This window comes from Lactuca saligna, chromosome 4 (genome assembly GCF_052625555.1).
Source record: "Lactuca saligna cultivar CGN05327 chromosome 4, ASM5262555v1, whole genome shotgun sequence".
NCBI classification, from domain to species: Eukaryota; Viridiplantae; Streptophyta; class Magnoliopsida; order Asterales; family Asteraceae; genus Lactuca; species Lactuca saligna.
The window spans coordinates 49,108,261-49,180,349 of NC_136420.1; the positions used below are offsets into that span (position 1 = coordinate 49,108,261).

Consider the following 72,089-nt stretch of genomic DNA (forward strand, 5'->3'; position numbering starts at 1 on the left):
TCCTGATGGATGAGGCCCCCAAGTCGAGGTTTTCCATCTATCCCGGGGCGACGAAGATGCATCAGGATCTTTGCACTTATTATTGGTGGCCCTGAATGAAGTGGGACGTAGCATGGTACGTAGAGCGGTGCTTGACTTGCAGTAAAGTCAAGGCCGGACACCAGTAACCACACAACAAGATGCAGTTGTTAAACATTCCCATGTAGAAATAGGAAGATATCACTATGGACTTCATCACGAAACTTCCCAAGACTGCATGTGGAGTAGATTCGATATGGGTTATCGTGGATCGGTTGACCAAGAGCGCTCACTTCATCCCAATAAAGGAGAGTATATCGGCTGAGAAGTTGGCCGAGATCTATGTATGTGAGGTAGTGACACGACATGGAGTGCGTGTTTTGGTTGTGTCAGACCAGGATGTTTATTTAACTTCCAGATTTTGGAAGTGGTTTCACGACGAAATGGGTAATCGTCTCCACTTTAGTACCGCTTTCCTCCCTCAGACTGATGGGCAGAGTGAGAGGACAATTCAGACTCTAGAGAACATGATGCATGCGTGTGTATTGGATTCTAGAGGCAATTGGGATAAGTATCTTCCATTAGTGGAATTTTCATATAACAATAGTTACCACGCTAGCATAGATCGATCTCCCTTCGAGATGATCTACGGGAGAAAGTGTAGGACCCCAATTTGTTGGGGCGAGGTCGGTCAGAGAGTCATTGGGAGTACTGAGGTAGTACTCGAGACTACTGAGAGGATCCAACAAGTCCGAAGCAGGCTCCAGACTGCTCAGAGTCGGCAGAAAATCTATGCCGACAAGCGACGTTCAGACTTGGAGTTTCAGGTGGGTGACATGGTTCTCCTGAAGGTGTCACCTTGGAAAGGTTTCATCCGGTCCAGGAAGCGGGGAAAGTTGGACCCCGGGTACATTGATCCGTTTAAGGTTTTAGCTCGGGTGGGCTGGGTTGCTTACCGTTTGGATCTTCTAGCAGAGCTCAGCCAGATCCACACCACTTTCCATGTCTCTCGGCTACAAAAGTGCTTAGTAGATGACTCTGTAGTTGTTCCTTTAGAGGATATACAGGTTGATGACAACCTAAACTACATCAAGAGACTAGTAGCTATTCTCAAAAAAAAGACGAAGGAGTTGAGGAACAAGAGGGTGGAGCTGGTGAAGGTGCAGTGGCAGCATCGCAAGGGCTCATAGTGGACTTGGGAGCCCAAGGAGGAGATAAGAGAGCATTACCCGAAGTTGTTTCCCGACGCAGTAGACTTCGAGGACAAAGTCTAACAAAAGTGGGGGAGAATTGTAACGCCTAGTTACCAATGTGTATTTAAGCAAAGATTTATTAAAAAAAAATTGTATAGAAACTCGACGAGTTGGAGTCCCCAAACTCATCGAGTAGGAATGGAAATTGGAAGTGGGTTGTAACGTCTACTTGATGAGTTGAGAGCCTCAACTCGACGAGTAGGCTGGTAGGGGTGAAACCTTAATTTCTGGGTTTTGCACCCTATTTAAGCATCCTAATCCCCACATGATGGCCTCATTTCTACCCTCCAATTCCCAAACCCTAAATCACGAAAACCTAATGCTTTGTGTGAGCTTGTGAGATATTTTTTGAGTGTATCTTGTGTGTTTAAAGCTTTTGAAGGAATTAGAAGCTTGGGGATTCAAGAAGAAGCTAGGAGATCCATAGACACCATTTCATTCTCATCATTTTCTAGTAAGCAAGTCCCAAACTTGCTTAGTAACTTCTTAGATCTTCTTATTATCATTTTATTCGGTTTTTGGACCAAGAAGCATAACCTTTGGGAAATGGAAATCCCAAGTGAGTATATAATCAGAGATGGAATAATGGAAGGCTTTCATATCATAAATGTGCAAAATTTATGGCCATTGAAACCCCATGCAAGCTATAGGATGTCATTTTTTTTCCTTTTACGCTCTGAAAGGCCATGCATGGAGAGAAAGGTGGAAGCTTTACATGTTCATATAGTTTCTAAGGTCTAGATCTCAGTTTGTGTGTTTTGGCTCAGAGTATTGATGGCTTGTGAACAAAGATCTAGGTCTTAAAGAGTTAGGGTTTGAGCTAAACCCATTAAGTAAGGGTATTAATGGGTAAAGTTGGAAACTTTACCTTTAAAATGACATTTTCAGTGTATATGGGAAGTATGAAGCTCATTTGTGTATATTAGGGGCTCAATATATTAAGATGTAGCAACAAAATGAAGAACTCGCTGAGTCCATAGAGGAACTCGATGAGTTGAGTCGATTTCTCTCAATTCTGTAAAGGGTAAAGCTCGACGAGTCTGAGGAGGGACACGACGAGTTGATTTGCTTTATCACAACTACGAGTAGCAAGGGAACTCAGCGAGTCAGGGGGATGACTCGATGAGTTGAATCAACTCGGAATGTTGACTTTGACTATAATGTTGACTTTGACCAGGGGTAAAATGGTCATTTTACCCTAAGAAGGATTATTGGATTTTGACTAAGTGTTATTGTGATAATGATAGTTGGGGAGTCGTTGGAGCAGCCGTTAGAGATTCCTCACCGCAAGATTTCACAGGCAACTTTACGAGGTGAGTTTGTATCCTGGTTTGAACGGGTCGAAGGCACCAAGGCCGACCCGTATATGTTTTGATTAGTAGCTGAGTTTTGGCGAGGCCCGTATCTCATAGCATTATTTGAGTATGGATATAGGACTGATTGATAGATTTGATTATACTTGTTGTCTGTGTGATACTTGTATGTATGCTTAGTAGCTGAGTGTAGGCGGGGGTCGTATCTCGTAGTCAGCCGAGTGTGGGCGGAGCTCGTATCTCGTAGTCAACGGAGTGTGTGCGGGGCATGTATCTCCTAGTTAGCGGAGTGTGGGTGGGGCCCGTATCTCCTTGAGCGTGGGTGGGGCACGTATCTCCTAGTAGCAAGATTATGTGTATGGTATGTGGTAGTTTAGGGAGACTCCTTAAGCTTTGTGCTTACGGTTTTTAGTTTTGGTTTCAGGTGCTTCCGGTAGCAAGGGGAAGAGCTCGGGATGATTGCAGTGCACACACCATTTGATTAGCCTGGGATGTTTATACTCTAATATGTTTGATAGATGTTTATGATACTTTAAGATACACGACTTATGATTTTTATATGATGTTTGATATTATGGTTTTCTTAATGATTTAAAATGAACATTTTGGACTGAATTTTTGGGATGTTTCATAACTCGTCGAGTTCTTTAGTCTGTTAAGCCTTTTTTAATGGGCCAAGCTCCTATCCTTCAGATCTAAGCTCCATACTTCATATTCGTACTGAAATGTCCTTTTTAAGGGTAAAGTTTCCAACTTTACCCATTAATACCCTTCCTTAATGGATTTAGCTGAAACCCTAACTCTTTAAGACCTATATCTTGATTCAAAAGCCATTAATACTTCAGGCTAAGGCATACAAACTGAGATTTGGACCCTAGACAATGCATGAGCACGTAAAGCCTCTAACTTTCTCTCTATGCATGGCGTTTTGGATCTTGAAAGGCCAAACTGATATCCTAAAGCTTGCATGGGGCTTCAATGGCCATAAAGTTTGCACCTTTATGCCATGAAAGCCCTTCAAAATCCTAGATCTAGAAGTATACTCACTTGGGACGTCTATTTCCTAAAGACCATGCTACTTTGACCAAAACCCAATAAAAATGAAGATGAATGGATCTAAGTAATCATTAAGCAAGTTTGAGACTTTCTTACCAAAAAATGTTGCAAATGGAGTGAAGTTTCTGGATTTAAAAGCTTCATCTTGGGCCCTTAAGCTTTTCCTTCTTCCACAAGCTTCAAATACACAAGATTTCTCTAAAAAATGACTCGCAAGCTTACACAAAGCATTAGGGTTTAGAACTTGGAGGCTGGAAATGAGGCCAACATGGAGGGTTTAAGATGCTTAAATAGGGTGCAAACCCCAGAAATTAGGATTTCACCTATGCCAGCCTACTCGTCGAGTTGAGGCCTCTCAACTCGTCGAGTAGGTTCCTAAAATCACGTGGCCCAAACAGTCTTTACTCGACGAGTCTGGGGCTTCTAACTCGTAGAGTTGCTCATATAATTTGAATAATTATTAATTTAAATACGTACCAGGAACCAGACGTTACAAATATCGATAAAAAAAGATGAAGTTGAAAACTTATTTTAGATTTGAATCACAAAGCCATAATTTGATTTTTGATTTTTGAGAATATGAAGATGGAAATTGAAAAATAGGGGCAACAAGTGTGGGAAGAGAGAGAGAGAGAGAGAGAGAGAGAGAGAGAGAGAGAGAGAGAGAGAGAGAGAGATTCTTTTCTTTTCTTTTATTTTTATTTTTTAGTTAGGAAAGTAATTAAATACCAAAAAGAAAAGCAAAAAACAAATAGAAATGGGCAAAAGCGTGTGATTTAACAAAACAAAAGGGTGTTTTTGTCATTTAACAAAACTTAACAAAATCTGTTAACAAAGTTAGTCATAGAGGACTTTTGTGTGCAATGTTTGTTCCTTAGGGACCATCTTAGGAAAAAAAAAGTTTTGTAAAGACCATTTTAAGGAAAAACTGTAAAGTTAAAGGATCATTTGTGATTTTTTTTCTATATTACATATTGAATAGATCATTCGGCTAAAATTTAGGGCCTATTGTTTTCGAGAACTGTACCCTACACCCCTCAGGGTCGGCCTTGTTCGATATGTATCTCATGAAACCGTTGACAACTTCACCAAAACACTCTTATTTAAGCCACACAGTTCTTAAATGTGATAACGAGTATGGGCCAGTTTCGGTGTAAAACCAAAACCCAAAGTAATAAGTTTGGTTTCTGGGTTTTGAAACCATTGGGTTCGGTTTTTGGATGCGTTAGGTTTAAACCCAAACCCGTGACTTTTAGGTTTTAACCCATTTTCAAATAATTATAAATAAAATTACAACAAGTTCAACTGAATTTAATACCAAACAAAAACACTAAAATCAACAAATTAGTTTAAAGAAACTAAAAAAGATCAAAAGCCAACTGGTCTTAAGAAACTAGGAAATATTAAAAGTTTAAAGTAGTTGATACGTTTTGAGTTTAAACCTGTTGGTTTGGGTTGATTTTTGTTTGGTTTTAAAACCATTCGGTCGGTTCGGTTTCAGTTAGTTGGTTTTTAATGTGCAAAACCAAGACCAAACCAAATTTGTCGGTTTTGAAAAATCTAAACCCAAAACGAACCGTTTGGATTTGATTTTGGTTTTTTGGTTTTTTGGTTTTTTTTTTTTTTTTTTTTGGTTTTTTTGTTTTTTTTTTTCGGCCTCATAACTCATAAAAATAGAACTTAGAAACCGTAGTCCAAATATTAGTTGGGCTCACTTTTATTGGGCTTTAATTACCCAAGAGGATAATTAGGATATATCACACTATCACAGGATTAACATCAAGCAGATAACAATTATAAATACATCGGCCACAATTATTTTTAAGGATGACAAATAGAATTATCCTAAAGATTAAGGTTGAATCGAATTATAGAAGATTAAAAATTTATAGGGAAAATTTCATATATACCCTAAATAAACAAGGAAATATCATATTTACCCTAACTAATATCTAAATATCATATATATCCTAAATGAACAACCATAATATCATATTTGCCCTAATTTTAAATCTTAATACTTTTATAACCAGTAATTAGTATTTAAAATCATTTTAATTAAAAACAACAAATAAATTGACCATAATACCCCTTTCCAAACACATTACCAAAGCCCTACGTTGATGAAAGATGCCATCCGTCGCCTCCATGATTCTTGCCCCGTTGTCATCTGCTCCACAGAACCTCGATTGATCACAGCCAATTAGCGATTCTAATCATTAGAGGCTTGAGACCAGGTAATATGTCATTCATATCTCTAGTGATTTCATCTCTGGATTCTTGATTATACCTGCGTGGAGTGTGATAATACATGTGTGTAGTGTGTTTTATGTGATTATACACCTGCGTCGAATGTTTCAATACCATTGATGGTTGTGTTGGGTGTTTAAATGTCATTAATTATCTACTTTATTTTTGAAAACTAAAACTTTTAATTTAATGTACATTAATTACACGATTATGACCCATAAAAACTTGTTGTCGATACGTTCATGCATAATCACACAAAAACAAGTAATTGCTTTAAAGCTCTTTGTCACTAATGTACACTAATTTCAAGAAGTGTCTAATTAAATTTTGAGTCTTCAAAGCAATTGACTACTTTATAAACCTAATCAAGCCCATATTATATTACATGTATTGATGGCTGAGTATTCTGTCTACAAAGGCATGTATCAACACTTTAAAGGCAACCCTTTGTCTTCTTTGATTAAGGATCTTATGGTCATGCCTACCCCAAATTTCAGATTATGCCTTTTTATTCCAGAAAGAGTAGAAGTGGATGATTAGTTCATGACTCTTAAAGTTCTTTCCCACTATGATGAGGCTGCCGAATTTGCTCAATTTTATGATAAAGCAACAAAAAACATAATATTCTATATGTTTAAGATTATTAGTTTTTTAGAGATGTTAATGTATATTAATGTTTTGCTTATTTTTTAAGATTTTTTTTACCAATATCGAGAATTGATAAATGGAAGATACTTTTGATATTATCCTTGACGACACCTCGAAACCGGTATGGGAAAATAGGGCCGAGTCTCCAATAATCGATTACGTTCCTGCAAGTATACCAATGGGCAAGTACAAGCTAAAATTAAAATATGGGGGTTTCTTTCGGTTAGCGAAGAACACTTGTAAGAAAATATATTGCTTTGGCTCTCAAAAATGCATCCACATAGACACATGGTCCTACAATTTTAGTCAACTAAACGAAGAAGTTATAAAGCATTATTCATCAAAGAACAATCCAAAATTTTCAATTTCCTATGTTGATAAGTGTGCATCAGGTCAATCCTTTATTGAGCTTGATTCTGATGAGAAGTTCATGGCTATGCTTAATATGTATGAAAAAGAGAAAGAAGTAACCATTTACATCACAACAGAGAATAACCACAACTCAAATAATCACTGTGCGCATAACCACTTATGTGACAATATAGATGAACCCCATGATGATTCAGACTACTGTCCTAGTGAAGAATGCTATTATAGTCACCTTAGTTCTGAGAATGAAGATGAGCCAACAAATGATGATGAAGCAACTTACTCTTTTAGTAAGAATATTGTATGCATGAAAGTTGGCACAAAATTTGAAAATGTGGTTGCTTTTCGGAGAGCTTTGAACCATTACGCAATCATAAATGAGTTTGACTACTATATTCAAAAAAGTGACCCGACACGATTCACAGCAAGGTGTGAAAATATAGATTGCAATTGGAGAATTTATTCGTCTGTCATGCAAGATGGTATTACCTTTGAAGTAAGTACATACCTAAGTTATTTTTAACATGATTTCCAATTAAAATATATTTATATATGTTCATTTAATTATTATGCAGGTTAGGAAACTTGAAGAAGGACATACTTGTACTCGAAGTAACATGGGTGGTAATAAGCGTGCCACTCAAGGATGGATTGCAAATATAGTTACTAACAAGTTGAAGTCAGATAGGGACATTTCTCCCATGGATCTTAGAAAGTGGATTATGAAAACTTACAATGTTAACGTACCATGCCTAAAAGTATTCAGAGGGAAAGAGCAAACATATACTGATATGCATGGTAAATGGGAAGACTCTTTCATGAAGATGGATGTATTTAGGGAAGAATTGCTAAATAGGAACCAAGGAAGCGTTGTCGAAATTGACTTTGATGTAGTTGGTGGCAAGAAACGCTTTAAAAGGTTTTTTATTTCTCTGTCCGCTTGTTCGAGAGGGTTTCTTGCTGGTTGTTGTCCTTATATTAGTCTTGATGCTTGCCATTTAAAAGGAAAATTCAACGGTGTATTGGCCGCTGCAACTAGTGTTGACGCTAACAATTTCATCTTCCCGATAGCCTATTGTGTGCTTGAATCAGAGAACACACAATCATGGACATGGTTCCTTGAATCACTTCAAAAAGCAATTGGGACGCCAAGTGGTCTTGTTATCTCATCAGACATGCAAAAAGGGTTAGAAGTTGCCATCATGCATGTTTATCCTAATGTTGAGCATAGAGAATGTATACGACACTTATATAGCAATTTCAAGAAACGTTTTCGTGGTAAATTCTTCAGCAAGAAACTATGGAGGGCTGCAAAAACCTACTTGCCTACCAAGCATGATAGATTATTGAAGGACATTGGTGATGTAAGTCAAGACGCCATCACATATCTAAATACCAACGACAAAAAGGTATGGAGTAGAAGCAAGTTTGGCATAACTTCGAAGTGTGATTATGTCACTAATAATATTTCAGAATCATTTAATTCTTGGATTGGTGTATTGCGCTATCAACCCGTGCTTGATCTACTTGATGCAATTAGAGAAAAACTTATGAAAAGATTTGATAATAAAAGAATGTTAGTGAACAAATGGAATGGTACATTGGTTCCTATTGCTAAGAATCATGTTAACGACATTTCAAAGGTAAGTATGTTAAATTATAATTGAATTACATATCTATAATCATCTTACCAATATCTTTTTTTTTTTTATGTAGAACTTGGGTGAATATGAAGTTTGTAGAAGTTGTGACAATAAAGTTGAAGTAAAATGCAAGGGACAACGTTGGGAGGTCTACTTAGATGAAAGAAAATGTAGTTGTCGGGTGTGGCAAGTTACGGGCCTTCCATGTGTACACGCAGCAGCTTTTATTGCTTTTACGAGGGATGTTAATTGGGACAAACATGTTGATTCGTGTTACACTATAGAGAAATTCAAAGAAGCATATGCTTTTGAAATTTCTCCGATGCCTGGAGCGGATGAATAGATGCAAAAAGATAGGGATAAAATATATCCACCTATTATCAAACGTCCGGTTGGACGACCCAAAAAAAATAGGATCAAATCATCAGATGAATCGAAAAGAAGACACAAATATCCACGATGTGGGAAGTACGGACATCGCGAAAAGACATGCAAGAACCCTGCACTTCAAGGTTTAGATCCAAGTGAAACATCAACCTCAAAAAAAATGAACCGGTGTTCGTGACAGTTGGTTGTTTTCAAAAGTTTTTATTGTTAGTTAAAATTATTTTGTTTTTGAAAACTTTGTAAAGTTGTTTGAGACACACAAGGTTAAGTGTCAACATGAAAAAAATATGTCGTTAGTTTTTAATTTTTTAAACTTGGTAAACTTGTTTATTAGTTGAATTTGATAAACTTGATTTCTTGTTCTTAGATGTAGTACTTTGATTTTTTTAAGATTGCATTTATATATATGTCGGATGGTTTTTCTTATAGACTAATAGGTTAATAATTACTTTTATTGTTATCATTTCTCATCTTTATTATTTATCTTTCTAATGACAAATGTAATCACAAACATATAAAATAACGTCTTAATGGATTAAAACACTTTTGTTTATATTAAGTCATAAAATGAGCATTTTGGGTAAATATGATATTTTGACAATTTAAGGGTATATATGAAATTTTAAATATAGTTTTATAAAAGGAGTACAATAGTCAATGAATAAAAATAATGATTTAAAATGATTATAAAATATTAAAAAAAACATTCAGGGCAAATATGATATTATAGATACTTATTTAGGGTATATAGGATATTTAGAAATTAAATAGGGCAAATATGATAATTCATTGTTTATTTAGGGTATATATGAAATTTTCCCAAATTTATAATCAGCTTGAACAAAATTTTTGTTTTTAAATACAATTAAAACGTATAATTATATCTCTCTTTAAAAATTACAAAAAACAACTATTCTCTAAATTTTCAAAAGGTCAAGCAAAAAAATCAAAATTTCTACACATAACCATACATTTTGCATGGCACCACTCAAAATATTTAGAGAAATTAAATATCCTTTTACTTTTCTTCCTATTCATCTTTCTACCAAATAATGATATATATCTTAAAATATTATTAATTTTATAGGATTTTATACGAGTAGAAAGATAAATAGGAAAAAAAATAATAATAGGATATTTGAATTCTCAAATATTTATGTGAAAGTCATGTTCTTATTATTGATTTTTTTGGTTTATTTTTATAAAAACTTAAAAATGGCTATTTTGGTATTTTTTTTTACTTTTATTTTTATATATAATGTACTAAATATAAGTTATATGACTATAAAAAATGTAGTATTAAAATTATCATATAACTTATTCAACAATGATTAATAATATTATATACATTTGAATAACTTGACTTTGACTCAATCTATTAACCTTATTTTATGTCTAATTTATTTACTATATTTTAAGACATTTTATTAACAAACTGTTCACCTAGGCATGCAAAAACCGGTTTTTTTTATGAACCGGACCGGTTCGGTTCAAGTCCAACAAGTCAAAACCGGTTCACACCAAAACCGGTTCGGTTCCACACCGGTTCACACCCAAAAATATCCGAACATATGTAAACCGGTTCAACGAAAACCGGTTCAGAAAAACGGGAAAAAACCGGTTCAAAACAGGATCAAAAAACCGGTTCAAAACCGGTTCGACGCAAATAAGGTTTTCTAATTTTTTTTTTGTTTTTGGGCTAATAAGTGTAAAATAGGAATGGTTTTTTTTTTTTTTTTTTTTTTTTTTTTTTTTTTTTTTTTTTTTTAAGAGTAAAAAGCTCTAAATTGTTTTAAACCATAAATTTTTTTGGCTTACAGAGTAGGTGGTTTGGGTGATTGGGGAGGCAAAGGCTTATAAGCCTTACATATACACGTCCATATGGAGTTATGGACCATGTCCAAAAGTTTTTTTTTTTTCTTCTTGTTTAATAATATCATATCTTTTCATGTATTAACTTTTATTTTGGTTTTAAATTTTATGTTTGTGTATATGTAGAAAAACATAATGTATGTAAAAAAATTGTTCAACTTGAATCAACGCATTTTTTGGAGTAATTTTCAACCTATTTTTCATTTTTTTTTTGTTTTTTTTTTATATTGGAAATACATAATACAACTTCAAACATAAAAACACAAAACATCCAAATTGTCAAACTAATACATCTTCAAACATAAAAACACAAAACATCCAATTTTTTTTTGTTTTTGTTTTTTTATTCGTCATCCGCCATGTCGTTGCGTAATCCTCTCTCATACTCGATCTCTTCTAGGGTGAGTGGCACCGACATTCCCATCGCTACTTCTTCCTCATGTACTTGTGGTTCGACATGCAACGATGTGCCTTCTAGTAGTTTAATGTCTTGTATCCTTTCCACGCCATCAAGGTAGCATTTCAAGCAAATGCACACTTCCACCGACAAAGGGGTTAGTTTTGTTATTCTTGGTGATATTACCCTGCCACTAACAGAAAAAGCCGATTCCGAAGCTACCGTAGAAGCTTGGGAGCTTAGTAGATCACGGGCCATAGCGGCTAGAATCGGAAATTGGGTTTCCTTTCCTTTCCACCAAGCCAAGATATCAAAATTTTCAAACTCTTGAATACTCATTTGAGATAAGAAATTGGAATCAATGTACCTCCCGAGCTCGCTACTTGGGGTGTTAGACCGAGCTCGTTTGGAATTTTCATTCCTCAAAGTATTATAAAGCCTAATTGTTTCGTTATTTTGGTGAGAAGTGGATCCGGATGCCCCCGTATTTTGCATCATGTCATGAATGTTTGTTGAACCATATTTTGTTAAATAAACTTCAAACAAATTTTGAAAAACTTTGTTAAAATTTGAAACTTCCTTTGATGCATAATCCATGTCATCATCCATTAAACCCAAATCGTAACAAATATTTTCAATTAAAGTCTCAACCCCCCCAACATTTAGAGCCGGATTTAAAGCGGCGGAACAAATAATAATGGGAGGCATTTCTTGAAAATATTTTTTTAACTTTGCTTTCATCGGTTTCATCATATTAGCAAACATTGTGCTCCTCATTTCAAACTCATTTATTTTCGCACACATTAAAAAAATTTGGTTTAAAACTAAACAACTTGTAGGATAATAAACACCCGATAAAAAAGTAATTGCTTTTTTAAAAACATCAAGCATGTCCGTAACAAGTTTGATAGTATCCCAACTTGATTCCGGATAAGCCGTAACCTTATTACGGTCCGCAAGGTTGTCATGGAACATTTTTAAAGTATCTTTTTGACGTAAGACACATTCAAACATTTTGCAAGTGGAGTTCCATCGGGTATTATTTTCCCAATTCGGACCTAAAAAGAGGGCATTTGCATCGACACAAAATTGCATATAATTATGATATCGAGCGTTACTAGAACTAAAAATATCTTTTAGCATGTCTTTGAAACCATCTTTTATAGTTTCAATGCTAGTTAGTCCATCTTGCACAACCAAATTAATGATATGTGCAACACATCCACTATGAAAAAAAACACCATCGCAAATTGGTTTATATTTTAGTTTTAGTTGTCCAACCGCGACGTTGTTGTTTGAAGCATTATCAAAAGATATAGAAAAAATCTTTCCTTCAAGTTTATAAGTTTTGATCACACAATCTAAAATTTTAAATAAATTTCTACCGGTGTGCGGGTACTCAAACAATTCAAACGTAATCGTACGCTTCATCATTACCCAATTAGTTGGATTAATCCAATGAGCGGTAACACAAAGGTACGCATCCGGTGAACCGTGAAGAGCCGTCCAAACATCACAAGTTAAATTCACACCGGTTTCTAAAGATTGAAATCCTAAAATCAATTCATTTTTTGCAAGTTGCCACATTTCAATACAATCACGTCTAATAGAAGTACGACTCACATGGCAATATTGTGGTTGGAGAGTATCTTGGATGTGTGAAGTCAATCGTTTGTTGTCGAAGTGGTCAAAAGGCAAACATTCTTGAATCACGAACTTTGCCATCCTATCTCGAACTTTACTCAAATCGTAACTCCACAATGTTGCATCATTCGCCATTGTTGTTTGATTATGACCCGGCCCAAATTTCACCGCGAGGCATCTTTTTGTCATATGAGTTTTCAATGTCGAATTCTCTTCTTCATTAAAAAAAGCACCACATTTCTTGCATCGCGCTCTTTTTATACCGTTCGACATTACACACAAATCATAGTTGCACCAAATAGCCGGATTTCTATTTGTTTCTTTGATGCTAACAACGGTGAGATTGTTTGATGAGTCTCCAATACCAACGGAAGCCGAATCCATTGTTTGAATTAAGAGCGTTTTTTGAAGTAAGAGAGGTTTTTTGAGGTTTGGTTAACCCAAAACATGTAATAGGTATTTATACTATCAAATATTGGGGAATATGGCCAAAAGGGACCAAAAAACGAGTATCTAACAGCCATAAACGGCTATATAGCCGTTAGAATAAGACAAAAAAAAAGGTAATATGCAAAAAACCGGTTCAAAATCGGATTATACATCGGTTCAAAAAACCGGTTCTTAACAAACCGGTTCGAAACCGGATCACACATTCAAAAGGGCGAATTTGTTCGGTCCGGAGGTTCGGTTCTTCGGGGGTTCGGTTCATGCCTGAACCGGTTCGGAGGTAAACCGGTTTCCGGTTCACTGACCGGTTCGGTTTGTGAACCGGTTTTTTTGGTCATCTCTATGTTCACCTGACTGATCCATTTTTGAGTTTTGGGCCCATTTCACAAGAAGTTTATATTAGGGGTGAACATTTGGACCGGCGAACCGGACTGGATCGGACCGTTTTTTTGGACCACCGGATCGGTTCTCGGTTCTAGGAATCCATCAAAACCGGTTCGGTTTTTTCCCAGCCCGGTCCGGTTTTTACCGGGTTTAGAACCGGTTTGACCCGATTTAAAAAAAAAAAATTATAATATGTACTTTTTTTAAAGAAGCATAACTCATTCGTTTTAAGTAGGATTGACACGCGATTTTTTCCAACATTTAATTTACAGTTTGTAGATGATTTTAGACTATAATTTTGTTGATTTTGGTATTATATTGAATGAGTTAACGTCTTTCAAAGTTGAGTTATCAAAGCTGAAAATTTTTAGTTTTTCAGCAACATTTTTAAATTTTTTGTAATCTGTGAAAAATTTTAAACAACCATAACTCATTCGTTTTAAGTCGGATTGACTGATGGTTTTTTCCAACGTTTAATTTACAGTTTGTAGATGAATTTATACTATAATTTTGTTGATTTTGGTATTATATTCAATTAGTTACAGTCTTTCAAAGTTGAGCTATCAAAGCTGAAATTTTTCAGTTTTTTAGCAAAAATTTTAAAATTTTGTAATCTGTGAAAATTTTTAAACAACCATAACTGATTTGTTTTAAATCGATTGACCTGCGATTTTTTTCAGCATTTAGTTTACAGTTTCTAGATGAATTTAGACTATAATTTTGTTGATTTTGGTAATATATTCAACGAGTTACAATCCTTCAAAGTTGAGTTATCAAAACTGAAATATTTTAACTTTTTAACTATTATTTTAGACTATAATTATGAATTTTATGTGTCTTTGACAGATAAATCATATAAAAGGGATATTGGTGAAGTTTATTTATATGTTAGTTGCTTTTATTTGAAAAATTAAATTTGAAAGTTATAATATTATAATATCAATGTAGATTAGTTATGCATGAAACAGAAATGTAATCATTTTTACAAGTTGTATCGTATCAAACCCAATAACATACCCGTTTTAAAGAGTTCTATCAAACACAAAAACTTATTTTAATAACTTGTACTCTATGTAATTAAAGTTGTACCGGTTCAAATGAGTCCAAGAACCGAAAAACTCGGACCTAGACTTGGACCCGGACACGGACATGGACACGGACACGATTCATCCGGTCCGATCCATGGTCCACAATATTCTCCATAACCGGTTCGGTCCAAGAGCCAGTCCGTTCCGGTCCGGTTCGGTCCAAATGCTCACCCTTAGTTCATATGATCCTCATGGACTCATCGTATCATATATGATTTTTTTTATTTTTTTTACTAATTTTTGAAAAACTTAAAATAGAGGTTAGTTTGTCGTTTTCACTTTTAATAATATAGCTTTATTCTAATAAAAGAATAGTTTAATCTTCTTTTGTTCTATAATACAATTTTTCATTAATATTATGTTACATGTCATGGAGATGTATATTAGGCAAATCATTTCAAAATTCAAATTTACTTTTTTCTAAATATATTTTAAATTTGAAGTTATAATAAGTTTAAAATTTTGATATATCTCTTAATCAATAATTTATTTAAAATGGTTTATTTAAAAGAATTGATTAATAATTATGAATTTTTATTTTAAAAGTCTAGTTAATTTTGTAACGAGTTATAAACTAGTTGTATATATAAACATAACTATAAAAATGATATTTAAATTAATAATATAATCATTTTAAATAAAACGAATGATGATATTATGTACATTTAAATACATTTACTGAACTTTCACTTCATTATACCTATTAACTTGATTTATCAATATATTAAAATATTAAAATGTATATGTTTATAAATTATCATAAAAATAACTTATCATAATTTATAAATTAGTTTGGAACCTAGCTTATAATAAGTTAATTAATATAACATAAGTTATTTCAAACCAACATAAGCTATCATAGCTATTTTTATGTTTTATCAAAATGTTAATTCCTATTCTAATGAAAGAATAATTTTAATCTTCTTTGGACACGTGTCATCATATTAGACATCCTAATTAATACATTTTTTTTTGCCATGTATCACTCTATTAAACCTATTAATTAATGCATACCACTTGTCAAACCTATTAATTATGTATTTCAAATTTTAAAATTTTCACTTTAATTACAATAAATTAATAACAATAGAATAAAAATTAAAATAAAATTAATACAAATTATAAGGTGATATAATTCCACATATTTATTTAAATTAACGATTATAATTAATTAATAATTTTATTTCTAACTATTAAAGTTTAATTAATTTTGTAACGGTGATCTACTCTTGGGAAACCGTTTACCAACGTCGATTAAAGTCTTTTACCCTTCGAATTTTCACTTTTTATTCAAATGAAAATCATATTTTTTTAGTTTTTAATTTTCATTTTTTTTAATATTTTCATACTCATATGTTTAAAAAATATATGTAATTAAAATTAAAAAGATACAATAAAATATTGCTACCCTAAAAACAACCCAAGAATCCCCAAAGTTTGCGGTTGCCCTGTCTGCTTTGCCCAATTCAAACCTCCCCAAATCCGATCAAAACCATAAGCAAAAGACGAATCAGAAGTGCCAATCCTCTCTTCAATCGATCTCCGACCTTGCGATCCGAACGATCTCTGCAGCTCCATAAAAACCATGTTTCGTCAAGTGGCTTCTCGCCTCCTCGCCCGATCCACCAACACTTACCCCGCCGGCGCCGCTGCTACCCTTCGCCGGCCCTACTCGACCGAGGTCTCTGCTGATAACGCACCCGGTGACAGTGCATTCGTCGAGGCATGGAAGAAAGTGGCTCCCAACATCGATCCACCAAAGACACCGATCCAGTTTATGCAACCCCGTCCTCCTACACCTTCCACCTTGCCCTCTAAACTTACTGTGAATTTCGTTCTCCCTTACGCTTCAGAACTTTCTAAAAAAGAGGTCGGTGTTTCTTGTTTTAACAAATCGTGCAAGCCGCTTTAATTTCGCCTATTTGAATTTTCTAGGGTTTGATATAGTTAATAATGCGGTTAAGCTTGATTATCTCTTCCAGTATACGATAAATATCCTAGGTTTTGTACCATTTATCGAAATCATTTGGTTTATTTATACAAAATCACAACGTTTGCACTTTAAATAATCAGTTTCATTTTGGGCATTTCTCTGAGTTTGTAGTCATGAGATCTATTGAAAACAGCCTCTTGATCGTGTATCATTAGAATCAAATCACAAGTTTTAAATTGATTCATTTCTGCACTACATATGAATATGATTAATCTTAGTATCTCACCATGTGTCATCTTGAAACTCTGGAAATGTTGTTGATGTTTTGTGATGATTACAACACTACAGGTTGATATGGTGATAGTTCCTGCAACAACAGGGCTAATGGGTATTTTACCAGGACACGTGCCAACAATCGCTGAGCTAAAACCAGGCCTTCTTTCAGTCCATGAAGGAAACGATGTGAAGAAATACTTCATCAGCAGTGGGTTTGCTTTTGTTCATTCAAACTCTTATGCAGACATATTGGCTGTAGAAGCTGTACCACTTGACAGAATTGATCCAGCACAAGTACAAAAGGGATTAAGTGAGTTTACACAGAAGCTGGGGTCTGCATCAACTGATTTAGACAAGGCTGAAGCACAAATTGGTGTGGATGTTCATAGTGCTCTTAACTCTGCTCTTACAGGCTAGAATAAGTATGGTGAGAGTTCATTACTTGTTTTTTTTTTTTTTTTTAAACTCAAAATAAGAGTTTTCTCTTAACTTTATGGAAATGGGAAGACTTTTGGTAGAATGTTTTGTGTTCATGATGAACGTGGGATGTAAGATTTGTTACATTTGATATCCAATTTTATCAGATTTGGGTTTCTTGAAATTTGAACTGAAATTCAAGAAATAATATTTACTTTTTCCATGTCAATGCATGAGTGGCCTACTACTAGCAAGGAGATGAGAATTCATAAGACTGTGTGTTGTTATACATGCCTTACAGCATTGCGGGGTGCTGATGTGGCATACCATGCCACCTCAACTGAAAGTGGAAGGACTTTTAGTTTTAAGGTGGAATGTGAAGAAGTTCAAGCAACAGTTTTTTAAATCAACGTAGGAGTGGTTGTAATGAATTGGACTTTTTCAATGGGGTGCTGGAGCAATACTGATTAGAACATAATGGGTCAAACACCGGATCAGGATGGGTAAAAGAAAAAGAGTTCGGTCGTCAGCTTCATTGGGCTCCAATACATATGACAAATTAGATCAATTAGTGGAAAATTTGGTAAAATTTAATTCGAGTTATGAATTAATAAAATCATATAAAAGAAAAAAAATCGTGCAATAAAAAATAAAAATACACGTGGAAGGCCGAAACATTTTATTTAGAAGTCTTCGGCTTTTCACATTTCACCCTTCATTCCTTCACGACATTAAATAATAATAATAGGGTTATTGTCACTGTAATCCAAAGATGTTTAGTATATTAGTTTAAAAGGTTCCATGTGATTTTTTTTTTTGCTTTTTAAGGGTACCTACTTATGTTTTACCTGCTAATAAAGGAATATGCCACATTTTAAGCCGGTTTTACCGGTTACAAGCTAATTTGATTTTTTATTACTGTATATTTTACCTGTTTAGAAAAACCTCATTCTTCTTTAATGAATCAATTTGTAGCTACGGGTTCTCACGATTGTGAGTTTCTTCTTTATCTCAACCTTTACAATCGATCTCAAACCCTGCTTCTTGTTAAAAATTGGTTGCAAATACCCTATTCTTACCTCATTCTTCTTTTATCTGCTCAAAATCGCACAAAGCCATCCCTTTTTCTTTTGTATTCGATCACCGTCTCCTGCATTTGATCAACTCCAGCCACCATCGACTTCCATATTTGCCATTCCTCCATCTTTGTCGTCTAACTAGAAACCTACTCCTTCGAAGTCCTGGTCGGGCTTATAGTCAATGATGAATCTCTGTCTATAATGATTGATTGGTGTTCATTAGACTCACCGAACTTCCCCTCCATAATCGCAGGGATCGCACAACATGCCACAATCTGCTACCTCGTATCGATTCGTGGTACATTTTTGTCTGGTACGCACGAGGAACACGATGTGGATCATAAGATTTAACGTCTTCAATTTTGTACATGTTTTATCGGTTTGGGAACACGATTTTAGAATGCCGATTTCACCGATTTTGCAACTTCGGATTGTTGATTTCATAAAATTGCTGTTGATTTCATCAAATTTTCGTCGATTTGGAATGTTCTGGGTTGAAATCGTTTGTCGATTTCATAAAATTGGAAGGTTTATTATGTTGATTACTTATATATAGACTTAATTGATTTCACAAAGTCGGATTTACATAATTGACTTCAAATTGATTTCTTTGACATAATTGTTTTTACATTTATAATTGATTTCGTGACTTTTAACTGATTTCTTTTAATTAATTTAATGAATTCACTTATAACATTGATTTAATTGACTTCAGTTGGTTTTAGGATCCAATCGGAAGTCGGTTGGAAAGTTTGGGTCTTCTGCACGGTTCCTTTTCAGTTGGTTGTCCAGAATAGATTCATGGTTCCCGTTGCAAGTATCTGATTCATCCACTAGCGATCCTATGTAACATAAGTAGGTGCCCTTAAAAAGTTTGTTAGTAATTACATGTATTTCAAGATATGTATTTTAATATCATTAATAGAAAAAGTTTGGGTCTTCTGCAAGTATCTTGATGTGAGGATTTGTGAAGCGAGAATGGAGTTGAGAGCAAGAAGCAAAGAAGATGATGAGGTAGGTACAGGAGACTGAAAGGAACACAACATTTGTTTTCTGGTTTGCAGTTTTCCAGTGAAGCACCGAAGCTCAAGCAGTCTTTCACTATTGTGTTTATGGAAGCAAGTCAAAGTCAAAGAAATGGACGAGAATGAGCGAATGCAAGACCTTGATTTAATTTAGGTGATTATGAAGGGGTTCACCGGGTGACCCCTTCACATTTTTTATAATGACCTTTTAAAACTGTAAAACACAAGTACAAACCCTTAAAATACAAAAAATAGTTACGAGGGACCATTTAAACCATTATACGGAACTTTGTTGGACTAGAGTGACAATAACCCATAATAATAATAATAATAATAATAATAATAATAATAATAATAATAATAATAATAATAATAATTCTTGCATCGAGACTAAAACATGTTATGGGTCATTGTATCGACGAGCTTCAATCGACATATGTGGAAGGTCGAAACATTTTGAACGGGCATTAGTTGTGAACGAAATATGTTCGTGGGCAACAAAGAATAAAAAAGAAACTATTTATTTCAAGATTGATTTCAACAAGGCCTTCGAGGCTTCGACTTAATTAACCTGGGTTTTCTGGATTCAAACCTTGCACAAATGGGCTTCGAGGGAAATGGAGAATGTCGATCAGGGGATGTCTTCAATCTTCAAAAACTTCGGTTTTGGTAAATAGTAAATAGTAACGCTACAAATGAATTTTCATTTTCCAAAGGAGTACATTAGTGGGACCTTTTTCCCCATTTCTCTTCATCACAACCTTCGAAGGGCTCGGCGTTGCAATGAGAGCGGCTTGCGATAACGACATCTTCCAAGGTACTAGATTGCCACATGGCGAACCTCTAATCTCCCACATACTTTATGCAGATGATGCGTTGTTCATAGGTGAATGGTCAAATCACAACATAAGAAACCTAGCTAGAATTCTTTGTTGTTTTCGTGTATCTTCGGGGCTAAATGTTAATTTCAATAAGTTAAGGGTTTTTGGTGTTGGCGCCAACATTCAGGAAGTTTCTAATTGGGCTCGGCCTCTTGACTGTGAGCTTTCTGTTAAGTCGTTCACTTACTTAGGGGTTCTAATGGGCGCTAATATGAGGCTCACGAAGCATTGGAAACCGGTCCTTGATAGGTTCCAATATAAATTATCGACTTGGAAATCGAAAACACACTCGTTTGGGGGCGATTTGATGCTTGTCAAATTGGTACTAGGTAATCTTCCAACCTATTTTCTTTCGCTTTTTATTACGCCAAGGGGGGAGTACTTGAAACTTTAGAGAAAATTAGAATATGTTTTCTATGGTATGGTCGGAAGGAAAATTGAAGATACAGTGGGTATCTTGGGATAAAGTTATAGCTATCAATAAACAGTAGGAACACAATAGTGTATTTGCTTAGAGAATTAAATTGGACTGAATGAAGCATTTACCCTTTTCATCAATATGTAATATCTGGTTGTTTTCTTTTCGTGTTGCATTTTCCCTCCACAATTATTTTGGAGAGAAACTGAAAATAAAGCAAAAAAAAAGAAGAAGAAGAAGAAGAAGAAGTAATAATGATAATTAAAGAAAACCCTAAGGGTGCGTTTAGTAGCGGAAAAATGAGCCGTTTTCTGGAAAAATTTTCCAAGAAAAATGAGAATTTTGAAAACGTGTGTAGTTTGTCTATTTTTCTAAATTTTTCACGGAAAATGAAATTTTTTCGTTTTCTAAAATTACAAAGAAGTTGGAAACTTTTGGAAAATTGATAATCATTGTTTTCCACATTTTTCTAATTCCAAAATTTTTCTATAAACACACACCCACTTCACCCAATCCACCTCTACCTACCCCCACCTTAACATCCCCCACCCCCACACACACATATACATACCCCCCCCACACACACACATACATGCCAACTCACACATACACACACCAACCCCCCCCCCCCCCCCACACACACACACATACATACCCACCCACACACACACACACATACATGCCAACTCACACATACACACACCAACCCCCCCCCCCCCCCCCACACACACACCCACCCATCCACAAACACACACCTACATACCCACCCCCCACACACACCCACCCGCACACACAAACACACACCAACCCCCACACACACATACATACTCACCCACACACCCACCCACCCACCCACCCACAAACACACACACACACACATACACACACACATACCCACACACACACCCACCCACAAACACACACACATACATATACACATACATACCCACCCACAAACACACACACATACATACCTACCCCCACACACACCCACCCGCACACATACACATACATACCCACCTATACACACACACACACCCGCACATACACACTTGCACACACACACATACATACCCACCCACCCACACACACACACCCACCCACAAACATACATACACATACATACCCACCCCCCACACACACCCACCCACACACACACATACATACTCACCCACCCACCTACAAACACACACACACACATACATACCCACAAACACCGACCCACAAACACACACACATACACATACACATACATACCCACCCACAAACACACACACACACACATACATACTCACCCCCCACACACACACCCACCCGCACACACACACACATACATACCCACCTATACACACACACCCGCACATACACACCTGCACGCACACACATACATATCCACCCACACCCACACACACAAACATACACCTACCCCCACACCCACCCCACCCTCACAGATACACACACCCACACACACAAACCTACACCTACCCCCACTCACCCAACACCACCACGACAATCACCGATCTACCATCACCACTAACCCGTCACTAGCACCACCACCATCGTTGCCGCCGACATCACCACCACTGACACAATTGCCGCCGCCACCACCATTGCATGTCATCACCACCACCGCTGCCGACCCGCTACCGTCACCGCCCCCACCCATACCCTACCACCGCTATCGTTTTCTAAAAATGAAAACCGATAGAAAAATACACATCTAAACACGTTTTCTAATTTTCTAAAACTGAAAATGAAAAATTAATAAGTTTAACTAAGCGCGTTTTCAAAAAATTTCAGTGAAAAATGAAAACGGAAAACGAAAATCGAAAAAGAAAAACAAAAAACGGAAAATGAAAAGTGTTTTTTCGTAACTAAACGCAACCTAATATTTTGAGTTGGAAAGAACGAGAATGAAAGCTAATAGCTATATGTGTTGACGTATAAAACTTTATATTTTTGTCCTTTAATGTAAATATATGATAACCATATGATAAAAAGTAGAAATAAATAATGATGGTAAAACCTCATTGGTAATACAAGATGGATTTCCACCATTATATAAGGATGAGATTAGAAATAGTCAAGATTTTGCTTGGATCACTAACATCATAAAACTAAGTTTTTATAGGATGCTGGTTGTAATGGGGTGGATGTGCTTTTTTTTTTTTTTTCATTCTTTTTATATAAGAATTGCGTAATCCTTTTTAACGTCTTTCTTGCCAAAAAAGACGACGACTACTACTACTACTAATACTAATAATAATAATAATAATAATAATAATAATAATAAAATAAATAATAAATAATAAAATCTTAGACTTAAAATTGATTGTCTGTTTTAGTATCATAACTAAAAATTATTGATTTTAGTTTTGTTTTATATGATATTTTAACTTAAAGTTATTCAATACTAAACACGTAATAGAGAAAACTGTGTTATGAGCCTATGACATTTTAGCTACAACCGTGTTATATTTTTCTTAAAAGTTAACATATATTAAACATATTTATAAAGTTATATGATTTTTTTTTGCCAAATACCTTTAAACTATTATGAAAGAATGAGCGAATATATTAATCAATAGCTAGAAACTATATAAAAAAATGTTACAACATATAATAATAATTAAAGCGAGAGTTTGTAACCAACCAACTCAATTCACTTTCAACCAAACATCTGTTAAACAACTAAAAATGTCAATTTTTTTTTTTGTTCGATCAAAAGAACAAAACATTTTGGTATATCCAAATCACCAAATAAGAACCTAAAAAAACCACATCCAAACATTTCTTTGCATCAAGCAAAGACCATAGTTATCCACCCAACAAATCTATTTTATAAGGAAAATTCTATATGTATCCCTCGTTGTTGTATATTTTTTTTATGTGACTATAATAATGTTTGTATTCAATTTATATGAATTAAGGTATAAATATAATAGCACCTTTTATAACTGTGCCAAAGTAGTATCAATGTCCCGTCACTCTCAATTTGCCTCCAAATAGAAGAAACCAACAAGAAATAAATAAATGATCACTCAACTCGATTCAAAAGCCTACAAAATAAATAATCTACATCCACGCCTCTTCTGTCCTAGTTGACGCTAGTAGGTAATGGATCCAAAAAAAAAAAAAAGTCTCGAATCTCCAATATTTAACTTAATGGGATCCAATTTATTTCATCTAGTAGTTTTTTTCTGCACAACCAAAGTTTCGACATCAATGAACTTTGAAGCCAATCACACGGTGAACACTCTTATCGAATCAAGCTCCAAGTCAATCATTCATTTGCGTTTCTTAATCCCCATGTCTATCAAAGCCAATTCCCCAATCATACATCATAACTTCATCACGATTTAACCATATACATCTGTTATTGGTTTTCAAGATTGTTGGTGATTTTATATCACTAATATTATTTGTTGATCAATATTACTTTGATAATTAGTAAACAAATTAGTATGGTGCGGAGTATACATTTGTTTAATTTTGTTATTGTTGATAATATATTGCTATTTAGGGGCGAAGCTCATGAACTGACGGGGGTCCAGGGCAACATCACTGGGAGCGGGGTCCAAGGAGCAGAGCCCCTGGGTGAGGTCGAACTGCTTTCCTGTATTTTTGTTATATAAAAAATGTCTCAGAAATCTGTATTTTTGCTATATAAGTTATGTTGCTATATAAAAAATGTCTAAGAAATCCGTATTTTTGTAAAAACACCCGATTTTGTGGTCTATTTATAGATCCGGTTTGAAGTTAGTTTGTGAAAGGTAATATGACCGTTTTTGGACAGGAAGTTGTTTTCCTGTAATTACTATATGACAGTTTTAAGATATGAAGTTAGTTTTTGTTATATTATCAATTTCGGATGCATTTTGGGTACAATTTTCATAAAATGTTCTTCATTCTCCATTCTAGAAAAACAGTGAATTTCATCGAATTAGAGATTTTGAATGTACCCTCGAATTGCTTTAATCTGAAAGTGTTTTACAACTCTCACTGATCCAAGTATATCTATATCCCGATTTTCTAACAAAGGTGAACAATCTCGAAAACGATTGTTGGAATAAACACATTACACATCTGCAACTATTTCGTATTTTGCACAAAGGTCCTGCAATTCACTAACAGTGGGAAATCTGTAATGAAGAAAGTATAGGACAAACAATGTAGAGCCGAAGAATTCGAATCACGTGGAACAATGTGAAGCTCCAATGGTTCAACAACCCCTATCCACGATCATCTCTAGAATCATGATACCCTTGGTCCACCATCGAAATCCCATTGCAAAACAAAGAAAATTAAAAGAGGGATAAATTATTAGCAGTTATAAATAATGTAATAATCAATCAAGAAGATGATCGTCGACTTAAAAATGATAAACAAACTCCAGCAACCGCTAGAGTTGTGATCGTTGGAAATAGTCCACCCAAATCACTACTAGTAAAATCAATTGTTGCAAAACTTATTATTTATTTTTAGGGTAAATTGCACAAAAAACATTATTTTTACACAGAAATTCGATTTTGACACTGTGTTATTTTTTGTGTCAATTTTGACACTGTGTTTTCTAATTTGTTACAATTCTGACCACTTGACCGGTTAACCAGGTTAATGCTGACGTGATATGATGACGTGTCAGTTTTGATGATGTGACATTCTGACATTATATGATGACGTGTCAAAACTAAATTTTTTTCTCACAAAAAACACTAAGTTTTCAATTTTTTTCGATTTTGATACTAAGTTTAATTTTTTCTTTCAACTTTGACACTGTGTTTGTTTATTCCAAATTGAACATCATTTTTTCCAATTTTGTTCAATGTTGAGAATTTTCTATTTGAAACCGTATAAATATTTTTTAATACATTTAAACCGTATAAATATGTTTTTTTTTTCATTTAAAAACCATAGTTTTGTATAAATACATTTTTTTACACTCAAACCATATTTTTATATATAAATATGTATTAGTTATATAAAAATTGTATTTTATTTTAAATATGCAACCTTAAAATGTGTTTGTAGGTTTGGAGGCGTGTAGTCGATCAAAACTCAGATATCAAATTTGTAACCCATCAAATTTTTACATCTTATTAGAAGCTTATGGTTAGTTTGATTCTCATGATATAACTAATGCTTTGAATGTAAGAAAAAAAAACATTTTGTATTTAAATAAAAATATGGTTTTTAAACGAAAAAAATATGTTTATACAGTTTAAAATGTAATAAAAAATATATATTTATACGGTTTCAAATGGAAAATAGACAAAATTGAACAAAATTTGATAAATGATGTTCAATTGGAACAAAAAAAACATAGTGTCAAAATTGAAATAAAAAATTAAACTTAGTGTCAAAATCGAAAAAAAGTAAAAACTTGGTGTTTTTTGTGGAAAAAAAATCAATTTTGACACGTCAGCATATTATGTCAGCATGTCACGTCATCAAAACTGACACGTCAAGATGCCACGTCAGCATGTAATCTGGTTAACCGGTCAAGTGATCAGAATTGTAACAAATTGGAAAACACAGTGTCAAAATTGATACAAAAAATAACACGGTATCAAAATCGAATTTCTATGTAAAAAGAGTGTTTTTTGTGTTATATACCCTTATTTTTATTTTATTTTATTTTGGATGTAAATGAAATCAATTAATATTTTTGATGAGTTGATTTGTTATTTATACGAATCATTAGATTGAGTGTTCGATTAAAGGATTTTTTAGATACGGTGATTAATTTATCACAAAGGTTACGGATCACCATATGAAGGTTTGAACCGATCAACTTACGACTTAATTGTTAATAAATTATACTGTTATTTTAATAATATTGTTTTATAATGATATTAAATAAATTAATCACTGATAAAACTAAACAAAAAGATACTAATAGGTGAGCATAACATAAACCCATTTATTTTGATCTTTTTCAAAAACTATTTGTCTCTACTTGTTATTCAACCTGTTTAGCTTTGTGTACTTTATCATGTCTAAATTAATAAACGTTTAAATATTTCATATTGTAATGTTTATGTATTAATAACCCTGGGTTGTTTTAGGAGTATTTGGGATCGAGTTTGACAAATTATTATTTGTTTATTAGTATTTGACTATGTCAATAAGTTTAGAAAAATGTTCGAAAAGCTATATGTATTTTCGAAAATAGTTTTTTACTACTTTTAAGAAGTCATTTTCTAAAATTAATACTTTCAAAAAGTCATTTTTTAATTTTCATATTTTTAATGGCTGAAAATAGTAAAATAGTATTTTACTACTTCCCTTCTCCTATTTAGGACTACTCGTATGAGCGAACATGAACCTAATCAAGTCGTGGAAGCCGGTGTTAGAAAAAATAACCACCTGGAAAGCAAGAAATTTATCATTTGGAGGCATGTTAACATTAATCAATTCGATACTAAGCAAGTCTTGGAAAGGGAACTTCCCTAACGAGGGTTTTCGGGCAAGTCTTCCGCTCTATTACTTTTCTATTTACAAAGCACCATTAGCTGTAATTGAAGCAATCGACAAAATTAAAAAGAGATTTTTATTAGGTGGCAAAAATGATAATAACAAGATTTGTTTGATGTCGTGGAAAAAAAATACTAACTTAAAAAAAGAATGGGGTTTGGGTGTGATATGTCTTTGTACCATGAATTTATCACTTTTAGTAAAATGACGACGAATGTTAAAAATAGACCTAAAGACACTATGGTGCAAAGTGATTGTACGATTCACAAAATAGATAATCACGATAATACTAAGATGGCTCGGGTAACTAGAAGGAAATAACAAAAACCAAAAATGATCTTAAAGACTTCAACGTGGATCTACCAAGTTTATTCTCTAGGAAAATTGGAAAGGGCATTGATTGTTACTTTTGGACAAATAAATGGGTTGGAACCAACTTATTTAAAACTTTATTACCTAACTTTTTCGATCTAGAATCATAGAAACTTTGTTTTATATGTGACAAGTACAACATGACAAGCTGGATATGGAACTAGAGAAGACCACCAATGTACCGTAGAACAAGTTTCAGAACTATAAAATATACTATCAAACATGAAATTGACCGAGGAGAATGATGGATGGATCTGGAAGAGAGATAACGCCAAGTTGTTCATATTGGGATCTCTAAGTAATTTTGTGTCAATCACAGAAATCAAGAAATCATAGATTTTTCATGGATCAAATGGCTACCTCTCAAGATTAGCACTTTTTGTTGGAGGTTATGGCAGGATCACATCTTCTAGCGATCTCATCTATTGGGGCATCAGTTCAATTCAAGCAAACTGTGTGTAATGTTCTAGAGTAGCATAAATGACTTCGCATCTGTTTCTCCTTTATCCGACAACATCGAACAATTGAAGCATAATTAACGGATGAAGTGGCTTTAAAGTCTCAAATTTATCTGAGAAGTTTTCTCCAATGCGAAGAATTTTTTACTATTCAAAGTGTAACACCTAGCTTCCATGATGTCTCTAATTTTGGGATATCGGGTTGTAATTTGGTTGAGTAAGGTCTTGGGCTTCAAAGGAATAGAGCTTAAACCCTATCAGATATTGATAATAGCGGTTACATGATTAAAGCCCCGATTTGAAGCAAAGGGTAAAATGGGAAATGTGATATTTCGGGCATTTTACATGAATTAATAATTTTAGTTCGACATGTTTTTAGTCAATAATTAGATAGAATTGTGGGGCTGAAATGGAATTGGGTGAAAAATTGTCACGACGAGGTGAAATGAAAAAGGAGTTTAAATGAAAAAGTTATGATTGTTTGAAGCTGAAATGGAATTGGGTGAAAAATTGTCACCACGAGGTGGTGAGCAGGCCAGCATGACATGGTGAGTCACCACGAGGTGGCATGGAAGTTGCCACGAGGTGGCCGTTGTGCAGCCCAAGCCTATAAATTTTAGTGTTTTCTATGTATTTAAAGGATGGTTCCATGTTTATAGGGTATTTTTCTATACTCCATCATATTTAGAGCCTCTTGAGAGAAACCCTAGCCTTACTTTCACCACTTTGAGCCCCCCGTATCCTCTTTTATCCATTATGTGAGACATTTAGGGATTTTTATAAGGGAGTTACTTGCAAGATTGAGTTTTGGAGGTTTGCATCAAAATATCTCAGCTTTCATCTATCTTCTGGACCTTGGGTATGATTCAAGTTCCAATCTTTATTCTTATAAGTTGCTAGATCTAGATTCTAAGCATGTTTTTTGTGCATTAAGTGAAGACTGTGTTGATAGATGTGATAAAGTTTGCAACTTTATCATTCCACTTTGTCACAATAGTATTTTGGTCTATGGATCTAGTCTTTTCATGTTCTTTTTGGCACCATGCTTGGAGTTAGGATCTAATTTTGGTCATTTTGACCTAGAATGGTGTGGGACATGCATTGGACATGCATGCTCATAAAGTCATGATTTTTATGAGCCATGTGAGTGCATTAAGGCCTTTTGGAAAGTATGACACTTGGACTTGATGGATTAATGACTTAATGGGAAAATGAACTTCCAACATAATCAAGACGTGGCCAAGGCCTTGCTAGATGTAATGGTAATTTTCATCGTGTTTATGATCGAGCAACCCACAATGTGGAAATGGTCTTGCCACAACATGGTGGTCTGTTGAGTTGACTTTGACCATTGACTTGTTGACCAATTTGATATTTGGTCAAACTTTGGTAGAATTAAGTATCTAGCCAAGGGATAGTCTTGGTTTGACTTCAGGTAACTCGGGTTAGCTGTTCTATTACTGAGAATGTTGTTGAGCTTCTAATGTTTAGTTCATGTGAGTTTTTTCACTATACTTTGTACTGCAATATGTATCATTGTTTGTAGGATGTTGGTATGTTGTTAGATTGGTGGATCTGTTATGATTACATGTGCTTTGTTGGTTATTGTTTATATGTATGAATATGTCAACATATTGTGGTTGGGATGAGGCGGTCCTGCTTTGTGTTGTAGGCCAAGATACCCAGGCGGTCAAAGTGTACTCTAGGCCTTACGAGGTTGTCTAGTCAGACTGTAGGCCCAAGGAGAGCGGTCGAGGTGTACTATAAGCCTTGTCAAGTGGTCCAGTCAGGCAGCAAGCTCATGTGTGCCTACATTGTATGTGTATTGTTGTATGGGATATTTTGGGGAACTCACTTAGCTTTGACTTTCAATTATGAATTCAAATGTTTTTCAAGTTTATATCAGATTATGAAAGCGGGACTGTACACACTTCAACAATTTTATGATTCGAGATTCCTTACTATTTTCCTTATAACTCTAATTTTAATTATGGTTTATGAATAAATGGTTTGACTTGAATGTAACTTTACGAAAATGAGTGTTTATTCTATTTTAAAAATCATTTTTTTGTGGAATGTGGGACATTACACAAAGATGGAGATTAAACTAACAAGTATCATCGTAATGGCGACCATTTGATCTCTACGACGAGCACGTAACGATCAGTCCCGACCAAATAGATGGGCAACATAGGGAAAGGCCGAGGGAAACATAAATTGAGGGTAATGAGATTAGTTCAACAAGTCTATATATGTTTCAGACCAAAAAACTTAGCCTAATACTCTTTTCTTGCAAGGTATGCGATCTGAGATGGAAAACGTAAAATAATTGGAAACAAGCAAGGGGCGCAAGTTATGTCATCATGTGTGATTGGATTATTGCCAATCGAAACCTCGAAATCCGGAAGTTATAGAAGACCGAGAAGCCTCTTGATTAAATTCAAATTGACTGAATCTGAGATTTAAATCTGATTATTGTTTTCTTTTCTTTTATTATATTATTCTCCAAATTTGTGAATACCTTTGTCACTTTTGTAAGGATTCGTCAATTCACCGATTCCAGTTACGGGTTACCATTTTTTGATTTCATGATTCCTTTCTCTTATTCTCCTTAGCTTATAACGTTTTTAATTTGGTGATTCCTATTTCCTGATTTTTATAGTTAGTACACTTAGCTTTTGAAGTTGGACTGTTTGTGACTACGAGATCGAAGCCTTCATTTCATATTTCCTTATTTGAAAGAGTTGCATACCAGAGTTCGACGCCTTGTTATTTGGTAATTCCCAAATCCTTTTTCTTATCACTTTCTTGATTTCATTTTGAGGTATACCATATGTTACTCAATTAAAATTCTAAATTTTTGTGTTATGTTGTGCGATTCATAAGGCTGGAGGTATAAAAAATACTAATCAATTGAACTTCTGATTATTATGATTTCTAATAAGGAGGTAGTAGTATTGTAACACCCTATTTTTACCATTCCATAGTATTCAATATAAACAAGTATTCATATAATTTGAAGTATAAATATATTACTCTTTAGCCCAAAAAAAGGAAAATAAATTGAATTATCTGTAAATCGTAAAAATGAGTGCGCCAATATATATATATATATATATATATATATATATATATATATATATATATATATATATATATATATATATATATATATATATATATATATATTGAAAGTATACGTCGATGTGATCCTGAAAACATAAATTTCGAAAACATCCGAGTTCATATGAAGGAGATATGAATTTTATAAGATATAAAAATAAACCATGTAAGTTAAAATTATTAACATCAAAAGGTACAAAGAAAATGGATGAATTTTGGGTAAAGTCACCAAAATGAAAATCCTATTACTATTTAAGATATGAATTTTGGTAAAAGGAACACCAAAATCGAAGTCCATATGAAGGAGATATGAATTTTATAAGATATATATTTTGAAAGTATACGTCGACGTGATCCCGAAAACATAAATTTCGAAAACATCCGAGTTCATATGAAGGAGATATGAATTTTATAAGATATAAAAATCAACCATGTAAGTTAAAATTATTAACATCAAAAGGTACAAAGAAAATGGATGAATTTTGGGTAAAGTCACCAAAATGAAAAAATCCTATTACTATTTAAGATATGAATTTTGGTAAAAGGAACACCAAAATCGGAGTCCATACGAGAGAGTTATGTTTTTTTGCAAAATCATTAAATCATAAAAAAATAAGAGCTAAAAAATAAAGTCAAAATTAGCCAATGAAGCCTAAAGACAAGTTGTAGATCTCATTGGGAGCTTTCTGGGGATATAAAGAACGTTGAAAATGAATTATGTATGAAGAAGTTATAGAATTTACAAAATCTACGATTTGCGCCCCGTGCAGTGGGCACCCCGTGCATGACACACGCTTCTAGAATGTGGAAACTCGGACCACGGAGAGGTTGATACATGTCACAAAGTGGCTGGGGAGATGTAGTCTTAAAATGTATGACGTACACCCCCTTTTCACACCGCACACCCCAAAAATGGCCTATAAAAGGGCAACAACCCTCATTCTCTCCCCCACACCTCTCCAATCAGTCTCTCTCGATAAACTCTCGACACAAGCCTTATTTTCCTTTGTTTCTGGCCTGCGATGAAGTTCTACAACACCCCTGAGTACTCATCTAAGTAGTAGCCTTCGAGTAGGAGATCTCAAGTCAATATTCTACTCGTTTAGATCTCGATTCTCATTAATAGTACTCTGTAAGTGAGCTACACTTACTCCACCTCTATGTAATTTATAATCATAGTCGTTATTATGAACCTATAATTAAGATTTATTAGTAATTCGATAGTATAATATTAGTTAATCTACTTACGGTAGAGGTCTCTAAAATGGTCACATTGGCTTGGTTGTTAGATTTCAGAAAAATTGTATGCCGAAATGATCCTGCCTCCCAACTGTCATGTCTGACTGATCCTTACATGATAGATCTATCATTATTCATTGGGATTATTTATAGGTCTAGCCTACGTTACAAGATCGTCGTAGAAATTAATAAGTTGTAGTATTAGAGGTTAATAATCGTTAGGTGTGTTACCCATCTATTGGATCACCAATCGGTTCGTCGAGATCCTATAAATCGTCTAAGTGACTATTCAGATGAGTTCATCTTACTATATTTTGTATTCCAATATATATATATATATATATATATATATATATATATATATATATATATATATCCATGTATGTTAGGATATAGGAACTAATAGTGTAGAGCCCATAGTATAGTTTTCTATGTGTCTGTAGAGCCGAATATGTAGTATTTATGTGCGTGATTGTTGATATGCTTATAAACTATTACAAACTTGTTAGGGGATGATGGCGGAAAGATAAAGAGGTCGAGAGTCTAAAGGTTCACATGTTAACAAAATGGTATGTAGGCTCTAAGTACACAATAATATGTGTTAAGTAAATGACATGTAGGTCGTAAGTACGTGTAAACTTGTGTTGAAGAAAAAATGGTGTGTAGGTCGTAAGTCTAAAATATGTATATTATTTGTATGCATGTATGTGTATTGTGGTATATGGTATATTGGGGAACTCACTAATCCTAATGCTTACCCAGTTGTTATAAATGTTTTTCAGGCACTTCATTGGTTCGTGAAAAATACAAGATTTGACTGTACTCATGCACATTCACAATCATGTTTTCCGCATTATACTTTGATGTAATTGGAAATTTAATAAATAAAAATAAAAAATTTGGTTTGAAAATTCGGGACGTTACAAGTATGTATATAAATTTCCGTTGTTGCTAGTATATAGTAGTTTTTAAAAAAGGGTTCTTATTTTCATATTTCATTATTCATTTTCCAGATTATTTTTACATATTGTTGAAAAAGATAAAATCACACAAAATGACAACATCAACATATCTCTTATTGATTAAATCAAGATCTAGTTGGTTTTCAAGAGCATATAAGAAAGAATCTCATTACAATTACACTCACACTTAGATGAAAACAATATTAACCTAAATTTAACTCTGAGAGTAAAACTAAGATGAAAAAAACAAGAACACCAAAAACCTAATCTATAGAGAGAACATGTGAAGACGAGAGCAAGAGAATAAGGAACAAATGAGACTTCTGATCACTATTACACTGAGCTTCCACCTTATATATGTCAGGTAAGGAATGGAGCAAACACTGGTAAAACTCATATCAAACCTGGATCCGCGGGTAAGGAATGGAGCAAACAAGGGGCAAACTCGTATCAAACCCACATCCACTACCTGTCCCAAAGTGCGTATGTTTTATGAGTTTGAAAAAAGTGAGTTGACATCCCTTTATAAAAGATGTTGACAAAATACACTCTCCAAGAACCAATAACTTTCAAAAATATAAACCAATAACACATTTTAATCAATGTTAATCTTGACCTTTAATATGATTATTTTAACACCCCTTCTCAAGGTAAACATTGAGAAGAAACACAAATCAACTATTATTAAACAAATTACAAAGAAAATATGTTGTCTTGCACTTAATGGTTTTGTAAAAATATCAGCTTTCTGATTCTCTGAAGAAACTTTAACAATCTACAAAATATCATTTGAAACCCTATCTCTTACAAAATAAACATCCACTTCGAAATGTATTGTTTTTTCATGGTATACAGGATTCAAAGCTAATTTATTAGCTGAATCATTTTCATCAAAAACTTTTGTAGGAATCAAACTTTTAACACCAATATCATAATACAATTTAAGAATCCACATAATTTCATAAGTAATAGAAGTCAATGCCTAATACTCATCCATATCTTTTACAATACTAATAACCCTTCCAGGATTAAATTTCAGATACCTCAATACACGAAGAGCCACATTTAAATGAGACCTCCTAGGTGAATGCGTAAATTGGCTAAGGGTTTGAACAATAATATATATATATATATATATATATATATATATATATATATATATATAGTGATGGTTAAATATATCAATTTCCCAATTAATTTCTAATACTTTATAATATTAGCCCAAATATGATCTTTAGCATCAATACCAATGTCACTTATAACAGTATTCAAATCTAGAAGAGTCTTAATCGGTTTACAACTTAACAAACAAAAATCATGAATTAGTTCCAAACAATATTTCCTCTAAGACAAACACCATTTTAATATAAAAAAATTTAATTCCCAAGAAAAATTTCAACTTCCCTAAATCTTTAATCAAATATTTTAATTTCAGAAAATGCTTAACATTTTCAACCTATTCACAATTTCCAGTTAAAACAATGTCATCAACATAGACTAAGAGAATAACAGTAGAATCACCCTTATTTCTAACAAACAATGAATAATCATTTAGACTCTGCAAAAAATCAAATTCATAAATGGAAGCACTTGATTTTTCATTCCACTTCCTAGGTGCCTGCTTAAGAGGATAAAGGGATTTTAATAGTTTACATACACGATTATCACCGTGACTATGATACCCTTGAGGAAGGGACATATATACATCCTCTTCAAGGTTATCATATAAAAATGTATTATTCACATCCAGTTGGTATAAATTCCAAGAATTATTTATAGCAAAATAAATTAACACCCTAACATTAATAATCTTAGCCACAGGCGAAATAGTCTCGTTATAATCTATTTCTTCTTTTTGATTATATCCTTTAGCCACTAATCTGGCTTTATATCTTTCAATTTCACCATTTGATTTATATCTTATTTTATATACCCATTTAGAACCAATAGGCTTCCTATTAGGAGGAAGATCTATTATTATCCAAGGGTTATTATGATACAAAGCTTCCATTTCTTCATTCATGGCACGAATCCACTTAGGATCAATAGAAGCCTCTAAATAATTTCTAGGTTCAACAGTTTTATGATACAAAGCTTCCATTTCTTCTTTCTATACTATGCTTATGCTTAACTTCTATGATATAATCACTAAACTTAAGTGGCATACTAGCCTCTCTCCTAGACCATCTAATGCTTATATGCTCACTAGTAGATGGCTCAGTATACCTCAGGTGGACTTGACACCTGTACCAACCTCTTGAGACCGACATACTTGTACCAAGACATCTTGGTTGCTAACACAAGTAGGCTCAAAAGGAGTAACAATATTGGTGTTGTCAGTTTGGTAGCTCATCGCAGATGAATCAGGTTCATAATTTTTATCTATAAAAGATAAATGATGGACATCATCATAGGGATATGCATGAACATGAATAGAATGAAATGTATCAAAAAAAGAAGACAAGTTGTTATCACTCAAATTCTTTTTCATTTTAAATGGAAATACATCTTCCAAAACTCTACATCCCTAGAAAAGAAAGTAGAGTTATTTCAAGATTCAAAAGTTTATATCCTTTTTTCTTGTAACACCTTATTCAAGGTATTCTACATTTTGACCCTTGGTATTGAAATATTTTGAAAAATTGGTCCCAAATGGCATTATATGAAAATTAAGGCGGTGTGCGTACGTTGGGCGTACATTCATGTACGTTGGGCATACGTGGTCAGGGGACAAACCCAAAATTTTAGGGTTTGGACCCTATTTAAACAACCATATGTCCCAAGGTTCTCTCATTTTTCAGCCTCCATTGCCCTTTGAGCCCTATTTCTAAAATCCTAACTCATTTAGAGATATTTGATCATTGTGTATGTGCTTTGGTGTGTGTTTAGTGAACCTTGAATAAGAAGAAGCTTTGTGAAGGAGCACTGATCATGGTAGAGCTTGAAGATCCAGTGTTTACTCATATTTCTCAGCTTTATTGAGGTATAAAGACTTGACCTTGGTCATTATATGCTTAAATCTATATCTAGTGGAATTTTGGTCATATTTTGGCCCCATGAATAAGTTCTAGTGACTAAATGTCACTCCATAAGTTTTAAGTTGCTCCTCTTGATGTTTCTGAGGACCCTAGTGTATAAAGTTTGCATCTTGATGATTAAATATTAACCATGTGTGGATTAATGTTCATTTGGTGAAATTAGAATGCTAAATGTAGGGTTTGAGTGCCTTTGGGCCATGAAAAGGCATCAAGTTAGAAACTTTATCATTTAAGACATTCCCCAAGACTCAGATCTGCATTTTGTACATTTGGACTTAAAGAATTATGTGCTTAGTAACGTTTTGGCTAAGTGAGGCGTACACCAGGTGTACGAAAGCGTACGCAGGGCGTAACCAGGTGGTATGCGGGCGTACTCACCAAAACCCTTTTGGGCCATTTCTTGGACTTAAGGAATTTTGGGCTTGGGCTATGGGTTGTTAGGCCTAGGGTAGGAAAGTAAAAGGGTCTTTTACCCTTTATATGATGATCTGGACTCACAGTCTCAGTTAATGGCCTAATTGCTAATTGGAATTTTGTTATTTGTGATTTAGTGTGGGGATTTTGTGGTTCAGCGGCCCAAGTGTTATTTGTTTATCAACCGATTGAGGTGAGTCTTCTCATAGTGTATTGAGCGGGTTAAATGCACCATACCAGCCCATAGATCATTAATATTAGAATGATAGTTGTCTGTGTGACTCTTGCATGTATCGTATGTACTTGTATGTATGTTGGGTGGGGCCCGATGCCAGACATGGCCTGATGAGTGTGTTGGGTAGGGCCCATCGCATGTTACTGATAGATCTATAGTGGGCGGGGGCTAATGGAGGTTGGACGGAGCCTATTATATGTTTGGTATGTGGTAATTTGGAGGAAACTCACTAAGCTTTATGCTTACGGTTTTTAGTTTATGTTTCAGGTTGTAAGATCTGGTGTCTGTCGAGGCCAACAAAATAAATAACCCTAAATATTTTACACTAAAAGAGTGTATAGTGGTAAAGGAATCATTTCCACAGAGATTGGTTCAATTTGAATCTCTATGTAAATCACTTGTTCAAGTACTTGTAAAACAAAAGTAAAAGTAAAAGGGGGGGGGGGGGGGTTAATTCTTTTTGATTGTTTGACAAAGTTAAAACTAAGCTAGAATATAAGTATAACAAGTGAACAAGTAAAATATTTGATTAAATTCAATGAAGATAAATTGGTTGATTTTTGGTATACCACCTGGATGACATGGTTGACTTTTCATTAGACTAAATGGAACAACACTTGTGAATTAATTTAACTTGGCTATAGAAATTCATAAGCACAAATTACCTGAACTCTTCATTGTTATCAGAATGGCTAGAGGAGCTCTTAACACATTTCTTTAATTAAAGTCACAAAATCAATGAATCATATAATCTTGTGAAAATCAATTAGCTTTAAGTTCTAAGAGTTACCAAGTCCAAAAGATAATTAAATGCTTATATTATCATTATAGAGGAAATATTTCCATGGTCTAAACGAAATTAAAAATATAAACCATTTTTTGCTTACTAATTTGAGGGTCCATTACTTAACCAAGAAATTAGTCAACAAAAATAAGCATTCATCCATGAATGCTCATGATCAAAGATAAATAAACACAACAAGATGTTCAACTATAAAACATTTCCATAAACTTCAAACACAAGATATCATTTAGTCTTCAAAGAAACCAATCATCCATGGGATTTATCCCTAATCAACCAAATGAGAATAGCCAAGCATGGCCAAAATAAAAGAAATACAAGATAGTTTAGAGATACCCAACATGATTCAAAGCTCAAGATGAAATGAAATGACACCAATCTTCAAATTCTTCCCAAGCCTTCTTGAGAGAAATCAAGTGACTCATCCATGTGTTGACAATGAAAATCCACCTAAATCTTCATTAAAAAGTGCTTACTTCTGGATTCAAAAGCTCCCTAAAAGCCATCCACCAACCTGCCTAAATTAGAGTAAAAAGGGCAAAACCCGAATTCACTTTAGCGAGATCCACGCAAACCGTTTGTAGATCAACACGGACAGCGTGGGTCTCGCTGATTGCACGCCTTGGCCCAATTAATATGTAGTCCAGCCCAATCTTCCTTTAACATCCCAACCCAAATGCATCAATTCTCGGAAGTCCAAGTATGTTATTCCAAAGCCTCCAATGATGGTTCAATGCCTCATTAATCTTCCTTAACTCGAATCCTAGTTCGAAGATTAAGTCCAACGCGCTTCTCACTCATACTAACACCAAGCCCAATTGCACCACTTCAAGCCCAAGAATGGATTGTAAACTTCTAGCAGTCCCGCACTCCTTCCATACCTCTAATGACAAACAGTCTTTGGTAAATCATGCAAATAAGCTCAAAAGACTGGAAAGCACCTGGTAAAGGAGAAAAAATAATAAAAAGAGAAAATATGCATGAAGATTAACTAAAATGAGATGGTTTTAACTAAAAATAAACTATGAAAAGAAGTAATAAAAACAAGACTATCAACATCCCGTTTTTAAATAAATAAATAGATAAAGATTAATAAATGAATAGTAGCCCTAAAATCCATAATATTTATCGGGGTGTTGGTTTCGGGAAGTCAAATGATATGATTTGGAGTTTTGGGGGTTAAAGTGTAATTCCAGGATTTATTTTGTAATGATTTTCAGAAGTCCGGGGGTGTTTGGTATCATTTGGACTTATATTGAGTAGATTATTGGGGGCAGGGGCTAAAGGGTAAATTTTGGGGCTTAGCTTGAAAAAGATCTGGAAAGGAGGGACTGATTTCGTAAATATGGCCAAATGTTGAGATGCGACAGACATATATAACCCGTCACCGTGCGTCCTTAACCATAACCCTAATATCATACACCAACCGACTCCCTCCTTCATCCAGTCTTCGGCCCTGCCACCTTATCACCCCTCCAACCGTTAACCGCCATCCCCCTCCGCTTTCAAGGTCACGAATCGTTGTTGTCGGCAAAATTATTCACTGCTGCTGCTCCATTGCCGTTGACTACAACGAACGGTGGCTGTCGCTTCTGTTGTTTGTGGTTGAAGAAGAATGAACCTCTCCCATCTCCTTCTCCGTTTCTGTTATGGTGCTACACTGCTGTTGTCATTCTCAAGCACAACATCTTCTCCGTCCTCGGTTGCTATGCCCCTGCCCGTGTTTCGTCGCCACTATAGCTCCACGCGGCTACCTATTTGCTATGCTTCGGTTGAGTATGTCACCCCGAAGTGGAGGACATGGGTGTGTGTTTTGGTTCCATGGCGGTGCTGATTGTAAGCTATAGGTGTGTGTGTGTTTGTTGGCCGATGACCGAGAAGAACCACCATGGCAGCCAACCATGGTAGCTGCCGCCGTCAACACCCCTGTTGCCCGCCTTCCTGTGTCGTTGCCGTTGCCGTACACCACCAGGTGGGTGGTTGGGTTCATTCTCCGAACATAAAGGGTGTGTGTGTTTTGTTTGACAGGAAGCTTAAAAAGAAAATCCATCACCGCCACCGTGAGGTGGTGGCTAGCACCTCCGACCACCGCCTGCCACCACAAGGGTGGCTGTGTGTGTATGTGTTTGTGTGTTTTACTATGTGTGTATTTATTTTTAATAATATGTTGTATGTATATTATTTGGCTGGAAAACTCGAAGAAAACCTACCACCACCACCGTGAGGTGATGGCTGCTGCATTTTTCCGCCACCAACCGCCATGTTGGGTGGCGGTGTACATTTGTGCATGGTTAATTTGTTTTTTAGATGCTTGGATAGGTTTTGGTTTAGAATTATACCCACCACCACGAGGTGGTGCCGCCACCGTGAGCCGCCATTGACCGCCACTACCCGAGGTCGTAGTGGGTGGTGCACGAATTATTTAACCCTAATTGACCTAAAAACCTAACCATTTGACTAATGAGCACACGATTGGGTTGTAAACCCTAATTAGGGTTTAGAAAACCCTAATTTTGAATTTGTTGGTTTGGACTTATCGGGACCCGCGTTTTGGGCCATTAGAATTGAATTATGCATTACACCCGATCACACCGTATAATTTACTTAGTAAGATGATGGACTTAATGTATTAAGTCCTTAATGGGTTAAGTAAGAACACTTAACCCTAATCATCATTTTATGTGATGAACCCGAATTTTGCTTGGGCCTTTTGTTGGGCTTTGGCGATTGGGTTATTGATGGGCCATCCAAGAACAAGTATATGGACTAGAATATTTGGATTGGGCTTTAGGATAAAGCCCATTGGAAAGGCTTGGACCCAATTTGGAAAATTAGGCCATAAGTGGGCCATAATTGGGCCTTGATGATTATGAGATGTTGGACCATTGGAATGCCAAGTGTTTGGACTAGAATAAATGGTTTGGCCTTAAGGGAAGACCATGTAAGGGGTTTGGGCCCAATTTGGAAAATTGGGCCATATGTTCGGCTTTGGTCAATTATTTGACTTTTTGTTGGCCTTTGGAGTATGAGCTTGGGCCTTAGGCTTAAATCAAGCTAGGTTGGGGGTAAACTAGTCTTTTACCCCAAGCATGGACTTATGGTTAATTGTTGGAACCCAATTATTAATTGGGTGTTGTTTTAATGTTGACAGTTCAGGAATTTGTCATCCAGCAGCTATAGTTTATCCACGGGACTTCGACTGTGTGAGGTGAGTTTTCCTCACTATGCTAACAGGGTCGAAGGCACCAATGTCGGCCTTTTTCGGATTTGTATCTGGGTTTATTGCAAGTTGATATTCTTAGTGACCTGTTAGGTTGGTATCCTGGTATATAGGATGATGTTATGTTAGTGACATGTTAGGCCGGTATCCTAGTATATGGGATGATGCTATAGTTAGTGATATGTTAGATCAGTCTGACTGTTGTATATGCTAGCTTATGATATTATATGTTGATTGTCTATATGGAGTTGGGTTGAGGCAGACCTGCTTTGTGCTCTAGGCTAACAAACCCAGGGCAGCCGGATAGACTGCAAACCGGTAAGGGCGTACTAGTCAAGCCGAAGGCCCGGCGAACAGTCCAGATAGGATGAAGTTCCGCGAGGCGGTCCAGACGTAGCGATGGCTCGAAAAACGGTCCGGATAGGTTGATGGCCCTACGAGGCTCTCCAGTCATGCTGATGGCTCATTATACATGTTGTTTATTTGTTATGATATGGTTATGTTTGTATGGCGTTGGTATTTTGGGGGAAATCACTAAGCTTCGGGCTTACATTTTTGGATTTTGTTTTAGGTACTTCATATGATCGTGCAAAGGTGAAGGCATGATCATGAACCTCCTCACATTTTATAATTTTGATTTATGGGATACTCTGATATGGAAATATTTTGAAAACATTTTGTAATAAATAATGGTTTTTGAATGCTTAAAAAAGTTTTAAATTTTCATGAATTTTATGGATGTTACACATGTACTTCCGGTTCGAAGGGGAAGAGCTTAGGATGGTCGCATTGCATACACCATGATTTCCACTTTATTGGACTCTGATGTATTTTTTGATGTTTATAGATATACTATGATTTCCTTATGGTTTTGATAAACATCTTTGGTTGATGGTTTATTTAATATAAAAACGAAAATTTTGTAACACCCCGACTCCCAGGTACAAGTTTAAAAGCATTATATACATATTAATGGACCTACTCGATGAGTTGGTTTCCCCCGAATCGTCGTGTAGAGGTAGGTTATTCCGCGTGGATCATTGGATCTACTCGATGAGTCAGAGGACCCAGACTTGACGAGTAGGAGCTGGGAGATGAAACCCTAATTTTTAGAGTTTGCAGCCTATTTAAAGGATGTTAAGTCCATTCCTCCAGTCCCTTACCACCCTCATGACGGCTAAGAGAGACCCTAATTGCTATTAATCTGTTTCTTGAGTGATTGTGATGTTTAAAGAGTGATCTTTGGTGCTTTGTGTGAAGAAGGTGTGTAGTATAAGAAGCTTGGATCAAAAAGGAGCTTGTGGATCTGACCCTACTTTTTATTTTCATCATTTTGAAGGTAACAAGTCGTTACCTTGGTTTATCTCTAGCTAAATGTCTTTATGTGTGGGTTTAGGGGCATCTTTAGCACATTTGGAAGTCATTTCGAGTATTGGGACAAGATCTGAAGTTGTAACTTCAGATCTGGACTTCCCTTGGTTCCTATAGCTATAAAGTTATGAGATTTAGCAAGCATGGACCTTTCCCTTTGAGTTAACATTTCCTATAGTGTAGTTTTGGCATTTTGGACCATGCATGAATGTAAATTTTTCAACTTTACGTGGAAACCATGGCCTAGGAGGTTGGATCTGCAATATGGAGCTTTGGGGTGGCTTAAAAACATCTGTACAAGCAATGAACTATATCAACTCGACAAGTTTCTTAGTCGACTCGAAGAGTCGGATGAGGGTTTCCCGTATTTGATTATGTATGAACTTGGCGAGTCACCAAGAGGACTCGACGAGTCAGTTAGGGTTTTCCCCGACATTTGGACATACATGGACTCTGCGAGTTGCTTGGAAACTCGGCGATTCAATTAGGGTTTTGGGTGACTTCTGAGTTCTTAAGAGAATCGAAAAGTTGCTAGTTGCACTCTACGAGTAGGGTCAACATGGATTGTTGACTTTGACTTGGACCAAGGGTTGACCGGTTTGACTTCTGGTGGTATTTTAGTAAATTAGGAATTTATGGAAGTGGTTTTATGGTGAATATAGGTGGTGGAGTTCATAGTTGCGATTCAAGAGTTTGATCTTTACAGTTCAAAATTTTAGAGGTGAGTTATCCTCACCATACTAAGGGGTCGAAGGCATTAATGTCGGACCATTGGATTTGATATCCCAGTAGTTGATGTTATGTTGAATATGAGATAGTTATACATGCTAGTTTGTAATGTTAGCTTGGTAGATCTGTAGGACTACTTGTGTTACTGTTTCATTATGTGTATGTGTATTTAGCTGTATATGTAGACATGTTGTATGGGAAGGGTTGAGGTTGCACTGCTTCGTGCGGTGACCAACAAACCCTGGAGTATGCCATATATGAGCTGAGGACCGGGATATCATACCAAACTCATACTGAGGACTCATTAGCTTACCAGATACGAGCTGAGGACTGAGTGGTATACCAAACTTGTAATGAGGGGTTGAGAACATTGGAGCATTCCAGTTGTGAGCTGAGGGATAGGGGAGCATGCCAGACTCACACTGAGGGCTAATCAATTATATTTCAGTCTCAGGACTGAAGGGGGCAATCCAGTCATAAGTTGTGGGCTCGAAAGAAAACCAGACTTATGTTGTGGGCTCGGAGGCAAGCCAGATGCTAGCTGTGGGCCTAGAAGGCAAGTCGGACTCACACTATGGGCCCAAGGGTAATCCAGTCTGTAGAGCTGTGGACCCATTACGTGCTGTTATAATATATATATATATATATACATATATATATATATATACATATATATAATCTGTTATGTATCAGTATTTTTGGGGAACCATCAGGTTTGCAGTTTCAGTTTTGGTTTCAAGTACCTCCGATGATCGCGGGAAGGAATAGGCGTGATCGTACAGCTCGTCACATTTTATGACTTTCTTTCTTGGATACTCTGATGTAGAACTATTTTGAAAACAAATTTGTAATAACTGTTGGTTTCTAAATGTTTTAAAAGGTTTTAAATTGACATGATTTTTATGGATGTTACAATTTTTTGTTCTGATTTTTAGGACATTACAAGTTGGTATCAGAGCCTTCGCTTGAGGGGTTTGCGCATAATCTCGGGTGTGTCTGAACTCAAACTAGGGTTTGGTAGATTTTTCATAAAAAGAAATGTTCTATTAAAAGATTTTCTAATAAAAGAAATGGGTGTGGTGCATTCAATCGACCGAGCTCAATTAAGTTTTCCCCAAATACCCATATTTGTCCTATGTGATTTGTTTTGAATTATGAATTCTGAATCGCATGCCAGATGAGGGCTAAGGATCTACTCAGTATTGCACGAGAGAATTCTAGGAGAGATGCCTTTATATGCCTACTGTATGAACTTATAGACTTGCATGATGGTTTTGATCAGTTGGTGATAGGATGGCATTTTAGGTTATTCTTGATTCAGATTACTTGATGCTCGAATGTTGCTTGCTTTGTGATTTTAGGTGTTCTCATTGATATCATATAACTAGTAAGCGGATGCGTTAAGTTACATATGACATATATTAGATAATTTTAGACGGTTAGTTTTCACACTATTGTGCAACTCTTGTTTTAGTCCAACTGTTGTAGTGTGAGACCTTTCATTCGAAATATTATCTAGTGTCAGTGATATGTAATTATGTCCGTAAGCTAGTTAGAAGGTTTTTAGAGGTAGTTCCTTCTGCAACTGATGGCGGAGAGTGGTATGATGGTAGGCCTAGGAGAACCTAGGTGTTGATTTGGTGTATTGGGCTTAGCTTTTCTATACATCATTTAGATTGATAGGGAAGTAACTTGGGGGATTTGGGATGATCATTGAGAAAAGCACTGATTGATATGGAAGGTAGTATTGGGCCCATACCACTGGAAGCAGAGGATTTGAGCTCTAGTCAAGGAAAGTCACGATGATGCCATTAAACTTGTATAATGTGGGATTCTTTAAGTTTATGCTGATGGTTTGTGTGGTTTATTTTCAGTATGGTGGTCACTTGAAGAAGTTATGGTGGAGTTATGTGTGCTGGTGATGGTTCTGGTGCAAGTGATGGTTCTTGTTCGGGATCTGGGATCGGAAATATGGATGATTAGATGCGGAAGTTCATTTCACCTGACCTGTAGTGTTCTGGAGTAGACTCCTGTGATCTTCGGTATGATCAAAGAGGGTATCATGGAGATTCTAGATGTGCGATTGGGTATTTTTCATTCTGAGATGGTGGTGATTGTGGGAGGTGGTTGGTCATGCCATGGGAGGAGAGGTGGTTGATTCGATGACTTGATAGGTTTTTGTGACGAGGTTTCGAGCTGATTTCGAACATGTGATTAAGGACCAGTAGCCATCGAGGGAGTTTCAGGACCTTCGCCAGACTACTAAGATGATGTCGGAGATCACCACTATGTTTCGTGAGAGGGCTTTATTGGTTCCATAATATGTGGAAAACAAAGAGAATAAGAAAGCTGGATATCACGATACATTGAGGAGAGATATCAGACAGTTTGTGATCATATCCATTTGCAGGACACTAGATTATATGTAGCGAGAGCCAGAGAGAGTGAGACTGATCTAGAGATGGAGAGGAAGAGTAGGGCGGATCAGGTTTAGAGTTTTGAGTGTTCGGGCAATAGGCCCAAGATTTTTGATTCAAGATTGTGTGGTCAACAGGTTTGGGGCTGCTGTGGCAAGTGTGGCAAGATGCATGATGGGGTCTTTAGGACATGTGGTTTTGGTTGCTTTAAGTGCGACATGATGGGTCACTTTAGCAGGGATTGCACTGCCACCACCACCGTTCATGTATCTGATCTGTTTTGCTTTCATTGTAATTTGAGGTGCCAAAAGAAGGCTAAATTTTCAAGTTTAGCGGCGGTAGGACCAATAGCAACACCTGCACCGACGAACCAGAGGATCATTAATGTCCGCCATGGAAAGGCGGAGGCGCCAGTCGTTAGGAGCAGAGCATTTTAGCTAACAACCATGGAGGCTCGTACAACACATGATATGGTTATGGGTATATGTCTTCTCCTTATCTCTTTATTTATGTTTCTTAACATACATACATATCTGTGTTTTTCATATAGGTTCATTCCTTATGAATGGTATCTCCTCTCTGGTTTTGTTTGATACTGGGGCTACCCAATCCTTTGTATCTTTTGTGCTCAACAAGAGTTTTATTGATGCTCTGGGGGAGTTGGATTATCCATTAGAGGTTGAGATTACCAAAGATCATCCCGTACAAGTATCGAGGGTTCATTGGGGATGCACCTCAGAAATTTTTAATGAGCGGTACTGGATCAATATGGTTCCCATTCCCTTACAGGAAAGCACAGTTATTGTTGGAATGGATAGGTTGAGCCCCAATGGGGAAATGATTGATTGCAAGCAACAGTTTGTACGTATTCGGAGCCCAAGTGGAGGAAAGTTGGTGATTCTAGGAGAGAGTGTTCAGCGTGGACCAACTCTCTATTTGGAACTAAGGGTTAAATGTAATCTTTAGCAGGTTTGTTCCAGATTTGAGGCTTATGTGATGGATACCCGGGAGATGGATAAAATGACTGTGCGTGATGTATCTATTATTCGGGAATACTTGGATGTTTTCCCAGAAGATTTTCCTGGAGTGCCACCGAAGAGGAAGTTGGAGTTTCAGATTGACTTGGTTCCATGTGCGGCTCTGATAGCCAAGACACCTTATCGATTAGTACCTCCAGAGATGCATGAGTTATCCATGCAATTGTAGGATCTATTGGACAAAGGATTGATTCGACCAAGTAGTTCACCCTGGGGAGCACCAAATTTGTTTGTGAAGAAGAAAGATGAGTCTCATCAGATGTGTATCGACTATCGGGAGTTGAATAAGCTATCGGTGAAGAACCACTATCCACTCCTGATGATCGAAGACTTATTTGACCAACTTTAGGGCGCATCTGTTGGATTGGGTGTCTAAGTCCATAACTAGAATTTGTATATACTTAAATTGATAGTAGCATAGTCCTATTGGGTTGCCCTCAAGACTAGCAACTAGACAGGATGATATTTAGAGATAGGGAGAGAGAGAGAGAGAGAGAGAGAGAGAGTTTTGATGTATTATTTGAGTAATAAATTGAAATAAAGAATTTGTTAATTTATTATAAGAATAATACATTAATTAGAAATAGTAATATTTATTTAATATTTAATCTGAAATTAATTGGAATTAATTTTGGGATTAAAGGAATTAACTAATAGTGTATGGACTGAAATAAAATTGTTTAATAGTTGAGAAAGAGGAAATCTATAGCCATCTATATGGGTTGGAAAATTTCTTGAAGCCTAAGGGCTTCTAGAATTGTCCTAGATGGATAAACAGGAAAGTGATAATCACCTAGTTTAAGTTGATCTTGAATATAGGATTATCTAGGGTTTCTTGACTGCAATATAAATAGGGCATAAGCCTATGATTTTCAGCCATATTTAATTCTTTGAAGAGCTAGCCGAAAATTTGAACCTCCCTTCTCTCTCTTAATTGTCTTTCTTTGCTAGCGTTGGGTGAATCATTAGAGGCGTGGAATTTGTGACGCTTGCTCTCAAGGCTTCAACAACACAAGGATTTGGATTGTTATTACTATATAACAATCAAGCTATGATTCTCCTAACCCTAATTGTGTGTTTCAAAAATATGCTAGTATGCTAGGCTCTTCTATTTTGTTGTTCAAAGTTGTATGTTCAGTTAGAGAAAACATAGATGAATTTTTAGAGTTGCATGCACACATAGGATTGTCATGATTTGCATAATTCCCATCAGTGGTATTAGAGCCAAGTTTAGTTTTCTATTGAGTTGATAAAATTGTTGAACTTGAACGAGAAGAAGCAAACATAATCGTCATTCTGTTCCGCCAACAGTGTGGTGTTCTTCCACCACAACATGGTGACCTGCAAAATCGCCTAAACATGGTGTGGTGATTGTTTACCATGACATGTTGGACAGTCAGATCCACAAAATTCCGTTTTAAAGATACCTCGTGAATTTATTAGGATAATTACCTTTAATAATGTTTTAATGGTATAAAACTGAATATTTTTTAAAAACTAATTTGATATCCTTATCTTGAATTCATGATTGTTTTATTTTTAATATATATAAACCCTAGTATTTTGGAAAGTTTAAAATACATCTTTATGGATCTTATTAATAAATTAAATAAGTGATTAGTTAAAAGATAATCAATAAATCCATAAAATAGTTTAAACTTAATTAAATTAAAAGTTTAATTTATTAAAAGATTAAACCCTTGGAATTTTAAAATGTTTATAAATATACCTTATACGATGTATATAATTAAAAGTTTAATATATATTATATGTATAAGAAAAGTCATTCGATCCGCTAGTACTCCTCATTCACGAAGCCATATTATCAGGGGAGTTTAAGGAAATGGCCTATGAAAGGACCACCATTGGGTATCCATTCTTACACACTGCTCTCTTGTATGGTGGAGGCTCATTAGTAGAACGGGTTTGATAGGACATAGCCTCATTAAAAGACAATGATAAAAAGTAACTAAACTATTTTCTAAAATCTCAATCTTAGCTACTTTGTGAAAATGTGAATTTGTATGCTAGTCCATGAAATTGCACATTACACTTTATAAATCGTTAGTGGAGCATGTGTAGTTAACCGATATACTAATAAGGGACTAACAAAGAGTGGTAAGGGGTGTCTCGAAAATTATCGTTGATTAATGGAGCCCGTGTGGCTAACCGACACATTAAAACGAGATGATAAATGACATCGAAAGTGCCAAGCTAATTTGCATGGTTATTCACATCTCGTTTGTGATCCTCAACATTCCAGTCACAAAAGTGAGAAAATAATCAAGATTAAACATGTCATTAATTAAATCCAATGAATCTCAAATGATCTAGGAGTTTTATAAGATTGAAACTGGTAAAAGCCTTACCTACCTAAAATAGATTAGAATTTGATTACGGCATCCCTCTTCAAAGTTCGAATCGAAAATATGGTTCCTAGCCTTAATTCAAATTTATGGGTTAATAATTCAGTATTAAACATCAACTAACTTGAATTCTCTTTTCTCCTATTATAGATGTCAAGTCAAGATAACAATGATCTTCCTCGTTCTTTAGGAAGTGGTTTTCTTTTTTACTTCTGAAGATGATCTTCCACATTCTTATCAAGGTGAAAGTATGTTCCATTTTTCGAGCAATGTTGATTGTTGCTGAAGCATAAATGCTTAAGACTACAAGTGAATCAAAAGTGTTTGAAGTATCTGATTCGAAAATTTCCATGGACATTGACAGTGGTGGTACAGAAAATATTTCTCTTCCCAATGGAAAGGGGTCTGCCAAGGTCAAATAGTTTGATTGTATGGTAAAAAGAAAGGTTGGTTCTAATATAGTTCCATGTGTTATCCCCAAAGTATCTATATGTTTCTATTGAAACTTGAAGGGACATTAGTTGCGAAGCTACCCAGATTACTTGAACGATATTAGAGATGGTAAAGTCAGGTCGTGTGACTCTACTTCAGGTACATCCATTATCTAATCTCATTATTTTAATAAGTTCCTATTCATAGACTCTTAGTAAATGATGTGATGATCACATTTTAATGTTTTGTAGGATCTAAGAGAAAGAATGAAGCATAAGAAGAGTGAGTTGAATCTTATCGTGAGATATGGATTTCGATTGCGTGGTTCGATGATCAGATGTTTGAAGCTACTACTTAGGAGTTATGATAATTTAATATATTGCTTAGGAAATGTCTAGAAACATAGTTTTATTTTTATGTATTGTAAGGACAAGTTCTAAATTTTCATTTATTATCAATAAAAGTGAACTTTTGGTTTATGTAGTTGGTTTATTTTATATTTTCTTGCAATGGCATCTATGAAAGTGTTGGTTACTATTATATTATTAGAAATATTAATTGTGGATTTGATTCTTATTTCACTTGTGGTAAATGTCATAACTGACTAAGTGATAAAGAATTCTCATCACCCAAGTTCTAATTCGATAGAAATCTGGAGTCATACAATTCGAATTGTGTGATATATGTGAATCTTGATCTTTGGAAGATTATGACTAATTCATTGATCACATGTTTAATGTGAATCAAAGTAAAGGACTAATCAATCTAGTCCATCGATATAGATGATTCAAATCTACCACAAAGGATGAAAATTCTATTCATCATGATTTAGTGAGGATTCAGTAAATATGGTTGTGTTAATAAGATTAAGCATAATTATGAGTCTTTGAAAAGTTTCAAAGAGTAATAGAATGAATAAGAAGAATATGTTAGGCAGAGAGATAAATGTTTCTTCAATATGAAAGGAAAGGAGAGTACTTTAGTATCGTGTTTTGTGATCAACTTAATGATTGTAGAGCTATACCTCAATTGATCCTCGAAGAACATCTTTGTCCAATTGTTTAACTAAGAAGAGGAATCAGATATTATTGAAATGGTTCAAATCAAAAGATGAGTCACACTTCGTTTTCAATCAAGTTTTAGAGCCATGCTCTAGTTACTACACATCATATCTTGAAACTAATTTTATACTACGTAGGTTTATATAACGTCATAAAATGTGGAGTAAAAATGTTTTCTTACTCTAGCACATTTGGAATTGGAATTTGTGATGTTTTGGTTAAAACAAAGGATAAACTAAGACAAATTCCATGAAGTGTTTCTTGTCTAGAATCTACACCAACTTTTGAATATTTGTTGTTGCTCGTTAAGGAATGTTCCTTGATAGAGAAAATTATATTTCAAGAAGTCAGTGGGAGTTTTATTGATCTTGAAGAATTTTAGGAGTCAATAAAAAATAAACCTTTTAGTTATCACTAGCACGCGACCTAAGGTTGATAACCAATCGTCTTGTTTCTGTGCACCTTCCAGTTGGGTTAGCAATACTTATGAGTTCTATAATTTTCATTCGATTGCAAAATGCGGAGCATGTTGGTCAGTGAAAGTATATTAATCAATATAAGTGAGGTACTTAACAACACGGAAGCACTAGTAGGCCCTTGTGCTACCAAATGGCAAGAAATTAAGAATAATAAAAGTTTAGTCCATGAAAACTAAATTTGAATTTTATTTTTGTCATAAAGCTTGTCTTATGTTTGTAGAATGGAAATGATAAATTTACATGGATGGAAATGCATATACCGTAAGATCTAGGTGGCAAGAGGTTTCTCTTTAATTCATGAAAATGATTGAGGAAACAATTTCGCTAGTAGATTTAAAGATCTGAAAATATCATTATGGCTAGTAGTTGTAATAATTGCATTCTCAAATTCGCAATATTATTACGGCATCCCTTTTCATAGTTAGAATTGTGAGAGATGGCAATGAATCTTTTGAACCTTTAGGACATATAGCTATAAGTTCTGGGTACATGTCAAAGCTAGTGAGAGCATAATTGTTATGCTAGAAGGAGCATAATTGTTACGCTCAGTGTTGCAAGTTGGCAATACTGAGTCTACAAAATTTGCAAATTGCAAAGTTTGGAAACTGTTTTGATATAGTAAGACTTCAAGGGAGAGGGTATTCATACATCGTTTCACATCTAAAAATTTAGATTAAAGGGTTTAATATAACTTTGTCATGGAAATATATATAAATATCATGTTTAAATGATTCAACATAAGAAATTTGAGATATGGAAAATATTATACCAATGGACTAAACAGATATCAGGTCTCTATGTAGGACATTATGAATCAAGTCTCATATGCTTCAGATATAGGATCGATTACATATACTATAATATTCACTTTTTCGGAATTTTCCAAATGCCTAGGGCATTGAGAGGCAAAATGATTAGAACTTGGTGTGACTCAAGTTGTTAAACAACTGTTAGAATTATCAGGTTTACTAAAGGATCAGTTACTTGTGGATAGTTGGAAGTATGGTATGGTTGTGAATAACCATATCGACATGTTTAAGATTGGGATGATTCTTGGTCGAAACTAACGGTCATATGGGAATATGGAAATGTCCATAGAGGGAATTGATGATTAAAATCTACATGTGGGTTAGAAACTTTAATGCAAGGAATGTGTTCAAGGAGTGTGCCTTGAATTTGAATATTCATTAGTTTGGAATTGTTTTTAGTAACAAAGTTCCAATAGAACATTTTGTAATATCGTTGGCTAAGTTTCTGTGACATTGAAGCTTCGACATCACTAAAGGACAATGCATGTAAGGTTGGAATTCTAGCACATTTAGTAGTGACAAGAATTTGGAATTGTGAAATGAGCATCATTGGATTAGCGTAAAATCGATATGTTCAGAAAGCAAGGACCATAGAGAAGCATAACATGAATGTTTAATAACATGGCATCACTGATGTTTAATTCAAGAGTTTATTTTATTACTCGAAACATTATATAATGAATAAAGTCTAATTAATATGGTGATTAAATAATAAGAGTTGTATTTATATTCAATAGTTGAGACCAGAGTTAGTTATGTTATTATTGTGTTTCACTTTGCATGTTTTACTTCCTAAAAAATTTCATTATTCGAAATTCCACAGTTGATCGTACTTTTGGAAGTAAGTAGCGAATTAAGATTGTCATGAACTGATTATAGATTGTCTATGCGAATTAGAGGTAGCAATAGCTTAGCTGCAATATTCATGAGTACTTTGAAAATAGGGATTTTGAGTATTGGATAAACCCATGCTCAGGGAATTACTTCAGTATTTTATTATGAGTAATTTTAAGACGATAATATCTTAAATTCTATAAACGGAGATATATGAGTTGTTGTTTACAAGTCAGTTGTGCATTGACAATACATAAACGCATAGTAATTTGATGTTATAAAATGTATTGTTGTGCATGATTTGAGAAGTATTGTTCGGTCCTTTTGCCTCAACGGTAAAAACGATCTCTTTGGTCCCTTGATGATTTGGTGTTGACTTAAAAGTGCTTGGCCAAGCTTATACTAAATTGATGTGTTCAATTAGTAATCTGAATTCAGTCGTCATAAATCAGAAATCGGAAAACAAAAACTTCGAAAATTAGATTGTATATCAACCATGTCTCATGTATGTATGATATCTTGTAAAATGAAAGAAAATTTGATCACTTATCTTAGGACACGTAACTGGCTAGTTCAGAGTTTGATAGCGGCTTTGCGAGCTACAATTTGCTAATCAGTTTTAGAAGTTTTACTGAAAACTATAATTATTAGATTTATCCAAGTGTGAGGCTGTTGGATTAGGTGTCTAAGTCCATAACTATAATTGGTATATATTTAAATTGATAGTAGTATAATCCTTTTGGATTGCCCTCAAGACTAGCAACTAGACATGATATATATATATATATATATATATATATAGAGTTTTTGTTTTTTATATGATTAATAAATTGAAATAAATAATTTGTTAATATATTATGATAAGAATATATTAATTAGAAATAGTAATATTTAATTAATAATTAATCATAAATTAATTGGAATTAATTTTTGGAATAAAGGAATTAATTAAAAGTACAGGAACTAGAGTGTACTTGTTAACTAGTTGAGCAAGAGGCAATCTAGAAGCCTTTTTTTTGACTTTTTCTTCAGGCCTAAGGGCTACAAGAATTGTCTTAGGTGGATAAATAGGAAAGTGGATAATTACCTATTTTAAGTTGATCTTGAATTTAGGCTTATCTAGGTTTTCTTGGCTACACTATAAATAGGGCATAATCCAATGAATTTCGTCCATATTCAATTCTTTGAAGAGCTAGCCAAAAATTTGAACCCCCTTCTCTCTTTCTATCTCTCAATTGTCTTTCTTTGCTAGTGTTAGGTGTAAATCATTAGAGGCATGACATTTGTGACGCATGCTCTCAATGCTTCAACAACACAAGGATTTGCATTGTTATTACTATATAACAATCAAAGTATGATTCTTCTAACCCTAATTGTGTATTTTGAAAATATGCTAGTATGCTAGGGTTTTCTATTTTGTTGTTCAAAGTTGTATATTCAATTAGAGAAACCATAGATCAATTTTTAGGGTTGCATGCACGCATAGGATTTATATGTTTTTCATAATTCCCATCAACAACTTGGTTTTTCAAGATTTATTTGCATTCAAGATATCATAATATGAGGTTCAGAGGGGAGGATACACAAAAGACAACCTTCCAAACTTGTTATGGCCATTACCAGTTTGTGTTGATCCCCTTCGGGATCACCAATGTTCCAGCCGCATTCATGGATGTCATTAATCGTATATGCATGACTATGTTGCACTGGTTCGTGATTATGTTTATTGATGACATCCTGGTCTATTCCAATACTTGAGAATAGGATGAGGAGCATCTGAGAGAGGTTTGGACACTTTGAGGAGGGAGAAATTGCACTTGAAGTTTTCCATGTATGAGTTTAGTTGCACAAGGTGTAGTTTCTGGGATACCTTGTCAGCAAGAGCAGTATTCTCGTCGATCCGTCCAAGGTTGAGGTGGTGATGAGACGAAAGATTCTGAGGTCTCTATATGGGATTCAAAGTTTCCTTGGATTGGTGGGTTACTATTGGAGATTTATTCAGGATTCCTCCAATATAGCAGTTCCTTTGACCCGGTTGATGAAGAATACTGTCCCTTTTCATTCCGGCCTAAGCAGATGGCGGATTTTGAGACTCTGAGGCAGAGCTTGTGTGAGGCACCGATTATGATTCTTCCTAAGGGAGTTGAGGATTTTGTGGTATAATGTGATGTGTCGATCATGGGGTATGGTGCAGTATTGATGCAGTGGGGTCATGTGATCGCTTACGCTTTGAGGCAGCTGAAGGCTCATGAGGCGAATGTTGGATTAGTGTCTAAGTCCATAACTATTTTGGTATGTACTTGACCCGATTATGCATAGTCCTTTTGGGTTGCCTTCACCAAAGCAACTTGATAGGATGATTTATGGAGAAAGAGGATTAATTATGATTTATTAATATTTTATATGAATAATATATTAAAAGAGAAATCATATTGTTTAATTAATAATAGTCAAGAATTAATAAGAATTAATTTTGTAGCTAAAAGACATTAATTAAATAAAGGGGACTAGAATTGTCAATTGTGTGATAGTTGAATATTGGGCTAATGGACTCCATATTAGAGGGGTGAACGAATTTTAAGGGCAAACTCATTAGAAATCGTCCAAGGCCTCTAAGGAGGGAGTGCATGGGCTGCTTAGGGCCTAAGCAGTTAAATTAGGGTTTCCTTGTTTGATAACCCTAATAACATCACTATTTAAGGACCCCTAGAGCACCAAAAATGTGGCCAAGAGTATCCTTATGGTTTCTAGACGTTTTTGGGTGCCTTTCCTCTTCTCCTAAGTCATCCTCTTGCTCTTGGTGTTTGTGAGCCATTAGAGGTACTACACTTGTGGTACTTGCTTTCAAAGCTAAGGAGATTCAAGGAACAAGTTGTTATTACTATATAACAACAAAAGGTATGTATTCTATTCTTCTATGTGGATTTCGAAATTAGTAGTAGCATGCCAGGTTTCTTTTAGAGTTCATAAAGTTGTATAACTAATAGTGAAAATATAGATCCAACTCTAGGGTTGCATGCACACATTGGATTGTTTGTATAAAACCTATCAGCGAACTACCCTAATAATGATTTGGAGTTGGGGGGTCATGGTGTTTGTCCTCAAGATTTAGAGACATTACCTATATGGGGTCCGTTGAACTATTTATACAGATCACAAGAGTCTGAGGTGTTTGATGGATCATTCGAATCTGAACATGAGGCTGCGTAGATGGTTGGATGTGGTGAAGGATTACGATTATCAGATCCTTTATCACAAGGGGTAGTCCAACATGGTGGTCGATGCTCTCAGGCGCAAGGTAGTTACCTCCCTGATTATGGATGTGTGTTTAAGGATGACCATGATTACCCCACTCTTAGAGTAGATTTGAGAAGAACATGTTGAGGCTATGAAGGAATAAGACTGGAAGAGTGAGCGCATAGTGGATTAGGTGGCTTCTTTTGATTATGATAGACGGGGATTATTGACCCTTCACCAGAGGGTATGGATTCCATATTGGGGTGGTGTGCATCAATTTTTAATGGTGGAGGGGCACAAGCCGAGGTTCTTTATTCATACCAGAGCGACAAAAATTTATAGAGATCTCCAGCTTGACTATTGGTGGCCATGCATGAAGCGAGATGTGGCCTGTTATGTGGAGAGGTGTTTGTGTTGTAGAAAAATCAAGGTCGAGTGTCGGTGACCTGTGGGACTAAATATGAAAGTTTAGGGGGTTAAATGGTAAATTCAGACTCAATTTGTAAAGAGTTTTGAAGGTTGGGGTAAAAAGGGTAACATATGGACTTTATTTGAGAATAATTTTTAAAGGAGGGGCTGAATGGTAACTGTATGACTAAATATGAAAGGAATTATGTGAACAGGGGTGGGAAGGGTAAACTATGGCCTTGGTTTGAAAGAAAAAGGGAAGGGAGGGACTGTTGTTGTCATTATGGAAAACTTTTGGAATGGAGTTGGGTATTTAAAGGTTCCGCAAACCCTAACCCTAATATGATGCATTCCGCTGCCACTATTCACCCTCTTAACCTCCGGCGTCGCAGCACCTCCGTTGAGGTCGCCAGCCACCACTCTTCTGTCATTGCTGCTATTTCGTTACCGCTGCTTCTCTCCATTGTTGTCGCTACAACTCACGTTGCTGGAATCAAGTAGGACCGTCGACCACTAGTTTGTTGTCGGCGAAACCGCAAGTTGTGAAGTCGATGTCCAGCCATGGGTAGTGGAGGTTCGAGATAGCTTGGTTGTTGCTGTTGTTCAGATGACGGATAACCACTCCCATACCGTGTTCTTCTTCTCCCTCTTTGTTTATGTTCGGTGCTACTACGCTGGTATGGTTCCGATGATTATCCCATCGACGTTTTTCTGTTCGACTGCTTCACGCCACCACTGGGGTGACCGAGACTAGTGCGTTTCGGCGATGGATATGAGTGTTGGTGTTAGTGTGCGTGTTATTTATGTTGTGTGTGTGCTGTGGGTGGCTTTGTTTGGCCAAGAAATCAAGAACAACCACCACCACCGTGAGGTGGTAGTTGCCACCATGTACCACCATGTGTGGGTGTATTTTAGTGAGTGTGTGTGTCCGTTTGGTATCTTTTCCATTGTAACATTGTAACCGGAGTTAGAATAATAAAAAGAAAACTCAAACCACCATTGTGAGCTGGTGGTTGCCGCCACCAAATGCCGTGTTGGGTGGCAGTGCGCTTTTGCTTGCATGTAGTTCATTTTTGGATGCTTGAAAAAAAAACGACTAGAAAACCTAACCACCACCATAAGCCGATGTTGACCACCACTACCCAAGGTGGTAGTGGGTGGTTCCCGACTAGCAAAACCCTAATGGGCCTAATAAACCCTAGTGGGCCCAATGAATCCCGGATTGACCTAAAAGCCTAAACATGTGACTAATGAGCCTAGTGAAACCCTAATGGACCTAATGAACCCTAATTGATCAAAAGACCTAAGTATTGGGCATATTGGGCTAAGATGGGGTTGGAAACCCTAACTAGGGTTTAGAAAACATTAAATCTGGATATATGGGCCTTGGACTTATCAGGACCCACATTTGGTCCATTGGAATTAGACTATGTATTATGCCCAATCACACCATATGATTTATCTAGTATATGATGGGTTTTGTACATAAGAACATTCCTAAGTGCGCATACAAACCCTAATGCTCGGATCTAGGTTTTTCTATTAAATATGTTTTCAATCCAAGGCTTCTAATGACTTATTAGGTGTAAGAACAACACAAAACAGATCTAGAAACATACCTTTGATTCTCTTGTTTGATCTTGTTGTCTTGGAGCTCTAGAGTCACAATTGTTACTCCTCTAATGGCTTACAAACACCAACTAGCAAAAAGGATGATTTGAGAGAGAGGAGAGGGGATGGAATTCGACCAGAGTATCCTTACTTTAGAAGATGTGTCAAATTCTCTATCCCATAGGGTCTATTTATACTTGTAGACTCCTTAAGGGTTACAGCTTAAACCCTAGCTGGATAACTATTACTCAAAGCAATCCAAATCCTTCCAAGATAATGCCTTGGACGAATTTAGGACTTATCCTAGCCTAGAATTCGTCCAACCCTTTATCCAATAAGGATTTAAAGTCTAAAGTTTAACTATCAAACAATTGACAGTTTATATCCTCTTATTTAATTAATCTCCTTAAGTCACCAAATTAATACTAATTAATCTATGACTTATATTAATCAAATAACTATATTATTATTCCTTATATTATTCTCATAATATATTAATAATATCTATTCTCTCATAATAAATCATCCTACCAAGTTGCTATGGTGAAGGCAACCCAAAAGGACCATGCACAATCGGGTCAAATACTTGCCTAATATAGTTGCAGCCTTAGACACTATTCCAACAGTCTCCCACTTGGATAAGTCTAGTAACTATATGCGTAGGTACACACCGATTTGCAATCGTAGCTCTCAAAGATGCTGTCAAACTCTGATCTAATCAATCTTGTCCTTCAGATAAGGGATCGTACAGTCCTCTGTTAGATATCATGCTGACAATACTATGGAATAGTTAGTCTAGCATTTGGTTTCTCGATTTCCGATTTATTTGACATAGAACTTAATCGAACACATCAATTCAGTTCTGATCGGGCCCGGCACATAAGTCAAATCAAATCATCGATCGGCCGAGATATCACTTTATCCTTCTTAGGATAAAAGTTATAAATAAACTTCGACTTATATGCATTTACTTATTCATTAACCAACTACACACAACAATGCGTTTTATAACATCGAGTTACCAATGCGTTTTCGCAATATCAATGTACAATCAATTAACCAATAACAAACCATATATCTAGGTTTTAAGACTATATGATATTATCGTCTTGCGATCACCCATTTACTATCACATTCCATAAGGTGATTCCAGCAAGCGCGGGTTTGTTCCAATGCTCAAACCTAGTTCATAAGCACTCATGAACGTTGCAGCAATCTTTTGCTATGTCTAACACCATTTATACACTCTACACACCTATTCATGACAATCTTCATTCATATCTACTTCCGACATATGAACGATTGTGGACTATTTGAACAATTCGATTATTCTTAATAAAATCAATTATTCTGGAAGTCAAAACATGCAAAGTGAAACAATAGTTAAACAATTAACATAAGACAGTAACATTACTTATAAATAAAACTCATTTATTTAATCATCAAATGTTAATTACATTTATCTATTACACGTTTCTAATACTATCTAATCTATGCTAATATCATCCTTCAGCCCAATACTCCTAGCATGCTGCAAATGCTTAACCCTACTCAGTCCCTTCGTAAGCGGATCTGCTGGGTTATCTTCCGAGATATTCTCTTTACTACGAGTTGTCCTTCTTCTACACGATGTCTAATAAAGTGATATTTTCTATCGATATGTCGTGATCTACCATGATCTCTCGGTTCCTTGGTCAAGGCAACCGCACCTTCATTATCACAGAAAATCTCCATCGGCTCCTTTATGGCAGGTACAACTCCAAGATCACTAATGAAGTTCTTTAGCCATATTGCCTCCTTCGACGCTTCGCTCGCTGCGATGTAGTCTGATTCGCACTTTGAATCAGCTACGGTTTCCTGCTTGGAACTCTTCCAAGTTACTGCTCCTCCATTCAGGGTAAAGACCCAGCCCGACTGCGAACGGTAGTTGTCCATGTCGGTCTGAAAACTGGCGTCACTATACCCTCGCACCTTCAAGTCATCACTCCCTCCAAGGACTAAGAACTATTCCTTCGTCCTCTGAAGGTACTTAAGGATATTCTTCACCGCAACCCAGTGGGCTCTGCCTGGACTCCCTTGATATCTACTAACCATGCTCAAACCAAAGGCTACATGAGGGCGAGTACAAGTCATAGCGTACATGATTGAGCCTACTGCGGAATCGTATGGAACTCGGCTCATTTCAGCTATCTCGGCTTCGGTACTCGGACTTTGAGTCTTACTCAACTTGGCATTGCTTTGTATCAGTAATTCTCCCTTCTTCGAGTTTTCCATACTAAAACGTTTTAGTACCTTCTCTAAGTAAGTGTTCTGACTAAGTCCTATTAGTCTCTTACTTCTCTCTCTTACTATCCTTATTCCCAAAATATAGGAAGCCTCTCTGAGGTCCTTCATAGCGAAGCACTTCCCGAGCCAGGACATTACTTCCTGCAAAGTCGGGACGTCGTTTCCTATGAGTAATATGTCATCGACATATAGAACGAGAAAGCTTACTACACTCCCATTGGCTTTGACATATACACACGATTCATCTTCGATTCGTACAAATCCAAACTCTTTGACTTTCTCATCAAAGCAAAGATTCCATCTGCGAGACGCTTGCTTTAGTCCATAAAAGGACTTCTCAAGCTTACACACTCTATTCGGATGCTTCGGATCCACAAACCCCTCTGTCTGAGCCATGTAAACATCCTCAGCTAACTTTCCGTTAAGGAAAGCGGTCTTGACATCCATTTGCCAAATCTCATAATCATGAAATGTGGCAATAGCTAGCATCACTCTAATAGATTTTATCTTCACAACTGGTGAGAAGGTCTCTTCATAGTCAACTCCAGGAGTTTGAGTAAAGCCCTTCGCAACTAATCGCGCTTTATACGTGTGTACCTTTCCATCCACATCGGTCTTCTTCTTGAAGATCCATTTGCACCCAACGGTCTTACGTCCGGGCACATTATCAGCCAAATTCCAAACTTGGTTATCATACATGGATTGGATCTCGCTATCCATTGCCTCTTTCCATTTCGCAGACTCCGGGCCTGCCATGGCTTCCTTATAGCTACTAGGTTCATCAAGATTTATTAGTGTACTATCACTAATATACGTGTCCCCTTCGGTAGTAATATGAAAACCATACAACTGGGGTTGAAACCTAACTCTCTCGGAACGTCTAAGAGGTAACGATATGTCAATTGGTTCAACCGGAGTTTCCTCCTCGGGTTGAGCGCTAGCGGTTGAGGTTCCTTCATCTATCGACTCTTGAATCTCTTCAAGATCGATTTGCCTCCCACTGTCTCCTTGGCCTATGATTTCTCGCTCTCGAAAAACTCCTCTCCTTGCAACAAAGACAACATTGTCCTTCGGTCTATAGAAGAGATATCCAAAGGATTTCTGCAGGTAGCCGATGAAAATACATCGCTCACTACGAGGTTCGTGCTTGTCGTGAGTATATCGTTTTACGAAAGCCTCGCAACCCCAAACCTTGATATGTGCTAACGAAGGAGCTTTCCCTGTCCACATCTCGTGAGGTGTTTTGGCAACCTTCTTAGTAGGGACTCGGTTAAGGATATAGGCGGCAGTCTCTAAGGCATACCCCCAAAAAGAGATAGATAGTGAAGCATAACTCATCATAGAGCGAACCATGTCCAACAAGGTTCGATTACGCCTTTCTGCCACACCATTTAATTGTAGTGTCCTAGGTGGCGTCAATTGTGAAACTATTCCACACTCCTTGAGATAATCGTGGAACTCAAGACTTAGGTACTCTCCTCCTCGATCGGATCGAAGCATCTTGATCTTCCTGCCCAATTGATTCTCCACTTCATTCTTAAACTCTTTGAACTTTTCAAAAGTTTCTGACTTGTGCTTGATTAAGTAGATATACCCATATCTACTATAGTCATCGGTAAAAGTCACGTAGAAGCGGTTACCATCCTTCGTGGTAGATCTAAACGGTCCACACACATCGGTATGTATGAGGTCCAATAGACCCTCACCCCTTTCGCACATACAAGCGAAGGGTGACTTAGTCATCTTTCCAAGTAAACAAGACTCGCATGTGTCATCTTCCCTAAGGTCGAATGACTCCAACACTCCATCCTTTTGGAGTTGGGCTATGCGTTTCTTGTTGACATGTCCAAGACGACAATGCCATAAGGATGCCTTATCCATAATATTGGAAGAATCCAAGTACAAAACATCATTTCCTAAGTTATCAACAATCATAACAGTTTCATAAATTCCATTACATGGTATAGCTTCAAAGTAAAAGACACCATTTAGATAAGCTAAAGTAGAACCATTCTCATTATTAAAACAAAATCTAAAACCTTGTCTAAACAAACCATGAAAAGAAATGATGTTTCTAGCCATTTCTGGCGAGTAGCAACAATTGTTCAAATATAAAGATAAACTATTCGTAAGCACTAAAGAATACACTCCAATTTTGGTCACAGGCGACGATCTTCTGTTCCCCATGATTAGATTTATTCTTCCATGCTCCACGTCTCTACTTCTTCTTAGTCCCTGCACATTAGAACAAATGTGGTAACCACAACCGGTATCAAGAACCCAAGTAGTAGTGTGGGAATCATTAGATTTAATTGTATATATACCTGCGAAAGATGGCTTGATCTTTCCTTCCTTGATGGCTTGCAGGTATTCCGGGCAGCTTCTCTTCCAATGTCCTATCTTGTGGCAGTGGTGGCACTCTGCCTCCTTCGGGTTGGAGCAGGGCTTAGCGTTATCAACTTTGATCCCACTAGAAGAGGCACCATATCAGGCTTTCACCTTGCGATGGTTCTTTGACGAAGCCTTCCTCCTCTTTCCCTTTCCTTGTCCAATTGCCAAGACAGGAGCAGCGGGCGGATTGGGAGTTGGTGCAACAGACTTGTCCTTGAAGTTGCTCTCAGCGATCCTCAAGAGACCTTGGAGTTTGCTTAGGGTGACCTCTTCTTTGTTCATGTGATAGGTCATCCTTAATTGATTGTAGCTTGGAGGCAAAGAGTGAAGCACCATGTTGATCGCCAAGTCTTCCCCAAAGTCAACATTTAACTTGCGAAGGCGGTCGACATACCTTTGCATCTTTTGCAAGTGCACGGTAAGAGACTCTCCATGACCCATCTTAGCGGAAATCATGTTCGTGAAAATCTCATAACGCTCTTGTCTTGCGTTTTGATGGTATCTCTCCAATAAGTCTTGATGCATTTCGTATGGATACATGTCCTCGTAGGACTTTTGGAATTCGGAGTTCATAGTCGCGATCATGATGCAATGCACTTTCGTTGCATCACACTCGTGAGTTTCGAAAGCAGTGATTTCGGCAGGAGTAGCAATTTCGGGGTTGATTTTCTCGAGCTTCTCATCGAGGACATACTCCTTATCCTCATAGCGAGCAATCGTGCAAATGTATCTTATCCATTCGCTAAAGTTCGTTCCATCAAAGGTGACCTTTTGACAAGGGCTCATCAAAGTGAAAGAACTCGCAGCAACATTGTTGGCGTTCGACATCTATAGAAAGGACAAAGATAGATTAGAATATGAATCCCTAATATTCACCCAATAAGAAATTAGGGCTAGGATCCAACAACAATATTTACACATTAGAAAAGGGATGCCGTAATCTAACATGCAAACAATTTGAAGGTAAGTGAATGACGATTCACTAATTCTCCACCATGAAAAACATAACTTTAAGTCCTAAATGTATTGAGAATTCCTAGGTTCGGATGAGATTCATTGAAACTTTTCAATGGCATGTTTAAATCTCGATATGCCCCTCTTGTTTGTGATTGGGATACCGAGGATCACAAAGCGGGTGTGAATTACCATGCAAATTAACATGGTGCCTTCATTGTAACGATCACCTATTCGATGTGCCGGTAAACCACACACGCTCCATCGAACTATGATAAACAATGAATCACCCTTTGCCACCTTCGCTTAGAACCAGTTAGTGTGCCGGTAAACCACACACGCTCCACTAACTTCTTAGCAAGGTGCAAAGTGTAATTTCATGGGATTGCATCAATTCACTTTTCCTAAAGTAACTAAGATTGGGAAATTTTAATAAAACATGTAGTTACTTTGTATTTCTTATTATACTTTTAATGAGAGGATGAGGTTGCCCTATCTTACCCGTTCGGCTAACGACCCTCCACCAATCAAGCGAGCGGTGGGTGTGAGTGTACACCCATTAAGCGCCATTTTATAGGCCGCGACCTTATACCCACTTTATAGACCGGCTTCGTGAATGAGGCCTACTAACAGTAAGACTAGCATTTAAGTTATATATATATATATATATATATATATATATATATATATATATATATATATATATATATATATATTAATCTTGTAATATCATATTTGTATAGGGTTGTATTTTAAACTTGTAAAATTCTAGGGTTTGAAATTTAAAATGTCTAAATTAAACTTTTAATCACAAAACATAAATTTCAACACTTGAGGACTAGTTTTAAACATTTAAAACATAAAGGATCAAATAACAAATAATCTAAATCACATAATTATCCATATTTAACTAATAATTATCATATAAGGAAATCAAATATTTTATTAATTGATAATTATCTTCAATTAGATCAAAAATATAGTCATATATATCACAAAATCGGATTAGGGTTGATCTAATATGATTAAGTTAAGTTTCCATAAGATAAATATGAAAAAAATCCCGTTTTTGGCTAATCCTGACGCTCGAACTCGCCGAGTACCCATACTGGACTCGCCGAGTCAGGCCAACTCGCCGATTCCATGACTCAGAAACATAAAAATTGAATTTTTTAGTTAAGATTCAAACATTCAAGCATCAATTTAATAGAAACCAATCAAGGCTCTGATACCACTGATGGGTTTTGTACATAAGAACATTCCTAAGTGCGCATACAAACCCTAATGCTCGAATCTAGGTTTCTCTATTAAACTTGCTTTCAATCCAAGGCTTCTAATGACTTATTAGGTGTAAGAACAACACAAAACAGATCTAGAAACATACCTTTGACTCTCTTGTTTGATCTTGTTGTCTTGGAGCTCTAGAGTCACAATTGTCACTCCTCTAATGGCTTACAAACACCAACTAGCAAAGAGGATGATTTGAGAGAGAGGAGAGGGGATGGAATTCGACCAGAGTATCCTTACTTTAGAAGATGTGTCGAATTCTCTATCCCATAGGGTCTATTTATACTTGTAGACTCCTTAAGGGTTAGAACTTAAACCTAGTTGGATAACTATTACTCAAAGCAATCCAAATCCTTCCAAGATAATGCCTTGGACGAATTTAGGACTTATCCTAGCCTAGAATTCGTCCAACCCTTTATCCAATAAGGATTTACAGTCTAAAGTTTAACTATCAAACAATTGACAGTTTATACCCTCTTATTTAATTAATCTCCTTAAGTCACCACTTTAATACTAATTAATCTATGACTTATATTAATCAAATAACTATATTATTATTCCTTATATTATTCTCATAATATATTAATAATATCAATTCTCTCATAATAAATCATCCTACCAAGTTGCTATAGTGAAGGCAACCCAAAAGGACCATGCACAATCGGGTCAAATACTTGCCTAATATAGTTGCAGCCTTAGACACTATTCCAACAGTATAGTGGTGGACTTAATGGATTAATTCCTTAATGGTTTAAGTGAGAAACACTTAACCCTAATTTTCATTTTACGTGAAACCCTAATTTCACTTGGGCTTTGAGTTGGGCGTTTCTATTGGGCTTTGGTGATTAGGATATTGATTGGTCATCCAAGAACAATCATATAGACTATAATAATTTAATGGGCTTTTGGGTAACGCCCAAGTGAAGGTTTGGGCCTAATTTGGAAAATTAGGCCATAGATGGGCCATAATTGGGCCTTTATGATTATGAGATATCGGGCCATTAGAAATGCCAAATGTTTGGACTGGACTAAATGGTTGGGCCTTTGAATGAGACCATGTAAAAGTTTGGGTTGAATTTGTAAAATTAGGCCAGATGTTGGGCTTTGGTCCATGGTTTGACTTTTGGGCCTTGGACTTTGTAAAGCTAAGTTAGGGTAAAATAGTATTTTACCCCAAGTCTGGAGTTGTGGATGTGTAGTGGAACCCAATTATTAATAGGGTATTGTTTGATGTTGGCAGTTCGGGAACCTGTCAACCAACATCTAGAGTTGCAACAACGAGACTTCAGTAGTGCTACGTGAGTCTCATCACCATACCAATGGGTCGAAGGCACCAATGTCGGCCCATTTTGTGGTATGTGATACACTAGCTAAAGTTATGTAATGTGGTATGTTAGCTGGTTATGTGATAAGGAGTATGCTAGTGATTATGTGGTATGGTAGTTAACTATTTGGTATGTGTTATGCTAGTTGACTTTGTGATACTTGCATGGAAGACCATGGGAGATCCCATGGCACCTGGATGTAAGACCATGTGGACAGCCCATGGCTTTCCTACTAAAGACCATGTGGAGAGTGCATGACACCTGGATATAAGACCATGTGGAAAGCCCATGGCTTTCCTATTAAAGACCATGAGAGAGCCTGTGACACTTAGGAGTAAGACCATGTGGGGAGTGCATGGCATATTGGAGTAAGACCCTGGGGACGAGCCCACGGCATCCATATATGTTTATATGCATGGCTATGTGATTGATATGGATATGTGATTGATATGATTTGTGTAGCTGTTATAGTTGATATGGTTTATGTGGTTATGTGGATTGTATGGGGTATGCTCTGGGGAACTCACTAAGCTTCGTGCTTAAAATTTTTTTATGGTTTCAGGTATCATTGATTTGGAAAAGAGGGCTCGGATCGATCGCAGTGCAAGCACCTATGATTTCCACAATGAATGATTTTGGGATAAACTTCGATAAATATTTTACTTAATGATGATTTGAGATTTTCGAAATAAATGGTATCAATGCTTTAGCTATATTTAAAAATGAAATTTTTACCTTTGATTTTTGGGTCGTTACAAGTTGGTATTAGAGCCTTGGGTTGGGAGATTCGGGTATACCTTCAAGTGTGTCTAAACTCAAACTGAGGATCTGTAAAGTTTTCAAAAGAAATTGTTTTAAGGGAAGAATTTATAAGACAAGAAAGGGTGTGGTGCATGCAATCAGCCGAGTTCAAGTAAGTTTCCCCAGAATACCCACATTTGTTATCTGTTATGATTTGATTATGAATCTGTGAATCGTTGCGTGTACATGGTCAACGCCTTGCTTTTTGGTCAACATCAAAGTACGTTGGGCATACTCTCTTGGTATGTAGGGCGTACTCTGCTGGAAAGCGATATTGACTTTTGGGACAATGACTGCTGACTTTGACTTTGAACAAGGTTGACAAAGTTTAACCTAGGGGTATTTTGGATTATGTTTGAGAATTTTCCATTTGGATGGACAGGTGACGGTTAGAGATGAGATTCGGAGTCGGGACCTCATCAACTATTGTTCAGATTGAGAATGTATGTTTTCTTCACTGTACTTGCGAGTCGAAGGCACCAAGGCCGGCCCATTAGATTGATATCCTGGTTTACCGTATGTTGCTATGTTAGAGTCCTAATATATAGGATCTTGTTATGCTGTAGTGATCTGTTAGATCTGTATCCTGGTATATAGGATGTTAGCATGCGGTAGTGATATATAGATATGCATGTTTGTCTGTTGACTGGTTATTTGTTTATCTATTATGTATATGTCAACATGTTATGTGTGGCTGGTTTGAGGTTGTCCTGATTTGTGCTGACGGCCAAGATACTCGAGGCGGTCCGGATAGACTGTAGACCCTATGAGGCGGTCCAGTCAGTTCAAAGACCTTGCGAGCTCTCCAAATAGGTTGTAGGCCCTACCGGTCCACTCATGTTGATGGCTCGGGAGAAGTCCAAATAGGTTGAAGGCCCTGCAAGGTGGTCCAATCAGGCTGAAGACTCATTTATGCATGTATTTTTTTGTTATATTTATGTGGTGGTACTTTAGGGGAAACTCACTAAGCGTTAGTTTACAGATTTTGGGTAATGGTTTCAGGTACTTCCGAGGATCATGGGAAGGCGAAGGCGTGACCATACACATCCTGCTTTTATGTTGTTGATCTTGGGAAACTCTGATTTTAAATAACATTTTGGAAACAATGGTTTTGCAAACACTTTTAATAGTCAATGGGTTGTTTTTAAAAGTTTAAATTGGTTGTGATTTTGAGGCGTTACAAGTGAGTTGGTCGAAGGCACTAATTCCAGCCCATAGATCATTGATATTAGAATGCTAGCAGTATGTGTGACTCTTTTATGTATTGTATGTATTTGTATGTATGTCGGACGGGGCCCGATGCCAGGCGGGGCCTAATGAGTGTGTTTGGCGGGGCCCGTCGCATGTTATTGTCAGATCTTTACCTGGCGGGGCCTGATGGACATCGGGCGGGGCCCATTGTATGCTTGGTATGTGGTAATTTTGTGGGAACTCACTAAACTTTGTGCTTACGGTTTTAAGTTTATGTTTCAGGTACTTCCGGTTTGAAGGGAAAGAGTCGAGATTATTGCATTGCACACACTATGAGTTCCGCTTTATTGGACTCTAATGCATTTTTGGATGTTTAATAATATACCATGATTTCCTTATGGTTTTAATAAACATGTCTGGTTGATGGTTTATTTAATATAAAAACAAAAATTTTGGTTCTAAGTTTTACGATGTTACATTTCTCATTAGAGTAACCAATTAAAACACACTTGTCAGACTTCTCACCAAACTTATCAGACATATTTAGTTTCATACCAAAACAAAGACAACCAAAGACTCTAAGCTTATTGAAATTAGGTGAGCACTTATAAATCATTTTAAAAGGAGAAATCCCTTTCAGAAGAAGAGTGGGAAGTCGATTTATAAGAAAAACATAAGTTAAAACAACTTCACCCCAGAACTTAACTTGTAATCCAGACTGAAAAATTAAAGATCTAGAAACATTCAACAAATGTCTGTGTTTCCTTTCAACAACCCCATTTTATTGTGGGGTGTAGCTATAAGATGTCTGATGAGTAATACCATTCTTATAAAAAAGGTTTTAAACTGATTATTAACAAATTCAATACCATTATAAAACCTAAAATTTTAACATTGCAATTAAACTGCTTTTTTGTTTAAATTATAAAAAATAGAAAACTAATAAAACACTTCAGTTCTTAGACTTTAACAAATAAATCCATACACCCCTAGTGAAGTCAGTCATAATGATTAAAAAATACTTAAATCCATCATAAGCAGTAACCCTATAAGGACCCCAAACGTCTATATGAACAAGGTCACCTAAAGCATTAGACTTATGTTCACTAGACTAAAAAGTATTCCTAGATTCCTTAGCCTTGTGAGATACATCACAAGGTGTGAGACGCTCAGAACCAACAAAAAGTTTCTCCCTAAGAACATTTAAGGACTGAATCGTAGGATGTCCTGACGTATTATGCCATGAAAGTTTAGAAACATTGTAATAAGAACTAAAATATGAGAGTCCTTTACCTGAAGAACTAGTTCCCTCAAGGTAGTAAAGACCCCAGACTCATTACCAGTCCCCACACTCACCTTGGACTATGAATCCTGAACAAAGCAATTAGATTCATTAAATACTACTTGACATTTATTATCCTTACACAATTCATTAATACAAAGAAGAATTACATTAAAGGCTGGAACAATAAAAAACATCAAACAAGGTTACAGATTCAGACAAATTCATGTTTCCAATTTTATCTATTATTGCAAATGAACCGTTGAGATGATCCACCCTTAAATAAAGTTTAGAAACATCAACAATATTATTTAAAAAAACATTCATTTCATGTCATATGATGATTTTCATCTGAATCTATAACCCAATTTTTATTAGAAACAATGGAATTACAATAAATACTTGGCATATTTGCTGCAACCATTGTAGTTCCTTGTTCTCTAGTCATAAAAAATTGTCATTAGAAATGTTAGTTTCACTCTCAGAAATGGAATCATCAGGTAAATTAAAAACTACATTATTATTACCAATTATAGTTTTCTTTGAACTCTAAGAATCATTTCTGAATTTAAAATCTTTAGGATATCCTATAAGTTTGTAACAACGTTCAATAATATGACCTTTGAGGCCATACTTTTTACATTGAAAGTTCTGATTATTTCGCGATTTTTCACTTATTTTTATCATTGAATTTACCAACAAAATCAGTACCCTGAGACCTTGTGGAAGTGTGACTAATGGAACCATTTCTTTGATGTGACTCTTCACGAGAAATAATAGAAAAGATAACTTTTTACATTAGGAAGTGGTTCCGTCAGTAAGATATGACTTTTAACTTGAGTAAATGTGTTATCAAGACCAGATAGAATTGCATTAACTTCTTAGCTTAGAGTGATCATTCAATTTTATAGCAGCATGACACACACATTTAGTAAGATTAACAAGACCATCAAATTCCTTCCACAATGCATCAAGTTTACTAAAATACTTAGACAGAGACATGTCACTTTGAGTAAGAGAATTAATTTTTTGATGCAAATTAAAAACAACCGAACCATCATATTTGTGATATTTTTCATATAATTCAGACCAAATATAGAAAGCAAATTCAGAACAAGCATGACTAGCATATATGGATTCATAAATAGAACCTAACAGCCAAGAACAAACAACAACATCTATATGTTCCCATTTATGAATCTCGACTTCATCATCAATAGGTTTAGAAAAAGTTTTATCAGCAAACCTTATTTTTTTCTACTCTTCAAATCTCTTATCATAGAGCTTCTCCAAATCCTTTAGTTTTGAGTACCAGTAAGCTTAATGTTTATTATCGAAACAACTTTATTATTAAAAGGATGCAAAAACAAGAGATCATCATAATCATAATGATCAAGTTTAGTGCAAGAGGCACCGGGAGTTTCTACCACCATGATTACTTTATATTACATTACAACAGAAGTGGTTCCAAACAAAGATTTATACTGAACAAGAATCTAAAACCAGTTTAGGGAAAGACAAGTCAGTACAAACCAAGAACAATTGAATTGCATCTAATAATTTGTACGTAATCAAGGAAAAAAATAGAAGATAAGAACAAATAAGCACATAAGGCACATAAACAAACAGATAACACCCAAGACATACAAACTGAACAAAAAAAGTGCACGAAAACTTACAAGCTCCTTCAAAAATGCTCTGCAAGAAGTTGTATTGTTTACTGTTAGATCTATCATTTGTACTTGATAGAATCTAACATTGATGAAGGTTAGGCATTCAAATTCCTGAAACACCATCGATATATCAGTCGTTTGCATAAACCTTGGTGTTATCTGAATCAGTTAACGTTGACCACTAGATGATAAGATCAGGGTAACACTAGTGTTTACTCTTAACCACTCTTTTACAACTAAGATTACGATGACCAACAGATAATAGATCAACAAGAAAACGATCAGCGACAAGAAAAATCTAGACGAAGAAACCCTAAAACGAGGGATTCTGAGATGAGGAAACCCAAACACAAAAAACGATCGGAAGATGAACGGAACCAAAAAAGCAAACACAAACCCTAGACCAACACTAATCTAGACAAACATGAGGAAACTCTAGATCTACATAGACCTAGACAAAAAAACAATCAAGCTCAAAATGGCTTTGATACCATGTTAAAAAAAGATAAAATCACACATAATGACTGTAACGACCCAAAAATACAGTCTAAAATTTTCCTTTAAAAATATTACTAAAACCATATTTATAAAAACCATAACATAAGTCATAACATAAATTCAAAGAATCAATCCAAAACATGTTCTTATTATCAGAGTAAAATATTCCAAGTTGACTATCAATGGTGTGTGCCATGTGATCAACCCGAGCTCTTCCCTCCACTACTCCAAGTACCTAAAACCAAAACTGAAAACCGTAAGCACGAAGCTTAGTGAGTTCCCCAACCTACCACATACCATGCATAATTACATACTACATATATTGGGCCACACCTGCTACATCGTCCCCGCCGATCCCAGGTCCCGCATGTCTTTAAGCCCCGCTCGGATACAAATCTGTTTCTCTTAGGCCCTGCCTATCTCTAGGCTCCGCCCGCTGAACACATACTACATATAACAATGGCATATAACA

The 72,089-nt window shown here is 35.8% G+C and overlaps 2 protein-coding genes across 2 annotated transcripts; both read left to right on the forward strand.

The window, feature by feature from the left end:
• The first annotated feature begins 6,716 nt into the window (after window positions 1-6,716).
• Window positions 6,717-8,893, forward strand: LOC145039583 (uncharacterized). Its single transcript, XM_078987619.1, has 3 exons — window positions 6,717-7,403; window positions 7,483-8,550; window positions 8,624-8,893. The coding sequence occupies exons 1-3, from the start codon at window positions 6,717-6,719 to the stop codon at window positions 8,891-8,893; spliced, it is 2,025 nt and encodes a 674-aa protein (XP_078843745.1).
• Window positions 8,894-16,203: 7,310 nt separating this feature from the next.
• On the forward strand, window positions 16,204-17,579 carry LOC145041793 (ATP synthase subunit delta', mitochondrial-like). The gene is made up of 2 exons (XM_078989973.1): window positions 16,204-16,639; window positions 17,051-17,579. Exons 1-2 carry the CDS (start codon window positions 16,355-16,357, stop codon window positions 17,393-17,395), a joined length of 630 nt encoding a protein of 209 aa, XP_078846099.1. The 5' UTR covers window positions 16,204-16,354; the 3' UTR covers window positions 17,396-17,579.
• Window positions 17,580-72,089: the final 54,510 nt, after the last annotated feature.

Excerpts from the sequence above, each read along its gene's own strand:
- LOC145039583 (XM_078987619.1), top strand. The coding sequence starts at position 6,717 with ATGGGCAAGTACAAGCTAAAATTAAAATATGGGGGTTTCTTTCGGTTA. Across the intron at positions 7,404-7,482 it reads AAGATGGTATTACCTTTGAA|GTTAGGAAACTTGAAGAAGG; the intron begins GTAAGTACATAC and ends ATTATTATGCAG. Across the intron at positions 8,551-8,623 it reads ATGTTAACGACATTTCAAAG|AACTTGGGTGAATATGAAGT; the intron begins GTAAGTATGTTA and ends TTTTTTATGTAG.
- LOC145041793 (XM_078989973.1), top strand. The coding sequence starts at position 16,355 with ATGTTTCGTCAAGTGGCTTCTCGCCTCCTCGCCCGATCCACCAACACT. Across the intron at positions 16,640-17,050 it reads CAGAACTTTCTAAAAAAGAG|GTTGATATGGTGATAGTTCC; the intron begins GTCGGTGTTTCT and ends ACAACACTACAG.